We start from the raw sequence: 72,089 nt of genomic DNA, 5'->3' as shown, positions 1-72,089 counted from the left end.
TCGCCGTCGGAAAACTATCTGTTGATTCCGCTTCAAATGACAACAGACATCATGTATTTATAGCCCATGTGATTCCGCTTGAAACTGCCTCAAGCGAAACCTGATTCCGCTTGAACATAACTCAAGCGAAATCAACATGGTATCTCGAGCGGAATCTAAACAATCTGATTTCGCTTGAAATGACCTAGTGTCATTTCAAGCGGAATAACATCTATTTCACACTTTCTTGAATCTTGTGCCCTGTTCTAACTATTTCTTTACAAGACTCGATACAAGACGAAGTCGACAGACGGATGCACCAACAAGATACAATAGAGTTTAGTGTATCATTGTCTTAATACATAATTGTATCCAGACTACTTTTGAATGATGAACCAAAGGAAAGACATACATAGTTTTACATGATTCGTATGATTATGATTAGCCCAAGCTACAAGTTTATAACGACGCCGCAAGGTGTCGTAATAATCAAAATAATAATAGCGGTGACCGAACGAGTTCACCGTGTTTGAAATCAAATGCGAGGCTTAACAAAGTAAATTTGAATATTTGTTCCGAATAAATCTCATAGGATTTTTAATTTGAAGATGAAAGAACAAACGAATATCATATATTTTCGATAAATGATGAGAGAATCGATAGAGGTACACTGAAAAATAGCACGAATTTATGTACTCTTATCTCAACACACATAATTGTATTAAGACTGTTTAAGATAATGAACCAACAGAAGTTAAATAAATAAACCCGTACATCAGGTGTGAAAGTGAGATTAGCTCAAGCTTCAAGTTAATGAAAACGCAACCACAAGGTGTCATGACCAGATAAATGATTCAATGAAGGTGAAGACTAAACAAGTCTATTATGGTTCTGAATAGACGAAGTACTTGACAGAAATGCATTTATTTATAAACTTTGATTTGTACTGGGGTCAAATAATAACTTAACTTAGAGATCGCGTATCAGCGATCGTATCTGGAATCATTGCTGCTTCCTGCGTAATAAGTACGAATGCTTGTTCAATTCCGTCTGTTGTTGTTGCCTTGTTGTCGGGTGCCTTCATCAGTTTTGGGCAATAAGGACGGACATGCCCTGTTTCTCCACAGTTAAAACAGACTGGGTTTTTCCTCTTGCATTGTTCCTCCTCATGATCGGGTGATAGTCCAAGTAGATCCTCTGGGAAAACGTTGGAGTATTCCAATATTGCCGGGATTTCTTTCAGTTTCTTGCCTCTAGTATTAATGATTACCGAGACCATTAATACTATGCCTTACTTTCATGCATAACTTGCAACTTTCCTCACAGAGATGAACTTTGTCGGCTTGTCTGTCTTGTCTCCTTGTGATTAGTTCTCCTACTGGCTTGCAAATCTCAAAAATCACCTCAGGAATCATTGTTGTCATTTGTTTCTTTTTATGAAGCAGACATAATTTCCTTTCTGTCAGTTCTTTCATTCTTTTCATTTTATGGCATATGTCTTGATCGTGTGTTTCGAAGATCAGGTCTTACTATCTTAATGCCTTATTATGTCATTATTATTGGCGTAAAAAGCGTATATACTATTGGTTAACAGTTTTAGTTCTTTGCAGCCCATATATTGTCGTAACGACTTCTTTATTACTGATAATCTTAGTAGGATCACAGGTGACGAAAGTCTTGGTAGGTACATCTAGTCGTAGGTTACTCTTACCTTCTGAAGAGTTAATAGTCTAAGGTAACGCTTTGGAAATTCTTATACCTTCGATGGCGTCCCAACTTAAAGGGTTCCCGTCGTTTATATTATCTCACGAGTTACGAGACAGATGATCAAACGAAATGATGTTCAATATCGGAATTATAGATATATGAGAGAGATTCCTGATAAAGAAATCTAGAATTATCATTGACACACATGCTCGTGATTTATGCTAAATTGTCAATCCTTATGGTTTTTGGATTTCCTTATAAATATATATATATATAATCATATATTTCACATACTGTAATATACATACCATTCATAAGGTCAAAGTATTTAACAGATTCATATTTCCAAAAACAGGTCAGACATCCGGTCATGGTACTATTTAGGGAAATTTATCACTTGTTTGACATATTATACCCCTTCTTACCCGGTTCTCGCCGGAGAGGTAATCCCATCTTACCCGGTTCTCACCGGAGAGGTAATTATCATTGTATTTCCCATACATGGTATCTTTTTAAATCAAGATTTTAAAGGTGCCTCTTTGATTAAGGCTTTCATCATGAATCAAGGAAATTTGTATTCACATGACAGATCATATTCTAGAACCAAGTAGTACCAATAAGCAAGAAATAACGGCGATCAAGTGTTATTGCTTATTTATCGTATTTGCAACGTTCTAATCATTATTCTCACGGCATACCAATACCTATCACATTATACTTATACAAGTAATTAGCTTAGCTTATATTAAGGCATCTTTCTTAAGTTTAAGTCTAAGTACTATCTTGGGTGCTACCAGATAATATCAATTTCCTAACTCTTCGTTTAAACTTAGGTATTATTACAACACCTGATTGCTTAAACCAGTGGCTCTGATACCACCTCTGTCATAGCCCCCGACCCCACTCTGGGAGCGGGAGCCGCGAGCAGTCAAGTGATACCGGTGGTTATTTTGAAAAGTATTGCAGCGGAAAATTTCATCAGGACCGTGAGTTAGGAAAATACCAGAGTTTAGAAAACACCAGATTTTATTTATTAAACAGATGGGGATAAACCCATGTTTTGCGAAGGTAGCTTTAATATGGGATAAACCCGAATACATAAAACAACTTTTCTTAATTTAATTTAATTGATAAAATAAGCCACTTCTGTAAGCCTTTTAGTGTTGTATCACAACTCTTATTCCAATCTACTGTAATCACCTGAAACGCGTTTTAAAAACATTTGGTCAGCAGGAAATACTGGTGAGTACATTCAATTTGTACAAAAGACACATTGTTTAAATATACAGTATTAAGAGTGATTACAATTGTTTCTATCTAATAATTATCTGACCGAGTTGTCACTCGACCGAATCTGTGACTGTGGTCATATCACTAATGGGTCTATTCACCCAAAAGTGACTTTTATCACTATTTAGGTCCGTTCACCTAATAGTGATGCTTGATAAGTAGTGTATACAAAACCCCACGTACTGTACTGGCAGTAATTTAAGATAACAAAGACTTAATCACTATAAGTATAACAGGAAAACATTTAGGGTTTTGGAAAGCACTTTAATAAAAATAGAATGACTCACATTGTTAGCATATAGTCTTGATTAAACAAGCCTCTTGATTCTAAGCCTTCTGATAACTAAGCTTCTACTTTATAGTTCTGAATCTTCTGATGATTAAACATCTTGTTTGATAGTAAGTTTATGTATCGGAGTTTTTCTGATAGTTAAACATTTAGTTTAACAGAGTGGAATACGTTTTAGTGTAAAACCATATCAAACCTAACGATGGTCACGAGATCAGAACCTTAATGAAATTCACAAAGTATAGTCTTATTTAGACAGCACTTTGGCATTCGTTAGTTGGTTCCCGAATCGATCGGACAGAATATCGTACCGGTGATTATTGGTTAGAACACCAACGTATAGAGAGAGAAGAATAGAAGGAATGAGCAAAGAAAAATGAATCCTAAGCTTCTTATTTATAGGTTAGGGATATGCCTTTCTTTTCTAGGAAGTTTCTTATATGTACCATCCCTAGATAAAGCCTTCCCCAGATAAAATCTTCCCCATATAAAACCTTCTTTGGATATTATCTACCTTAGATATTACCTATTCTAGATAATATTTTCCTCATATATACCTATTTAGATATTATCTACCTCATGTATATCTTTGTTGTTAAACTTTAGCTGTTTAACTGATTAACGTACTTAGCTAATTAATTAATCTTACTTAGCTGATTAATTAATTAACTTACTTAATCTTACTTAGCTGTTAAGTTTACTTATCTATTAAGGTTTCTTGATTGCTAAGTTATCTTAACTACTAAGTTATCTTAACTGCTAAGTTTTACTTAACCATTAAGTTTTCTTAATTGCTAAGTTTACTTAATTACTAAGTTTACTTAACTATTAAGTTTACTTAACCATTAAGTTTCCTTAACCATTAAGTTTCATTAACCATTAAGTTTATTTAATCATTAAGTTTACTTAACCGCTAAGTATTCTGGTTTAACAGCTCCCTGGTTATGAATTCTAATTTCTAGATACACTGAAACTCGTATTAGCGTATTAACCCAAATTCAACTTTAACGATAATCACGAGATCGAAACCCTCACAACGAATGACAAAGTATAGCCAGAGTACTTAAACATCCATTGGATCGGTTTCAATCGATCGGATAAAGTATCGTGCCATTGATTAGAGTTACCACCCTGATATCGTAGCAGAGTTTTGAGACTTTGATTGTAAATTTGAATGAAACGGAGAAACGATCAACAAAAAGAACGAAATTTTTCTTCGTAGTGTGAAATCTGATCAAGTCCCAATCCTCTGGCTTTATAGCCAGTTTTGATCTCTCTCGCGTGTCGCGCACGGCTCAGCCGTCCCTGGCGCGTGTCGTGGGCATAGTCGGCCTGGCTTCGACTGCCACGTGTCCTCGGTCGCCTTTTTTGACCCATCACGCGTTTTTCTCGATTTCCGTGCCGATACTTATCACGTATGCTCGGGTATTTGGTTCGGTTTTTAATTTCGAATCTAATGAAGGTTACTTTTGTGTGGTTTAGTTCAGTAATCGTCAGGTTTTCAAGTTTCATTGCACATTTTTGTTGTTGTCGAGAATACTTTTGAGGGTTATTACACTACCGCCCTTAAAGAAGTTTGGAGCCCGAAACCTTATTTACGTGGTTTGCCAGCACACCGCCCCCTTGGGGCGTCCCCATCGTCTCAGTCTCCCTTTCCACGATGATATCAGGCTTATTTTAAAAAAGGAGCCGTTAATAACGGCTAGTTTCCAATAAAAAAATTATTTTTATAAATATTAACAATTTACCCCACTTTTCAAACCAATTCAACCCAATCTCTCTCTCTCTCTTTTTTATACAATTCTTCAACTTTTATAAAATCTTAGCCATGGATCCATACAATCAAAGCAACCTGAACCCGAACCCAAACCAAAACGTTTTCTCAGTACCCAGTTGCTATCCAACGATGGATCCGAGTTTGTCAGAAACTCAATTTTCTTTTTCGGGTTTCCAGCAAAGCACCAATGCTTTCACTCAAATGAAACAAATGCAATTGATGCAACAAATGTTAATGTGAAACCCGTTTAACTCGCAATTTCAATCGCAACCACAACCTTCACCGCCACCGGAAGAATCGTCTCAACCCGTAGAAGATGAGGTTGAAGAATATGTGCCGGAGACGCAACCCTAAACCTCCAAATGAAATAAAGGGAAGCAAATGGCGTATGTAGCCGGTGATCAACCTTCAAATCTGAAGGCGCAACCATGGTCAAAATCGAGGAGCAGGCATTACCTAAGGCGTTGATTAGTACGTCAAAGTGCCCAATTGTTGGTATGTAAAAATATATAAATTTTATTATATTTTTAGAATATAAGAAACAATCAAACCAACAATGGTTTTTGGAAGGAAATACTAGCAAAATTCCTTGCGATTATGGAACAAGGTCGGTATCGAGATCTCAATTCTGTCGCTTCGAAGTGGCGAAAGATGCATCCGGTCGTCAACCATTTTTGTGGGTATTATAACAACTTATATACTAATCTTCCAAGTGGGTGGAGTGACGAAAGCGTTTTTAAAGAGGCGATGCGTAGATACAAAGATGAGCATCGGCAGGTTTTCCCACACGTCCGGGCATTGGAAGTTATGAAGAACAATAAGAAGTGGGCGTTGGTTCTAAACGAGGTTGCAAGCGCTAAATCAACGAAAACCTCGGAGACTGGAAGTTATATTGTGGGGGCTCGGACGCACGATGTCAGATAAATATAAACGACGAGCCTGAATTTGACGAGGAAGAGAATGTAGTTCGAGAGGAGGTACGTCCCATTGGAAGGGACAAAGCTAAAAGGACGGCTGCAAAAAAAACAAGCCTCATCAGGGGCAGTTCGAAAATGGACGAGTTAATGGCCCTGTTCAAAGCATACACCAAGGTCACAAACGAAAAGGTAAAAATGAAGCAACGTGAAGTAGACTAACGGGTAAGGTTGAAGCAAGAGGCGGCAGGACGAGAGGAATGGAAGATAATGACAACCGATATCAACAGGTATCCGGAAGAAGACCGTCACGTTTTACATAAAATGAAAGAAAAGATCTCTAAAAAATGGAATTATTAGGATTTTTAATTTTTAGCAATCTAGTGTTTTTTTAAGTTGAGTTTTTTTTAAATTATCTAATGTTTTCTTTTATAAGTTATGCAATGTTTTAAGAAAAAATCATTTTTAATAAAAAAAATAAAAAATAAAAAAAGGAGGAGACCCATCCTCCACACCTTTGGTCCATCTTTGGAGGGGCATCCTCCTTAGGTGGTGATGTGGAGAACCATCCTCAAAGGATGGGGCTCCTCTACACCCCATAGTCTTAGGTCATGCGTAATGAGCATTATTGGGGCGTGAAAGAGTTTGATAATGCCTTCAACGTCGTCCCTTGGGCATTATATGGGCATGAAGACGGAGAGACATTTCTAAATTAATGCTCAATGTGGAGAAAAAAATAAAAAGTAATGAATGAAAATGCATTAGTCATTACACATTTTATTAGGGACATTATGATGCTAACGTGATGAAAAATGCCTCATATAAGACATTAACTATATTATTATACTAGTATTAAGCCCCTGCGTTGCAGCGGTTGTCATAAAACTGTGTTAAGTAGTAGCAATACTATACCATTGTCAGCGACCACCAACACCGGAAAAGCTCGTAAAAACAAAATAAATATTAAGGGGAAAAAATAACGCCGAGCGAAAAGCAGACGTAAAATCTTTGAATCACGCACGCTCGTCGATGAGAAATTAAACCGAAACGTAAGTCATAGAAAAAATTAACGAAGTCCATCCGGGACCCCGCGTATTGGACGAACTTGTCAAACGCAAAAAAATAGATGTGACGCGACGGGCCAGTCAAATGGGAAAAAAATATACGAAAAAATGTTGAACCCCACATGCACGTTGCGGTGCGTTAACTCACAAAATTTAGAACGAAACGAAAAACTTGGGAAATATGAAAAGTATGGTGGACCAAAATTGAAAATAAAAAAAAAGTTAGGATTAAATTGCAAAAGATGAAAAACTTTAGGTTAAAAGTAAAAAAAAAATAAAAGGTCTAAATTGTAAAATTGAAGTTATTTATTAAACAACCGGAAACTAAAACGGTTAGTAATGTTAAATATTTAAATGTTATCATTTATATTTTTATCATGTGCTATGTTTATTCGATTAGGACTTGTAAGAATACGGATAGAATCATAGAAAAATAATACACGTATAACAAAACCTAATATAATATCAGCAATATTTTAATAATAAGATTAAATGGATGAAGATGATAAAGTATTAAAGTGCATAAATAGAGGTCAACTAATTAAACTTATTTGACTAATATAGGTTTGCTAAGCACTTAAGTAGCAATCATTAAGATTTGGTTGTGTCGGATGACGTCAAAAAATTTAGTTATTCTTTTATGAATATTTTATTTCGTTAACACCATAGCCTACTCAGGTTGCTACACTTGGAATTATAATTGTAGCACATAGTTTACTAGTGTATTTATAGAAGGCTCACAATTGGAATACCTTTGACTCAGGTTTTTTCAAAGGTATTTAAACTTCCAATAGCGGTCTGGTAATCTCTTATCTTTTCTATGCTGATGATGCTCTCGTGTTGGGGAAGTGGGATATGGATAATGTTAAGTATGTGGTGAGATGTTTGAGATTTTTTTACTTATGCTCGGACTTAAAAATTAATCTTCAAAAATCTAACTTATACGGGTTGGGTGTTGATAGTGGGTCTGTGTCTGATATGGCTAAAGTGATTGGGTGTAAATCGAATTCTATTCCTCTTACATACTTGGGAATTAAGGTGGGGTCGAATATGAACAGAATTAACAATTGGACTCCTATAATTGAGATTTTTGATAAAAGATTGTCGATGTGGAAAGTTAAAACTTTATCTATGGGGGGGGGAGACTAACTTTGATAAATTCAGTTTTCGAAAGCCTGCCTATTTATTATTTGTCTTTATATAAAGCCCTGGTGGGTGTTTTAAAGGCCCTCAAGGCCAAGATGAGAAAATTCTTATGGGCCAGTTCAGGTAACATTTCTAAGATGAATTGGGTGGCTTGGGATTGGGTTACTTGGACCAAGATAAAAGGTGGGTTGGGTACTAGCAGGTTAAAAGAGGTCAATGAAGCCCTTCTTGTCAAAATGGGGTGGAGATATAGGACTGAAAATCATAATCTGTGGTGTAAATTGGTAGAAGCGTGTCACTGTAAGAATAATCAAAGGAGCTTCCTTCCTATTAAGGATAATATATCGAGGTGTTTGATGTGTGTAAAATGCAACATATAAATTACATCAAATGAGGCATAAAACTAACCCTTTTTTAGTACTAATGTTGGAAAAAGTGTGCTTTTGTCTTCCTTTTGTATTTTCGGGACCAAATGAGCTTAAACGAACAAAAGGAACAAATATGCAGTAAAAACTAACATAAATACAAAGAAAAGGAATAAACGTGGCACGCCCGACCCCTCGACAGCATCTCCACAAGCAAAAACAAGAAACAGAAGGCTGACCACGGCCCGTGCCCACTGGACACAGGGGCGTGGTCAGATGTCTGCAGAAATGGACAAAGTTGTGGAAGCTTCTATGCCCACCACGGGGGCGTGCCCAGCTCAGCATGGGGCGTGGTCAACGCTAAGATTTGCAGAATCTTGCAAATCTTGATAGTACAGATATGCTTCTGCACACGGGGCCATGCCCAGCAAAAACGCGGCCGTGTGGAGCCCAATGCTGACAAATGTAATTAATGAAAGAAGAGAAAAGGAATGGCCACGGGGGCGTGTCCAGCGGACACGGGGCCGTGGCCGGGCTTCTGTTCAGGCTATAAATAGGGGTGCTTGGCTCACTTCAAAGGTATCCCTTGGTAAACCACCTCTCTCCCACTTTGCCACCACTCCACCACCACTACAACACCCACATCCACCACCATCATCCATCATCCACCTTAGAGTGTGTGTAATAGTCTCGGGATCCAAGATTGATAGTAAGAATTCTTGTCAATCAAAGGCCATATTTGGCTAAGTCTCTTACATCAATTGGTGAAGACAAGCATTTAATGTATTACTTTGGATTTTTAATCTTTTCACACTTTTTATTTGGTTTTGTATTAATTACTTTAATAACTAGTTTCTTATGTTGAAGGTGAAACTTCTTTATCATTTGTCCATGGTGTCTTGGCATTACTTTACTGTCTATATAAAGTAAAAGATTTTCACCATTCATATCTCTACGGTCTGTATAGAGATATGTTGGCTACCTGGTCGGGGTTAAAGGAATGGTTTGGTAAGGTTTTTGCCTTGTTCAGTGTATAGATCCTGCAAGGACCTGGGTCAAGCTTACTAGGACCTCCTTCAATACCCACTGGTATTGGATGGCGGGGGTGCGAATGGCTTGATCCCCTCATATGTAAACTACTATTAATATATTAAACCGACTACTTGGGATTGTATCCCTGCTGACTCAAACCACTTAGCCGAGGGTAACGTCACCTCAAAAGAGGGGCCTACCACTTTTCGCATTAATAACTTAATTAATTATCTTTCAATATTCTAAGCCTTTGGGATTGTATCCTTGCTGACTTAAACCACTGGGTTGAGGGTAACGTCACCTTCAAAAGAGGGGCCTACTACTATAACTAAGATAATCTCTTAAAAAATGCAAAAGTGTGGAAATCATCAAAGGATACATTAAAGGCAAGTCGGATCCAAGTGATTCATCTTGTCTATCTGTTTTTATTTTTATTTTTATTTCAGCATTTTTAGTTTGATTTTTCATGTTTAAAATCTTTTCATAAAAAATTTTAGTTTGATTAGACGTTGAGGATAAACCGGTACTAAAAGCTCTTGTGTCCTTGGACGACCTCAGTATCTTACCAACGCTATACTACGCTCACGATGGGTGCACTTGCCCATGTTTGTGTTTAGTGTTAGTAGAATATCGTGTTTTATAAATTTAAAACTTAACTATTGTGTAAAATGGGCTTAAAATATCAATAAAAATATATCACACCCGACACATACCAGTGTTGGAAAAATATTATGAATCTGATTTCCAAAGTGAAAATTAATGGGAAAGGTTTAAATCATCTTATTATGGGTAAAGTTGGGAATGGGGTTGATATTCGGTTTTGGATCGATACGTGGGTGGGTGATCTTCCCTTCAGGGAAAGGTGGCCCCGTTTATTTGGTTTGGAGTTGTTTAAATTGTGTAGGGTTGCAGAGAGATTGGATATTGGAAGAGGAAATGGAGTATTCAAATGGCAGTGGTCGAGACAGCCTGAGTCGGAAGAGGAGCTTAAGGAATGGAAGGAATTTTGCAAGGTGCTTAGTATGGTGAGTCTTTCCGTCGGTAAGGATGCTTGGTTCTAGAGTGGTGATAGTCTGAATAGTTTCTCGGTGAAGGCAGTCAAATCGGCTTTGATTATGGATAGAGGTAGCTGTCACCCTCCAAATTTTATTTGGTGTAAATGGGTTCCTATTAAATGCAATATTATGAACTGGAGAGGCAATCTGGATAGGCTTCCTTCTATAAAAAATTTAAGAAGAAGGAATGTGGACATATCTTCTACAATGTGCCCCTTGTGCGAAGAAACCGAGGAATCGGTTGAGCGTTTGTTCACTGCTTGCTCGGTAGCTTTGAGGGTGTGGACGGCTTTTAGTGACTGGTGCAACATCCTGCCGCTCTACCTATTTGAATTTAAAGACATTTTAGAAATCCACAAATTCATTAAGTGTAGTAAGAAGGAAGAGAAGATCATTTATGGGTTGGCTTTGATAATGTCTTGGTGCATATGGAAAGAAAGGAATGAAGTGGTTTTTAAACAGAAAAGATGTAGCCCACAAGATATCATATGGGAGTTAAAATCTAGAAGTTTCGCATGGGTTAAAAATAGATCTTCATGTAAGTCTATTAGATGGACGGAATGGTGTAAATACCCTATGTATATGTTGTAATTTTTCTTGCCCTTTGCCCGTTTCGGTCGGGGGTGCTGTTGTGTGTTTGGCTTTTTCCCCGTTTGGGTCGGAGGTTGTTTAAATGAAGTTTAATTTTCAAAAAAAAAAAAAATTATAGAAGGCTCAAACTTTTACTATATCCGTGTATTTTATTTTCACTCTTTTACACACTCTCTCTTTATATTTATGTACGTATAGAGAGAGATAACGAGAAAGGATGTGTGAATATTAATTCTCTGATAGAATATAGAGTAAAGTGTAATTTGTGTTTCTATGGTTTGGTGGCAGGATTGACATGTCATTCTCAAACTTTTTTTGGTTGTCTAAGGGTATAAGGGGTGCATGCCTAATCACTTTAGGCAAAGTTTCCCCCCACCCAATCATGTTGTGCCATGTAATTTGCCTCTCATTCTTGCCTAATGCCCAAAAAACATAAAGGGTGCATGCCTAAAATGAGATTAGGCAAACTAATTAAAAAAAACATGTGATTGGTTGATTTGGGTATGGGCCCCACCACTTACCCTCTCCTCTTCTCTTGCCGCATGCGGCATCTTCTCCCCGAATTTCCTCCAAAAAATCGGCAAACTCATGTTGGTCGTGGACATGCCGTGCGGCATGCATGTTGCCGAAAGGGGTTGCCGAAGGCACCCCGTATACCCTAAGGACTTTAGTTATAAAATCTAACATTAATTTGAGTGAATTTATAAAAACACAAAAGTCAAACGATGCAACACATGTTCTTCGTCTTCTTCATGTGTGTTCCGATTTTGGTACACTAATGCAACACATGTTATTACAGTCATCGACGATCATTCGATTTGGTCGAATAGTTGTCGTTATTGATTTGTTTAACTCTTTTGTTCATCAGTTATCATCATTTGCTTGGAAATACGGTCTCCGACGGTTCCTGTTTCTCGTTAGGTTGAATTTTTGTTGTTTGGAGTAGGATTTGACTTAATCTCATTAGTTCAAATTTTTATCAACGATGATTAGTGTATTTGAGATAATGATTTTGCATATGAGTTTTTTTAGGTCTACAAAACGCCATTAAATGTAAAAACGCCAAACTTGGAAGATAGGACGTATTACAACCTTAGCAGATAAAGCTGAACAAAACAGTAAATACAAACAATAGGGGTGTGCATGGGTTGGTTTGGGTGGGTTTTTACTATTATCCATAACCATAACCGCTAGTTCGGTTATGGAGTTTTGGTAACCATAACCATAACCAAACTTCGGTTATGGTTAATCGGTTATGAAGTCGGTTATGGTTCGGTTTTGGTTAATTTCGGTTAAGTAACCAAGCAAGGTTTGAAATAAATAGGGTTGTGCACGATTTGAACTTAGCTTGAGCCTATTTTAAAGATAACGAAGACTAAACTTTTTGGTTAAACTACCGATTTAGAGTTCTTTTTAATAAGGTAATTCTCAAACAAAAACAATTATGACCATAACACCTTAGTTCTTTATCAAAATAAATGACATCTATATCAAGATCATTTTGTTACTAACATATTTTTATCTTAGTAAAAACCCTCTATATGGTTTTGTAAAACACAAATCTATTATATAAAATTAACATCACAACTGCGGTTCGGTTTCGGTTATATTCAGTTAACCAAAGCTTCATAACCATAACCATAACCGATTGAGCGGTTATACAAAGTTTCATAACCATAACCATTGATTATATTGGTTATCGGTTATTAGTGGTTCGGTTATGTCGGTTATGGTTCGGTTATCGGTTATGGTGGTTAATTTGCTCACCCCTAACAAACAGTAACTGAAAAGACGGATAATTTATTACTAGCATTTATTATAATAAAATCCCGCCTAAACTACGCGCCAAAAACATCCTATAAAGAGAAACGTCTCAGCACAGTCCATTGATCACACCCCAAAACAACACCATGTTTCATAAAAACCACTCACTTAAAAACGCCAACAATAGTTAAAAAACCACAGATGGTAAACCTCGTTTCTTGGAGATTCAGTATTGTTCTACATGAAGTTTCACTGAATGGATTCTTACCTGAGGTGGGTAACTCTATAAGATTTTGCTGAATGAGATGGACAAATATTCAAGAAAAAGAGCCCGATGACAGTGATATGTCATTTTGTGTGCTTTGTTCTTGAAGAAGGTTTGGATGATAAGAAGGGATTGATCCTAGTGCAAATGCTATTTTGGACTCCATGATGATAATAGCATCCACACAGGATTTGATCTACAACAACATATCAACAAACAACAATAGATCATACCAAAATACAGGATGCCACTGACCAACTTCGTCTAAAGGGCGGGCGTTATGTAGGAAAATCGGCATCTATCTAAGGTATTCAAAGGTTCAAGGCATAAAAACTTCAAAAAGAAGAGACTGGTGACAGTGAAGATTTGGATGAGAAATTGGATTAACATTTTTAATTTTTTTTTTCATTTTCTATTTTTTTTCTATTTTTTTTTTCATTTTCTATTTTTTTTATTTTTTTTATTTTTATTATTTTTGGGGGTCATTTTCTGTTGTTTGTTTTCTAATTCTCCACTGAAAACTGTGAGAACGGATCCTAGCCAAACACGTTGTTATATAAAACGCCAAAAATGCCAAAACTTATAATAAAATTACTTTAACCAATTATTATTAAAAACTCCAAAAATTAACTAAACGCCATTAAAACAATGTGCCATCTTTATCTAAACACCATTAAATACAAAACGCCAAACCCTGGAAACATGGGACGTGTTACAGCCTTAACAGATGAAGCTGAACAAAACAGTAACTACAAACAGAAACTGAGACGACGGAAACTTTATTACTAACATTTATTATATTAAAAGCCACGCCATCGTAATTGAATTTATTTATTTTTTTCAAAACGCCATAATTACCAGTCACATTATAGGCCTGCATACCTACATTGCACGATAAATGATAAACAAAATACACAAAAAAAATTACTAATGTTTTTTAGCGCCAAAAACATATATCTACATGTCGCCAAAAAAGGTTATTATATAAGTAGAACAGGTAAACAAAGGTTAACACTCCACACATTCATTAAACACGCCACACATTGTCTAAAACGCCATACAACTTAAAAAATGGCTCAGCTTATTGCATGGAGGTTTGAGAGGTCAGAGAGACGTTTCGTCCTAAAGTTCTCTAACAGGAGAAGGGTGAAAGTCAAGACAATCAAGGCCATACTTAGTATGGATGAAGCCGTTCAGAGGGATGTTCTGGCCCTTGGGATTCAAGTGGCCTACGATTGTGAAAGGACTCGAACGGTAATAAGAAGATTAAAGAGAAAATTTCCAGCAGATGATGATGATGATGATGATGATGATGATGTTGACGATACTGATCTACCAAAAGTTACCAGTTGGAGTTTGGATGAACAATCAATAACGGTGAACGTGAGTTATCGACACGGGGTGAATTATTCATTGACAATGGACGAAATGTTGAACACAAATAGACTACATCTTCTTGAACAGCTCTGTGATTTGGCACCTTCGAACGATGCAACGTTGTGATGATATTTAAGTATAGGATGCAACAAAGACGAGACGAGCAGTGGAGGATCTAGAAAATCCGTCAAGCCGTAACGTTTTATAAAAAAGCGGTAGAAAATCCGCCAAGCCGTAACGTTTTATAAAAAAACAGTAACGAAATCGAAAAAACGTTATATTTTTTCAAAATTTACACTAATTTTACACTACCGCCGGAGCGCCAAGCTGTAGCGGGGGTTGCCCCTTGTTATATGCTGGATCCGCCCCTGGAGACGAGATTATGGCGTTATACGCCAATGCACAAGATGATGATGATGAGTCTAAAGAAAGTGATGAAAAAAGCGATAGTTACATCTCTGGTGTAATACCATCCACAAAAGACTATTACGTTTTGTTGATTTCGTCTTAGTTGTACTCTTTTGAATTACTAATGAATTATAATGATTTAAAAACGCCATGAACGCCAAAAAATTTACCTTTATAACATATATGGGGTTTATTGAACTGGTGAAATCTTAAAAAACGTCTAATGCATTTGGGAACGCCATTGAACTGGGGGACGCCATAACGCCAAAATATTTACTATGTAATACAAAAACAATTAAATCAACAAGACAGATCTAAAAATCCAATAAAACACCAGGTAGTTATTGAATCTAACTAAATGCCAAAAAATTTTACACGCCAAAAAGTGAAGCGGTGTTGTGAGACGCATTGAAAAAAAGAATATAAAAGGACAAAAAGCCCCCCCTCCCCCTCCCTTCATTATATCGCGTATCACGTGTACATCCATGATCCGTTCTCACCATTTTCACACTTTTAGGCGTTTTCTCCTTATGTCGTTTCTATATATATTAGACGAATTAATGTATTTATTTGTTATTATTCTTTTAAAACAACAACTCACACACTCTATACCTACTCATAAATTACGTATTTTTTGTACACCATAAGAATTAAACCCTCGCTACTTAAAAATACAAAGTCTTATCCAACATTATGTTCCGATAAACCATAAGCATTTTCTCATTTACTTCTATTTCTTTAATGGTAAAAGTAAGTTAATAAGTTACTAAGAGCATTCACAATGGAACCCTTTTATTTATGTGAGTGAGTTAATTATATTTATAAGGAATGGTTGTAAGTAGTTTTGAGTGGTTGTGAGTGGATCAGAGAAAATATATAGAAATGTTACTGTTTATCTATAAATATATGAGAAACATTGTTCATCCCTTATATTTTTTTAAATATTTTTAAAGGTGGTTGTGAGTAGAATAGAGAGAAAAAGTTATGATAAAAATATAAAAATATTATCCAATTAAAAAAAAGATAAAAATAGTAATTTTCAACGTATTTATATGAATATAGATAAGGAGGGTTAGGATATAATAGGAAGTTTATTTGGCTAGAAAGGCTAGCGATTAATCTTGACCATCAATTGATTTAATCAAGGGCTAAGATTAAATGGGGAAAATTGAAGAGAAGAAAAGGGGCGCGTGAGTTTGTGTAAGGGCATTGTAGTCAATCCAGGACAATAGTTTCTCTCTCCTCTAATTCCTCCCCATTTTTTAAACGTTAATAACTTTTTCATACGACATTATTTTTTTATAAAAAATTGCACTAAAAAACGAGCGTTTTTTTATCTTTAAAACGAGTATACTATTGCTATATTTTCGAATTTTTTTTGAAAACCAGTTATGGAAAAAACCCAGTTGCGTAAAACGCAATGAAAAAAAAACGTAAAAAAATGACTTTTCCTAAAACGCAATGCACCAAAAACACAAAGAAATGTCTTAGTTCTAAAACGAAATGGCCAGAAAACACTTAAAAATGTCTTTTTTCTAAAACACAATAACCTAAAAACACAAAAAAGTGGACTTTTTAAAACGCAATGGACTGAAAACACATAAAAATGTGTTTTACCTAAAACGCAATGCACCAAAAACACAAATAAATGTCTTATTTCTAAAACGCAATGGCCAGAAAACACTTAAAATGTTTTTTTTCTAAAACGCAATGGCCAGAAAACACATAAAAATGTCTTATTTCTAAAACGCAATGGCCTAAAAACACAAAAAGAAATTGTTCTCTCTAAAACACAATGAACTGAAAACACATAAAAATGCGTTTACCTAAAACGCAATGACTAAAAACACTTCAAAAATGTTTTATTTCTAAAACGCAATGACCAGAAAACACTTAAAAATGTCTTATTTCTAAAACATAATGGCCTAAAAACACAAAAGAAACTTTTGTTCACAAAACCAGAAACTGTCTACGAAAATGAGGCAATGGCCTACCCTTGGACCATTGGCCCTTGGACCTTGGACCCGCCAGGGGCTGCCTCCCCTTGGACCCTGCTCCCAGGCGCGCTGCCCCCGAACCCCCGCCAAGATCGTAAAACACAATGACTAAATCAAAAACTCAGATCGTAAAAATGAAATTAAAGAATTTCTTACATGGATTGAAGCCGATTTCTTCAACGATTGACGAAATTTGAATGATAGAAACACTTATCAGCGATCGAATCGAACGGATCGAGTGATTATCTTTAAAATCACGGAAAAAAAATGAGATATTGTATGAAATTAAACTGGGTTTCTTCAAAAAAGTTGAAGAACACGTTGATCGGGTGTTTGAATCATTGATTGATAACGAAAATCGCACTATAATGTAGTTATTATTGAGATAAAAAGTGAAGAAATGGTTGAAGATTGTGGGTTTTGAAAATGATGGGTTTTGAAGTTGCTGGAAAGAAAAAGAAAAAAGAAAGAATACGATTGACTAAAATACTTTTCTCTTTATTTTAAATTTACCACATGTTATAATCTTATTACTTACTATCCTCTAGTCAAAATAAACTTAACTATTTGATTCTCACCCGATATAAGGGATCCAATTTGAATGCTATACATTTTAGAATATTATACCATAAACAATAATAATAAATTACTATTTACTACCTCATAATTAATGTCACACATAAGTCAATGGTGGCTCTCCCCCAAGATAAAATGAACAAATGCAAAAATATCATACATAGAGAGAGAAACTAAAACACACACACACACAAACAGCACATACCTTATCTTCTTCCTTCGTGTTGAGCTGCAAACAACTTCCCACCCACGAAAAATACCTTCATATGTCCTTTCTGTACCTCTTCATCTCCTGATATTATTATTTCACCACTCCAACTAACAACCTTCTTCATCATCCATTCAGAATTCTATTAATTATTAATAGATTTCGTTAAATCAAGATTTTCGGTTTTGTTATAAATTCAAAAGCTTTTTCGCTTCATCGCCAGTGAATTCTCGTCACAACGACGAGTACGACGAGTACAACGGGTGATTAGTTCAGATTTATATGTGTTTTTTTCGATTTCGACCTTTTATCAGTGGTCATAGTTACGGATAATGAATCATTATGTACCCGATTTCGAAACGGATGAAGATTACTTGCTTCCGGATTCATCAAGTTTGAAAAGGCACAAGAAATCAACTATGTAAATCTTTTACTAATTGTTTTTTTTATTTATTTATTATCACTTTTGTTATTTGTTATATTATAATTTTATTTAATTTTATAGGGGGGATGATGATATAATGGAATTACTATGGCAAAACGGTCAGGTAGTAATGCACAACCAAAACCAAAGATCTGTAACAAACAAGAAGCCGGAAACGACGTCGTCTAGAGAGATCCGATCCGGAAATATAGAGGACGAAACGACGCCGTGTAATCTTTTCATGCAGGAAGATGAGATGGTCTCATGGCTTCATTATCCTACTGATGATAATAATTTAGATATGTATCTTCATAATAATGACATCATTTATCAAGGTCTACCGTCTTCTTCTGCTTCCGTCATCATTCCGGCAACTTCTTCTCAACCACCGCCACCGCCAGAGGCGGTGGCGGTGGCGGTTCCGTCTCCTAGGCCTCCGATTCCGCCGTCTAAGCGTGTCGAAGAGGAACCGGTTCAACCGAAGTTCGCGAACTTCTTACATTTTTCTAGACCTAATAAGTTGAATGTAGCTGGAGGATCCGGATCCGGAAACGGATCCGGATCAGCTCCGGGGACGGTGAAAGCGACACCGGCGGTGACGCAGTCGACGGTGGTGGAATCTAATGACCGACCTGCGAATGAACCGCCACAGTCGAGAGCTTCGCGCGTTACTGATAGTAACGCGCTTGTTTCTGGCGCGAACGTAGGGTTTCGCGGGAGTTTGATGAGTAGTTTTGGTGCTGCTGGTGCGTCTTCTGGTGGACGAGAACCCGAGACGTATGATCTCAGTGCTTCATCGTCTCCAGGTATTAAAGGAAAAGTCATAGTCAATAGTTAAGTCATTAATTCATTATTAGTAGTCACCTTAGGGTGACGAATAATAATAGAATTAATGAAAATACATTTATTTATGTAATTTTTGTAAGTGTTACTTTTTTTAATCAAATTCTCTATACCATTATATTAGGTACTGGCGGCTCTGGAGCGAGCGCTAGTGTTGAGCCGCAGAAGCCACCGACAGTGACAGAGGATCGTAAGCGGAAAGGTGTCGATATCGACGATACCGAATGCTATAGTGAGGTAAATGACTGATTACTCCTTGTGCAATCATAGACTTGTACTTTTTACATGAATTAAGATCATGTGTACCTTCATTAACGGTGGTACCATCCCCATAACAAAATATCGTTCTCTCATAAATATAGGCAAATTCAACATGGGAGATATTATTATATTATATCTATCTATCTATCTTTTTAAAAGAGTTTTTAATTAGAAATATTTACCTTATGAAACCAGTTAAAATTTATACGTAATAAATAAATAACTAGTTGCGTCACGTGTTATGTGGACGCACATTTATTTTACTTCATTCATTGGTATTGTATTTGTTAAATTTATAAAGGTAATTGAAAAGTTAAATTATATATTATCTTATCATATCGTTTTATTTCTTTTATTTCACTCATTGGTATTGTATTTGTTACTTTTATAAAGTTAATTGAAAAAGTTAAAATATTATATTATCTCAAAATATATTGTTTTACAACTCCTAATTTTTTTTTTTTTTTGAACATCAAATATTATTCTTCTACTTTATAATCATAAGGATATTATGATTACTCCCTTGCCTGGGTTTAATTTGATTTTGAGTTTCTAAATACTATTTGCAACTTGAAATTGTCAACTTTGATTTTTGTTTGCGAGTTTGTTTTTATTTTATAAAATGATATATTAAATAGAGTAAAATGCCAAAATGGTTCATGAATATAGGTCACTTTTGTCACTTCCGTCCAAAGTGAAATTTTTTATATTTGGGTCCCTAAGGTTTCATTTTTGTTGTTATTTTCATCTAATTGGCAAACTGGGTTAGAATTTTCTATTAACTTCTCTTTTTTTGTCGTTATCCACATTTAATTAAAAATATATTATGACATAAAATGACGATTATGCCCTTATTTTTTTTAATGGCAAACGAAAATATTATTAAATAAGAAAGCACATCGATCAACATCTCGTTAAACCAACATGGTCATCAACCAGTACAAGAATACACAAACCTATACGCCAAAGGACGCGACATTGAAATTACACCAATCCTCCTACAAAAGAGCTGGAAACTTCGCTCTATTTTTTATCCAAAGATAACTATATGTCTTGATCTCTTCCATGGCCCTACTGAAATTCGCTTGCTTGGGCTTGAAAACGGCTTCATTACGGGTTTTCCATCCAATCCAAATAGACACCTGGACAATTAATAAAATCACTCTTTTCCACTTAGTTGACCCTTAATTCATCTTTGGAACTTGTAAAAGATGCTTAAGTTCAAGGATATAGATATGCTTTATTTTACACCAGTCTGCCCCCTCCTCCCAAACATTCTACACAAACTTGCATCCAACACACAAATGGGCAGCCGACGCGTCTCTTAATTTAAATGAGGAAACCAATAAAAATGAGAGAAGTTAACAGAAAATTTTAACTCATTTTGTCAATTGGATGAAAATAACAACAAAAATGAAATCTTAGAGACTCAGATATAAAAAAGTTTATTTTTGGACTGAAGTGACGTAAACTCAGGGACTATTTTGACATTTTAGTCTATTAAATATTAAAATTATATAAAAATATTATTATTAAATTAAACTTAAAAATACCGTTGGTGAAATCCAAGCTAATGTATAAATGTTGGTGCAGAATATATAAATGATTACATCACTTACGATGAAATGTTGATCAACTCGAATTTCGTGAAAAGGATTTATTCGATTAATTTGTAGTTTCTACTCCTTTAATTTGTCGTCTAGCGACACACCACTAACGAACCCATGAAATGCAAGTTTCGATGCACTTTTGGAGTGCTGCTAAAACCGTATTTGCCACGTCGAACAACGGCTTCACACGTGGCTATTTAGAGTGACACGTGTGTGCATAGTGGCCCACATATACTCCACATACTTTCATACATATTTTTTTTTTTTTGAACGGCCAACATAAAATTTATTAATCTAGCAAGAGGCTAGCACCAAAAATACAAACAGAGAGTCTACAGCATGCACCAATACAAGGCTAGCAACACATGCTACCATACACCAAACAAACAGAAATAAAACAGACTAAAACACATCAAATTTTCGCCATAGTTCCCAGGTAATTGTGTTCTCTTTTGCCCGATTCCTAATCCAAAAAAAGCTCCTGGACTTAATCTCTTCAATCACATTAGACGCGGACAACGCCTTCTCGCCAAAGACTACATCATTTCGATGTTTCCATATGCACCATAATGTAATTAGAGTTATAGCATGGAACGCTTTTTTCTTCCGACTACCTCCCGGAGCCCACTTATGAGAATCCAAGACATCTCTGAAACAAAAGGTGAACAACGAGGTGTACCTGCACCATTGCCCGATTATTTGCCATATGGTTTGAGCAAATTGACACGACACGAATAGATGTTCACACGTTTCATCATGTTCGCCACACATCGCGCATGCCATGGAACTAACCGGGATCCCTCTTCTAGCTAATGCAGCCCGGGTGGGCAGCCTCTCGCCTTCCGCCCTCCAGGCCACTATACCGATTTTAAGCGGCACCCAATTGTTCCATTGCACCACATAGTTCGGCATGACCCGGTTATGATTTCTAATGATTTTTTTTACACTGCAAACAGAAAAGTCACCTGATGTATCATGCGACCATTGCCATTTATCCGCCTCCAATGAAAAAGACACCGATTGTAGCAGTACAGTCAACTGATGTAATTCAAGAAGCTCACTTGGACCTGCTGGAGGACGTTTCCATACCCAGTTGACAACCCCATTTCCACAGACCCTAGACGCCACAGAACAAAGCTTATCCTTTTCAATGATGAATAAGTGCGGAAACCTCTCGGACAATGGATCCGGACCGATCCAAATATCGATCCAAAATGCGATATCCTCCCCTGACCCCACCGACCCAACAATGCACTTTGATAATTTCAAGCCTTTTCTTTCCAAAACCTCAGAGCTATTAACAATTTGTTTCCAAGGCCCCGTTATGGAGACTTTTGAAGGTATAAAATTCCACGCCCGCGAACTATGATGAATGGACCAAATTACTTTCCTCCATAACCCATTCCTGTCTACTTTAAACCTCCACCACCACTTCGATAGCATTGCCAAATTAGCGTCTTGAAGAGAACCAAACCCCAGCCCGCCATACTCAATCGGACCTATTGTTTTCTCCCACGCCGTCCAATTTAGTTTCGCCTTTTCCTCCGAGCCTCCCCAGAAAAACACTCTCCTAAATCTTTCAAGTTGGTTCAAAACTTGAAGTGGAGCTTTGTAAAGAGAAAAGAAGTAAGTCGGTAGGGCACTAAGGACCGACTTAATCAGAGTTATTCTTCCGCCAAATGATAACTTTTTTGCCTTCCAAATTGAAAGTCGATTTTTAAACAACTTTAACACAGGCTCCCAATTCTTAACTAAGTTCATATTTGCTCCTACCAAAAGGCCAAGATAGCGAAACGGGAATTCGCCGGCTCTACAAAAAAGAGTACTTGCCATACTGCTAATTTCTTGGCCATTGACTCCGACGCCGTATAAACTGCACTTTGCTAAGTTCACCTTGAGCCCAGATGTCAAGTAAAAACATCTGAGGATCCGTTTTAAATTGAGAGCATTACTATTAGACCACTCGCCGAGGAATACAACATCATCGGCATATAAAAAATGGGATAAAATCGGGCCGTTAGTGTTACACCGAATTCCGTGAAATAAACCCACCATAGTCGCCTTCTTCATAATACCGGTCAATGCTTCCATTGCCATTACAAACAGAAATGGGGAAAGAGGATCACCTTGTCGAAGTCCACGAGAACAAACAAACTCCGATGTCGGTGACCCATTCACTAATACGGAAGCCCGAGCCGATTGAAGAATCGCCATAATCCAATCACACCATTTAACGGGAAACCCCATTTGTTCCATAATCGATCTTAGAAAGCCCCAATGAAGTGAATCATAAGCCTTATGAATGTCGATCTTGAAAAACATACCCTTCTTTTTTGAATATTTCATCCAAGCAAGAAGTTCGTTTAAGATTAGCGGACCATCCGTAATACTCCTACCTGCCAAAAAAGCGGATTGCTCCTCTGATATGACTTTACCAATAACCCGCTTGAGTCGATTAACCAAAACCTTCGAGATAACCTTATTTATACTTCCAATAAGACTGATAGGCCGAAAGTCCGACGGTCTCAACGGGTCTTTTAATTTCGGAATCAGAGCAATAAACGAGGAAGTGCAACTTCTGTTAATAACCGGATTATTATAAAAATCATTAAGTACCTTAACGAAATCCGCCTCCAAACCACTCCAGCAGCGTTTGATGAATTTAAAGTTGAATCCATCGGGCCCCGGAGCACGGTCTCCGTGACAGTCCCACACCGCGTCCTTTATCTCCGTCAAGGAAAAAGGACAAATAAGAGAGCTAGCATCTTCTGACGATAGAACCGAAAGGTTCGGGCATGTGATAGATGGTCGAGTAGGCATAGGTTCAGAAAAAAGAATTTCAAAGAATTCAAAAAATTGTTGTTTAACAGTAACCGGGTTCGTCACCCACTCATCATTCTTAAAAATGCCGTTAATTCTGTTCGAGCTTATGTTGGCATTTACGACACTATGATAATATCCCGTATTCTCGTCTCCTTCTAACGCCCACCGTACTCGCGACTTTTGTTTCATGTCTAATTCTTTCAGCCGCTCAAATTCCATAATAAACTGTTTATCACTTATTCTCATCTCCAATTCCGGTTGGTTGAGTGCTCTATCCTCTGCCACATTTTCCAGGAAAGCCACCCGGTTTTTCCTGAACCTATACATCTCCTCCTTCATACGCCTTTCCTCTTTAATCCACTCCTTAATCCTATTTTTCAACCATCTTAACTTTGTTGCCAACGCTAAATCAGACGGGCCTTCAAACGAAAAAGACCTACATTTCTGAAGGACAAAATCAACAAATCCAGGTAACTCAAACCAAGAATTATATAACCTGAAAGGTATGTGACCATAGTCCGAAGAGACCATAGTGAGAAGTAAAGGTCTGTGATCAGAGTAGGCTCTGTCGAGGGCTACAACGGATGCGGCTGGCCAGATTTCAACGAATCCAATACAAACCAAGAACCGATCGAGTTTACTTAATTTGTCCCCCCGGTCAGACATATAAGTAAACTTCGCACCACCCATTGCTAATTCATGCAAGGCCGCTGAAAGGATAAAGTCATTAAAGGCATCAGCGTTCGAGGCAACATATTCAGAGTTAAACCGCTCCTCCGGGCTCCTGACGTCGTTGAAGTCCCCCATGAAAACCCATAACCCCTGCCTCGAATTTCTAAGGCCAAGAAGATTTGCCCATAATTCGCGCCTAGTTGTCTGGTCGTTAGGCGCATAGACGTTTACAAGGTTTAAGCGAATACCGGATGCCACAATAACTCCACCGACACACAAAAAATTCCTGTCCTTAATAATCTCATTGCACCTGAACAAAGTTGGGTCCCACATAGAGACTAAACCCCCTGACCTCCCATGAGATTCGACCACTGCCCGCTCAAAAATTGACCGCCCCCATAGAAAATTAAAACCAAAATCAGACGAATCTTTCAATTTCGACTCTTGAATTGCCAGAAAATGTACCTTATTGCTTGTCTTTAGACCACGGATCCAGTCTAACTTTCGGGAATTCCCGACCCCCCTAAGATTGACCGAAAGAATATTCATTGGAAACCGGCTTCAATCTCCTCACCAATAATTAATTCTCTTGTATCTTTCTCGAACCCTGCCAAGTTAATGCCAACAACATCGCCAACTACAGCAGTGATCTCGGCTTCGAACTCCACTTGAGTATCTTCAACAAACTGAGAACCAAAGTCCTCCCCTTCTCTAATACCATTCGGCGAATTACAATCATCCTGTCCCGGACCCGGGGTGTTATCGGCCGGAGTATCCTCAATTGACTCCGAGGTATTTTTCGGTGAATAAATCGGACAGTTGAGGTCGATAGCACTGGAATCCCTCTGAGAGGGTCCAAAATTAGCTTTAACTTGTGGACCCTGTGTAGAACCAATCGATGGTGGACTCCTCAAAGCCCTGGCCCGTTTCCCCAAATAAGGTTGTGGAGTTGGGCCTAAATGCTTACTCAGCCCAGTGGTTTTTGCAACAGCCTGTTCGTTATCCACACAACGGGGCCCACCATGTAATCCCTCTGAACCAGCATTGGGAGTTGAATTAAAGCCATAATTATTATTCTGAGAAACCCTAGGCGGCGTTACCCCTTCCCCATGCAATGCCTCTCCCGAAGTTACGTTACCGTTGCATGCCTGCTGACGTACCAACTTCTCCGGCGTGTTGCCGGCTGCCCCACTTGAGTTCCGGCAATCGGCACTTCCTTCACCAATCTGAGACTGCTTAATCTCTCCCTCTTCTACCTCCTCGTTCTCCATGCAAACATTAGAATTCTCCTTGCATCCTGAAACTTCCACTGACTGAATACAAGAAAAGTCAAGGTTCCATCCAGTCATCTCCTCAGCCACCCACACTTGATGAGAACGGCCCCTCCAAAGAATATTCAGGTCCTCGTTAATCCGTTTGGTACTCGTCGTAAGAACATGACAATTCCCGGAGGAGATATCGATCTCCGACCAGTTAAAATCTGAAGGTTTTACAATCATACCAAATAACTCACCGATCCTATCGTATAAACGATTATCCCGCAACTGAAATGGCACACCAAGGATTTTTAGTTTTGCAATTCGTTTTAATGGAATAGGTTTACCATTCCATACTTCAACTTCTGAGAATATAGTGGACCACACATCTACGTTCTGCTCCACGAAGGTCTTAGCCTGGACATTGTCTTTGAAGGTGACTAGCATGCTCAGGCCCCCAATATAAGAAATGCTGCAATCCATGAACCCGCCTGTTGCGAGCATTTGCTCTACAGCGCATAGGGTCCTTACATTCAGTGCAGACCCCAGCACCGATCTGCCGACACAGTGCATCGGATAGGCCGCCACAATGTCATCCGCCACAATTGTTTTTTGGTTATTGGTTCTTTTTCCACCACCATTTCCCACAGCGTCGCTGAACGAAACGCCATCCTGCACCCTAGAAGCAGGTACCGGAATAGGATTTTTTGGCCGCCATACCTTCTCTTCGTTTCTAGGTGGTGCCGTCGCAAACTTCTGGTGATCTTTGTTGAATTTGGCAAGAGACACAGAGAGCTTCGCTTCAAAAATTGTGACCGTGTTCATGTTCGCCAATGTTTCTTCCACGTTTGAGACTCCAACATATCTAACAAACCCAAACCAATTCCCTCTCGAATCCTTCTTCTTTGCTACATATGCATCAGACACTCTACCGTAAGGCTGAAAGGCCCTCCCAAGTAATGTATTCGATGTTCTATCCGGAAGATTAGTAACAAAAAAAGTTAATTCATCCGGATTATTTTCACTTCGTCGGACTCTCCTGTAGGGAACTTTCATACATATTTGGAGATTACAATGGCCACCTTTCATTTCAATTAGGAAAATCACTACAATATTTTTGTAAACTATTTGCTTTAAAAATACATTAGACATAATTACCTTATCTATTTTATGTATTTTATAATACAAGGGACATGATTTGGTGGTAAAATGTGTGATCTTTATTTATAAGATGAACGGTTTAAATCCAGTAAGAATGCAAGATACAGATTTAGAGGTATTTAACAGTAAATTTATTGCCAAGGAAAAACTATTTTATATATGATCACATAGCAAATATAAAATTGACCGACTATTTATTTATTTATTTATTTTAACCATACGTAAAAAATTTATGTTACACCGACTCTTTTTACATATTTGTTTTGTTTACGTAAAAGATGAGTCATGCGTTCGTATATTCTAATGTGTTTATAATGATACACGAAGGGTTAAGAGGCATGAAGTGGTGAAGATAATCAAGTTATTTCGCATTATCGCATATTAATTAGATGGTTGTTTTTGTCTTAGTGATGAATAGATGATTACTACTATGATAATTTTGAGTTTTTCATATATGTATAGGTGTATATATACCTTATAGAATTTAGAAAAAAATAGTTTGAATTAAACAGAATTTATCAAAAGTAACCAATTAGAATAAAATCCTGAATTCATCACTGTTTTGAATCATATATGTTTCAAATAATCAATAGAAAGAAGTTTTTCTTTTTTCTTAATTATTGGCCAATTAATAATACATGATATATATGTATTTTTTTACTTGATATGTATCTAGTTTCTTTCTACATAAGTCACTTTTATGCCCAATATCCACAAGACACAAATTAGGTGAAGTATATGATTCACTTCAAGAACATAATGCATATGCAAGTTGTACTTTTACAATTCTTGACCTTTTTAGTACATTAAAAACTGTACCATAAGATACTTAAATGTCAAATCAACTGCTTTACTTAAAATTCATCAAGATACTTGATTTGTCCATGTTATATTTCCAATTTTAAATTGTACGGTGCAAAAGTGTTTCATGCATTTAAACACTTCAACCTTAAATATATACTTACCAACCATGTACTTGTTTTTACTTTGCCCCCTTTTTGTTTCCATTTCAAAAAAAAAAAAAAAAAAAAAAAAAAAACCCTTTCATGCCAACATTTGGAACATAATGATAGGTCACCACCTTTATCAATTGCAATAATGGTAACATATTTGATATAATTGGTGTTGTGTGTTTGAAACTATTTATGTGACATGAAATTATGAAATAATGCAAATTAGAACATAATGTTTGGATTTTAAACTCCTTATATGTCATTTGAAGTGGTTAGAATTTGTGTATTAAGGTTAATGTTTTATTTTGAAGGATGCCGAGTTCGAGTATCACAACGCAAAGAAGCAAAAACATGGATCGACATCCGCTAAAAGGACTCGTGCCGCAGAAGTCCACAATCTCTCGGAAAGGGTTTGTACTTTCATCGAGCTTAAATGGAAACTCGCACCCTTAATCCTTTACGTTTTGATATATTGTGATATTTATGCGGTAAAAATTTGGTTTATGTAGAGACGACGCGACAGGATTAATGAAAAGATGAAGGCGTTACAAGAACTAATACCTCGTTGCAACAAGGTCCGGTTGCAAGTGTCTATATATATATATATATATATATATGAGGTTTTTTATTAAAAAACGTGCTAGTTTTTCAACTAATACGCGTTTTAAATGTTTTGAATGACAGTCGGACAAAGCTTCAATGCTCGACGAGGCGATTGAGTATCTGAAGCAACTTCAAATGCAAGTACAGGTACTTACAATAATTTTTATTTTATTATAACCAAAAAAATCCAAAACGACTCATTAATAAGTAAACAGGTCAAAACTAGCAGACGTGGATATATATATAATATATGTATAGATGACCATTTGTATATGCAGATGATGTCCATGGGATACAACATGGTTCCAATGATGTTCCCCGGTGTCCAACGATACATGCCGGCGATGGCTCCAATGGGTATGGGAATGGGAATGGAACACGTCGGAATGAACCGTCCCATGGTTCCATACCCACCGGTCCTACCCGGGTCAGCAATGCCGAACCATGCAGCCGCAGCTGCTCATCTCGGTCAACGTTTTCCCGTTCCACGGTTTCAAATGGCACAGATGCCCATGATGGGGCCCACGAGCAGTCAAACAGCTAACCCGCAAGACCCGATGATGAACCCGTTCCCTATGCAGAACGGAAACCAACCGCGCGGTCCATTTGCTGATCCGTACCAACAATACATTGGTCTCCCTCAAACACATATGCTACAACCCCAGGCACGTTGAATATAAGACTTCTCATATAGTTAAATTTATTCACTATTGTTGAAATATTTAAATATATATACATATATATGTGTATGATTATGGGGCATACTATCTTGCTTTAAAAAGTTGGTTGTCACACATTTTGAAGTGCAAATAAATTCCATATTTATTAAGACACTGCATTTATTTGTGCATGCAAGTGCTAAGCTATTTATGATGTATGTGAAGGTTGCCCATGTATTGAAAATATTTTATATATATATATATATACCTAATTTTATTTATATTAATTCAGGCTAAGTTTTTTTTTTTTTTTTTTTTGATTTTTTTGAAAATTAACTTTATTCAACAAACGCCTCTGACCCAAAAGGGCAAAAGGTTAAGTTTTACCGTCTTTGATTAATCAATCGTTCTTGAGCCATTTGATCGCTTCTGTAACTGCATCATTTTCTCAATAAGAACAAAACTTCACAAGAAAATTACATATTTCTTAAGACAGTGAACAAAAAGGGTACGAAATACGTATTTTGTGTAGTGTTTACACCTTGTTTCATGAGTACTTATGAAACCGATCTTCATACAGAACCAAACGGGCATGCCTGCAGCTACAAGTAAGCCTAGCAGCAGCAAAGACGTCAGGAATCCCGAGCATCACCCAACCAGTAAGCCTAATTAGCCCTTAATGTCGATAAGTTAAGTAACATTCATGTCAATAATCAAAGATCATAGTAGTGACCGATATGTGTACTTATGCAGGTTGATGTTCAAGAGAGACGAGGCTCATAGCCGACTAAATTTTGTAGTTAAAAGGGCGAGATGAGTATCCGAAGCATTCTAAACCGATTGGGTTTTACACCATACAACAGAGTTGGCATGTAATTACACCACACAATAGTAACCTGAGGCATTGTGTAAAGGATCAAAGAAGTGTGTCGACATGTTTAATTATTTAACGATTTAGTTTTTTTTTTCTTTTCGTGACGTTTTTGTTTGTAACTGTTCCATAGGAAGCCAATAAGGAAGAAAAAAAGAAAAGTGAGTTTCACTATGTGAAATAATAAGTATATACTTTTTGAATGAGAATGTATGTAGCTTTGTGGTTGTGGGCACCAACACACGTGATTTAAGAATCTTTGTTCGAATCAATTGTATGACTTTATATCCAGGAGAATCTGGGCCAAGATTCTGGAGAGAATCTGACAGCTGAGCTTAAGAACATATCCCTTTACATTATTAGTTAACAACTTGTATGCAAAGAACCAAATATTATTTGAATGGATGGCTGAGAAACGACTTTTTATTGGCCGTATCTTTTTCAACTTGCGTCGGTTTGATTCGACTCGCTTACACCTCCATACCACAAGAATAAGCGCTTCAATGCCGAGAATTTCAATTTTATTGGGCGATGTATCTTTTTCAACTTGCGTCGGTTCGATTTAATTCACACCTCCACACCACAAGAATAAGCGCTTCAATATAGAGAATTTCATTAACTTGCACGATACACTTACACCTCTATACTGCATGCATAGGTGCTTCAATATCGGAAAAAAAAATGTGTTTTATAACTTGCATAATATCCGGGGGGGACCCACCCTTTGTCGGTTACAACAACTAACCACCTTGTTTCTCAAAGTTGAATATACCTTCTTAACAACATTAAAGATTGCATCTACCACTACCGGACTGACATTTAACAAATCCAACATTCCTCGTCGGACATCGCTTCATACAACTATAATTGTTGATCGCCAGACTGATTCAAGGTAGACAAAATCTAGCAATAGAAAACAACAGAAACCTATTACTTATTGTTAAAACAATTAACGAGAAGTATACTGAACTATTAAAGATGCTTACCTTTTCTGTAAATAGGCGAAACGCTTCATCGTCCATTGCTTTATCCAGCTCCTAACAAGATTAAAAAAGTTAGTGTTGTGTGTGTTAATCGTGGATTTAACTGGATATATTAGGATTATAACACTTACAGTTTCAGCATCTGCAGAAGAATCTATTTTGTGTATGAGTTTTTGTAGCTCCTTGTCTTTCAAAGCATCGATGATTTCGGTATTTGAAGCTGTAGTCGTATATTATGTTTCAACCAATGGGTCTCTTTGTTGAATTGATAAAAAAAAGTATCATGCTTCTCCGTTAAGAGGGGCACGAGTAATGAATCAAAACGAGTCCATGTTGAAACGGGCCATCTTTGGGTCGGAAAAAAATTGTCCATTTCCTTTTCATTTTTTTTAGAAATATACCTTACTCATTAGTTACATAATCAAGTGTACAAATACAATTTAATCAATATGGAATGAAACGATATGGGAGTGATAGACGTTGAGCGACTTTCAACCTATTTGGCCCGTTTAATATAAAAGGCAACAAAATCGACCCATTAGTTAGTAAAGGGTCAAAAGTGCCATATCTAGGGTATGTTTGGCAAAAGTAGCTAGTGGCTGGTAGCTGGTAGCTAGTAGTTGTAGCTTTTTAGATATATTTGGTGTTTGGTAGAGTAGCTGGAGCTTTTAATAAAATGTATAAAATGACCAAAATGGACATAACTAAAAATTTAGAAAGTGGTGCATTAAAAAGTTCCTTATTTTTAGTGGTTAAAATAGTCATTTTTCCCTAAAAGCTTGAAGCTCCTAACCTAAAAGCTTAAAGCTCCTTCAACCAAACAAGACCTTTTATTGAGTATGAGCTTTTTCTTAAAAGCTTAAAGCTAGAAGCTCCTAAAAGCTTCTAAAAGCTCCATGCCAAACATACCCCTAATGTGATGTTAATACACTTTAGGCCAAAATATACTTAAAAAGCATACCTATGCGCTCTAGTTGTGACCTCTGTAGCACCTCATCATCAGCATTAACATAACAAGGTCTATCAACATCAACTGTTGTAATAGATGTGCCTGAAAATACAGTTGAATTAGTGGCAGATTAAAAACAATATTATCAACCAAAGCTCACGGATATGTACAACATCATATCAGGTATTAATCTAAAATTATAAACCTACTTGTATCATTCTCAGAAGCCGGAACTGGTTTAACACAGGGAATTTCTGCACAAAATCAGACATCTCCAAATTAGCTTGCACATCATAGTGGTCAAAGTCGCACTCAAGGTGCAAAGAGATCGCCTATCGCCTAGACATAGGCACAAAAAAAAAGCACAATAACAGGAATATAGATTTTAAAAATTTTAATACCATTCAGTAAACATAACAAGAAAACCTAATAAAATTAGCAATTAGAATAGAAACATATCACACCATAGACTTTCTAAATTCTAATTAGGTTTTATATTTTCACATGGAAAGATTAAGGCAAAGAGACAAGATATATGAGGTAAGAATGTAATATTATTCCACCCAATTCAGCATATCCATAATTGCGAATAACGTGCTGGGAAAAGGGACTGAATGATAGATGCAAGAAGGATACCGACCAAAGCATGGGTAAGGATTGGAGCAAAGATGATCAGGTAAGAGTCAGCCAAATAGGTACACTGCTGCATACAGGTCTTTATGGTTGAATAATTTACGTCCAATGGTTGAAAAAAGAGAAGAAAAACTCCTACAGGCATGGCCCTGCGCCGCATCTTTAGAAGAACCGCACCTTGCATCTACTTGAGGCGCAGTGCCCTCGCCTAAATGCGTAGGGGCACACGCCTTGTGCGCTTTTGATTACTAGTTTCAAATTACAGTAGTACTCTAGAGTAATGAAAAAAGAAAATGAAAACTTTAGTTATATTAATAACAATAAAACATAGTTAGGCATGCATGAGTTACACTAGAATCCTTTGTTTTACAGACATATAATATAACCCTGTATATTAATATAAAACCAAATGTATCTTCCTGCACTATTGTATTTCATCTGTTTGACTCATTGCCCAGCGTACCTAAAGTCATGTAAGGAACCTATTTTTCCACTTCAATCAGGATTCATGTGGAACTCTCTAATAACCCACGCACATAACTAGAACCGACAAATTGTCAAAAGTAAAGCAAAACTTACACGCAGTTACGTTTCATCCGAAAAATACTTTGTTAAATCACTTCAAAAACTAATAACACGATCTAACAAAATTTAGTAACAAATTCAGTTGTAGTCTGGTTTAATATGCTTTATCTTCAAATATCAGCTGCTACAAAACTGTTATAACAAGAAGAATCAACTGCCTATAATCCTTCGCAGATACGCATCCATTTAAAGGATAATTAACGATGAACTTCATATGAAGGTAACATATATAGTAGTTAAACAAAGTATTAGCATTCTCTAATACACCAAAACAACATACTATGCAGTTAAAGCGGTCCAAAATCGAATAGCGGTCAAGGTCCGCTATATGATATATAGGTTATAGCGGTGGTATAGCGGTGATATAGCGGTAATTTTTATACCATGCATAATTTATATATATATATATATAGGGAGAAGATCATGCGAGAACCATCTCTTATTGTGAGAACCGCGAGAACCAATGTGAACACAACCAAAAATGCCTAAAAATAGCTAAAAATCACACAAATTTTTTTTTTAATATTTTTTATATAAAAATCGCTACTTTTCGAAGCCAAAAAAAATTTAAAAAAATAAATAAATTTTTTTGGCCACTAAAAGTAGCGATTTGAGCATAAAAAATAATTAAAAAAAAATAAATTTAGATTTTTTTTTAGATTTTTTTAGGTTTTTTGGGGGTTTAGTTTTTAGCATTTTAGCTGGGGGGGGGGGGGGGGGTAGGTTTTTTTAGCTATTTTAGGTTGTGTTCACATTGGTTCTCGCGGTTCTCACAATAAGGGTGGTTCTCGCATGAGCCCCTCCCTATATATATATATCTTTGAAAAATATTAATAGTAATATCAAATTCATAGTAATATTATTCCATTATCAAAAACCTGTTGCAAATCAAATACTAATAGTAACTTTGAAGTATTTAATTTAAGAATTAACACAATCAAACACCGTTACTGCTATAACCGTTATAGGCCACCGCTATTTGGACCGCTGCATACCCTGAGGTCCGCTAACCGCTATAGCACCGCTATTGACTGCTTAGACAACATATAGAGTGAATAATCAATGATGAACTTCAATTAACATCAACAATCAGCACAATTGCTTCACAGAAATCCAGTAGAACGAACATAAACCCTAAACCACTAAATTCAACATCACTGACCATAAACTACCAACAATATCAACAAAAACACACAAACAAACAGTAATTCATGCATGTTAACGGATCGTAAGTTCGTAACCCTAAATCATTCCATAAACCTACACAATCGATTGAATGAACAGATTACCTTTGTGTTTCTTAAAGCAGACGAGCGAACAACTGCAAAAGCAATTCAAATTAAACAATAGAACATTATTAAACATGCATTGTTAACGGTTTCGAAACCCTAGATCGGAGAAACTAACAGTTAAAACAACTTACTATGGAATGAGACACATAGGACACTTGTATCTGGATTCTGCTTTTTCACAGACTTTGCATTCCTTTTTAGACGCTTCGTTCTTCATTTCCGATCAGACGTCTATTGAACGGCGGTTGGAGAATTAGTTTTCCGGCACGGAGGACGGTGGTAGTACGGCAGTCGGCGGCAAATGAATAGAAGGTTTGTTTGTTTGTTTTCTTTGGTTTTGGTAGATTAATTAGGCCCAGGCCCATGGGAGTGTTGGGCCGTTGGGGTGAGGTGAGAGGTAGTTAGGTAGGGGTGTGCGTGGGTCGGCCCGAGAAAACTGAACAGAAGATCTGGACCGAACCAAGACCGACTCGAATAATACCAGTTGGTTTGGTACTCGGTTTTGCTTTTGGATGACATGTGGTTTCGGGTCGCTTTAGTCAGAACTAGAGGTGTACAGACCGGTTAATTTCAATAACCGGATAATTTGACTTTTTAACTTTAACTGGTTATTTTTTAACTGGTTTGGTAATTAATTTAACCGGTTATTTTCGGTTAAAACCGGTTTTTTGTTTTTTTTTTTTTTTTGGTTTTTTTTGGTTAACCGGTCTATTGGTTGAAAACCCGGTTACTATACTAAATATTTACAACCGGTTACTAACCTATGGTTAAAAATAACCACTAATCGGTTATTCCTCGAGCGGTTATTAACTGGTTTTAGTTAATAACTGGTTACAGTTAATTAGCCGGTTATTTTGTGCACCTCTAATTAGAACATAAAGGGAAACTTGAAAAATCTCTGTATATGTTTGATTAGGTGCTGAAGATGAGTAATGCACTTTTGATTTGAAGCTTGTTAAACCGAAAACGGTTTTGTGGTTTCATTTGATTGTTCCATTGGATCGTTTAGTTAAATACTGTAATGGTTAATTGATATTTAAATGTTTTAATGATAGATTAAAAAAGGTTTGGTTTTTGAACCATGTAAAGGACCTTTTGCTTTATTCTAAGACTATGAGGTATGGGGTTTGGGTTGGGGTGTGGGTTGGTTAAAAATGCTCAAGCCACCACTTCGGGTGGGCTTGGGTTGGGGCGTGGCCAAAGGGGCGGGAGTTTAAAGTCGGGCGTGAGACGGGCTAGCGATCCTATGTGGCGGGCTCCTATTCGCTTGGTGGCCATGTCATAGCGGGGTGTTTAAATTTTAAAATTTAAATTTCAACCGTTTGGCCAAGCCAAGCGGTCACCCCAACCCATCAACATCACTATAAATATAACCCCAACCCCATCGGCTACCCCAACCCAAACAATCGCTGTCCACCGCTACCCCACTTGATCGAACCCGCTACCCCAACCCACTTGACCGATGGCCTCTTGGACACACGAAGAAGAGCTAGCTCTCGTCACGAGCGTCGTTGGGGCGACAACCCGGTCAAACCCGATATTGGCTGGAAGCCTTCGCAAGCTACCGACATAACGTCGAACACGATCGACACAACTTAAACGCGTGTCAACATAAATGGCGCGAGCTACGACCCAAGCTTGATCGTTTCAAAGCCTACTACAAAGCCGTTCCGAGTGGTGAGTTAAGCCACGAGGACCGGGTGATGGTGGCGAACATTGAATTTCGGGGTAAGGAGCGAAAGCCGTTCGACAAGCTCGCGCTTTTTGAAATTTACATAACGCTCTAGGTTTTTTTATTTTGTAATCGTTTTTAGGTTTTTTTGTCATTTTTAGGTTTTTTTTTATTTTGTAATCGTTTTTAGTTTTTTTTTATTTTGTAATTAATAAAATTTTAGGCTTTTTTTTTAATGTTGTGTGTATTTTTAAAATTTTTTGTAATTTTTTTTTAATAAACTGCCAAGCCACGCCCCAACCCAAGCCTCGCCATACCCTACGGACACGTCACTCACCGGTGGGAGGGCTCGAACTCCACGTGTCAACTCATGCCCCAACCCAAGCCACACCATACCCCACGGTCTAAGAGATGAAGATGAAGAGCGACAACACTCTTTTAGGGGGCAAAATAAATAAAAACAATTTTCTGGGTTACGATTAGAGATGAGTACGGTACCTGTTTGAAACTGAATCGGTACCGGTACCGAAAAAATGAGGAAAAGTGATACCGGTACCGAATACATCGGTTCGGTACCGGTACCGGTACCTACCGGTGTTTTACCCGTAAATACCGGTACCAATACCGAAAAACAGGAAAAATGAGAACCGGTATCGATACAAAATACACCCGGTACAGTTCGATACCGGTACCCGGTACCAAATGCTCATCCCTATTTACGATGATGAAATTAAAAAAAAAAAAACTGAAAAATCAGCTTCAACTTTCATACTATCTATGGTAGTGCTATTGATGCAACGTTGTACACTAGGAACACATACACGAAATTAAACAAGTTTGTTTTAAAATAAGTAAATAACTACCTTAAACACATATAGAGTTCCACGTTATATTATAAGGCTATAGGGTGTGGTTATGACCAGTGGCGAAGCTTGAAAATTTCCACCGGGGGGTCGGAAGTCACCGAACCTAAAAATTCTATATAAGTAATTTTTTTTTATAAAACCGGGGGGTCGAAAACGTATATACCTAAAAAATTCTACACGAAACATACATACATAACACTAATGAGCGAAAAGTTCGGGGGGTCGGGCGCCCCTCCCGGCCCCTTGAAAGCTACGCCAATGGTTATGACCCTCGTGACCACTATGACACTCCACGTCAGTGCCATGTAACCCACCTCTAATCCACCATCCAAAACCACTACCCTAAGGGTGTGGTCATGACCCAAACCACTAGCCCTTATTTATTTTAATTTATCTTTGTCTAAAGAAAAAGGAAATGATTTCTTAAAAAATAGAAAGGAGGACCATGGTTGTCATGGTTTAATCCATGGTGGATCAAGCAAAGGGGTGGTGTAGCCTTCTATTCATGTTCCTAAATGACAAATCATGTGACAACCATAACTCCCACACCCTTTAGCCTAAGCGATGTTATTTTCTAATCACCTACATTTAGAACACATCTTTTGGGTAAAAGTTGAAACTATATACTTGCATATGAAAGGAAAGAAAATAATAACTAACGACCCCGAACCTATTTACTACATGATGTATCTATTTCATACAAAATCATATGGTCCATATGCCAACATTTATGCAATGAAAGTGACTAATTACCTCTCTATTTTGCATGTACCACTTTTGGAAACTATAGATGTATTATATATATATATATATATATATATATATAGGGTTGGGCTATATAGAAAACCCTATCTATATAAAAAACCCTAGAAAACCCAACCTCTCGACATTTTTTTTTTGAAAAAAAAACACATGTAATATACATGTTTTTAAGACTTTTGGGCCAAAAAAATCAAAAAAGCGCCGAAGGGATAATTTAAAAAAAAAAATTCAACAATTTCTGTCATTTTTGCCTAACACATGTTAGGCACTGAAATTTGTTTATTTTTTTTTTAAAATCCCTTCGGCGTTTTTTTGTTTTTTTTTGGCCCAAAACACTCTAAAACATGTATATTACATGTGTAATTTTTTTTAAAAAAAAAATGTCGGGAGGTTGGGTAAAAATGGGGGGAGATTTGGGTTTCCAGAGTTTTCTACCTAAATGAGGGTTTTCTGTCTAGCATTGTCCTATATATATATATATATATATATAGGGGAGAGTTTAAATAAGAACGCTAAATATTGTGAGAACCGTGAGAACAAATAAAAAAAACCATGAGAACTTGGTCAAAAACAATTCAAATTCATTTTTTTTTCTACACTTATCATTATTATTATTTGAATACAATGTTAGAAATTCTATTTACACGTTTAAATTTACGTGAATTCGTAAATAAAGAAAATTTACACATGTGTAAGTTTGCCATTTACACATGTGTAAATCTGTTATATTTACACATGTGTAAAAAATCTAAAAAGAGTGATTTTGAAAGGAGAAATGAATTATTTGATGTTATAAATTCTTGTTTTGATGATCTATCTTAATTACAATGAGGTTTGTATTAAAAAATTTGATTTTGATTGTTTTTTTCATTCGTTCTCACGGTTCTCGCAATATTTAGCGTTCTCAAGAAAACCCTCCCCTATATATATATATATATATATATATATATATATATATTTGAACGGCCAACTAAATTACCGGATAATTACATAAGGATGCCTTCAATCGAGCAAATACATCCCATCCTCCATAACGGACAGAGTTGGATGCATACCTAAGTTACCAAGTCACCAGCTCCGGGGTAAAACCCGGTTCAGATCGGTTTCGAACTGGCAACCTCCAAAGAGGTCTAGTTCTAAACTTCATTGACACCACCAATGTCTTTCAAAGTGATGCCAGTGGAGTTGAACTTAGGACCTCAATAAAAAAAAAACAAATGAATAATCACTAGACCAACTTGTTATATATATACTATTTGATTATTATGAATTTAACAACTTATTTGAAAAAAATTAATACATAATTTTTTTCTTATTTAAACCTACATTAAATGGATGGTTTTCTAGTAAGAAAAATAAACTTTAGCAACAAATCAAATAAGCTTGAGGATGTTAAAATTGAGATCCCTCGAAATTGACTTAGCAAGATCGAATTGAGATTAATAACATCAAAGCTGGGGTTGGTTCCGGTACAAACCATATTTATCCTACAAACCGTAAGAACAGATCCTAGCACTTAAAAAAAGTTAAGTTAGCACATACCAAAACAATACATACATAAAAGTAGCACTTTTGAATTATATTAGCACATGAAAATTAATCAAGGTAATTGATTTTAGCACATATTTGAATGATATCAGCACTTTTTTTAATCAGCACATTGAAAACAAAAGAAAGATCCAAATAAAGAATTAATTGCTTGTTAGCATATTTATAGGGAATTCAATATAATTAATATTATTTAGGATATTATTTTATCATTTTTCTATAATTGTTTGGATGACACGTGACACTTTTTAAATGGTTCTTACAGTTTGTATGCAAAATATAGTTTGTATTTGATCCTACTCCCATCAAAGCTAACCCATGATGATACCCGTGAATACAACTCATTGCTCCGTGAATACAACTCATTGCTAAATTCGATAAGTAGTCTAGTTATATTAGTATTCGTGTAATATTACTCGAAAGTATTGCCGTTCAAAAAAAAAAAATTTAGATTACTTGTGTTCTTAAGTTTACTAATGGAAAATACACGAAAGAGAATTTCTAAGAGGAGAAATATAGTGAAAGGAAAATATATAATTTTATTTCGTGTTCCCGAGTTTGAAAAAAAAAAAGCAAAGATTTTTTTGTGTTCTCGGGTTGAAAGAAAAAGAAAATAAATTTATAATTTTACAATTATGACTTTGTTGTACTTTATAGAGAGATTTTAAATAAGAACGCTAAATATCGCGAGAACCATAAGAACAAATGAAAAAACTACAAGAACTTAATCAAAAACAATTCAAATTCAAAATTTATTTTTACACTTGACATTATTATTGGAATAGAATATTACACATTTTAATTTACATGCATTCGTAAATAAAGAAATTTACACATGTAAGTTTGCTATTTACATATGTGTAAATTTATAGTATTTACACATGTGTAGAAACTATATTAAGAGTGATTTTGAAAGGATAGATTTTTTTTGAACGGCAAATTTGGATCACTGACGGACCACTGGAGTATCATCGTATCACTAACAGAACCACCCGATCATATCCATCTCCACTAGACAATAATGCCTATACACCAATTCAGGAAGAAACCCAATACATCTGAGAAAAACCCCCTTTGTGGGAATCGAACTCATGACCTAATGGTCATAAGCCTTATCCCACCACCAAGATACCACTAGGCTATAATGCCATGGGTATTTTGAAAGGATAGATGAATTATTTAAATAGTAAATTCTTTTTTTAATGTTGTATTTTAATAATACTGATATTTGTATTAAAAAAATTATTTTGATTGGTTTTTTCATTCGTTTTCATGGTTCTCATTGTATTTAACATTCTCAAGATAACCCTCTTTAGATTTTATAATAGTATATAAATAAGGGGGTAAAATGATAAATAGTAAAACCTTTTCCTTCTCTTCCGCTGCTGTCTTCCATTTTGAAAGGAAAGATATGAGGGAAAATTTTCCTACCACTTCTTTCCTTTAATGAAACTCGGAAACACCAATATTTTCTAATTTTTTTATTTTCTTTCATTTCTTTTGAGTTTTTTTTTTCTCAAATGGGTATTCGTAAAAAAAAATATTTACCAAAATGAGTGATTTAGAAATATTTATAAAAAAAAGGAAAAAACTCCATATCTTTCCTTTCCTTTCCTGTAGTAAACTCTTGGAAACACATTCAATTATCTGGGATTTTTGTGTTTTTATGATGCTATCAAACACTTCATAAAATATACTTTTATGGTCACTAAGCTAGTTATTCTATTTTTATTCTATTTATTTCTTTATTTTGTTTCAACCAAATTAGTCAATTTCTACTTTTCATTTCTTTCATTCAAGCCAGAATGCCAGATCATTCGATCACATGATCAGATGCAAGATCCTACGCAATCCATGATTGGTATGTATTTATTGAATGAAATCATAGAAGCAAAATATCTTAAAATGAAGATCATATAAAAAAAAAGTATATTCACTCAATTAACATGTTTGATTAAGAAAAAAATGGTGATCAAACCACTATCAGGGGCGGACCTACCTCTTCACAAGGGGTAACCCCTGTTGCCTCTTGACGCTCTGACGATAGTGTAAATTATGGAAAAATTGACGTTTTTTCGATTTCGTTACCTCTTCTTATTGAAACGTTGCCCCTATAACGTTTTTTAGATCCGCCACTGACCACTACAAAAGAAGTTAATAAATAAGATAGGGAAATGTGGTTAAATCCCACCTAACTGATGAACAATGAGAATATGGCTACTTAAAAAATAAGCGAGCCTCAAGTCTCAAGCCGAGCCAAGCTAACTCCAACTTGAAGTTAAATAAGCCAACTCTGCTCCCTTATTTTTAACGAGCTAAAATTTGAGCTTAAGCCAACCTGTTTTATATTAAAATCATTATTCAATATTTAAGTAAAAACTAATGGTAAAAATAATATTATGATTGTATATAGTGGACTAATGGACCATAATATGTGAGTTTATTTATAAATGCATTTGAGTTAAAAGTTATAAACATTTAAATGGGTTGTTTTGACCCGTTTCGACCCATTAGCACTTATATTGTGATGTATTTTGTGATAAGGAGAAAACATGCCTTCACCAATTTTTTTTTTCTTTGAACGGATAATTTCTTTTAATTTATGTTGTATCCGAGACTTGAACCAAAGACTTTCACTTCCTAAACTTAGGTGTTTAAAGACTTTGACTTTGTCAATTAGGAAGGCTTTGAATATATAATCACAATAATAAATAATACAAGATATTGCAATATATATATAAGGTGGGGGTTGGCTACAAAGTCCATTTTTCCTACAAAGTGTACAAAGTCATAAAACACCACAATTTCAGCCATAAAACACACTCAAAATCCAAAAATAACAAAGTGGAGATTACTAAAACGTCATATTTGTGGGTTTTGTGTTGCGTTTTGTATGATAAGGCTTTGGTTTTCGAATAACTAACATTAATGTGTTTTATGTTGATTATCATGTTGTGTTTTATATTCATAGTTCTACGATGGTGTGTTTGAAGTTTTTTTGGACTGTTAGGGTTTGAATATTGTGTTTTAGTGATCTTTACTCTGTTATTTGTGGGTTTTGAGTGTGTTTTATGGCTGAAATTGTGGTGTTTTATGGTTTTGAGTGTGTTTTATGGCTATATATAGAGGAAGGTTAACGTACATTACGGCTTAACGTACATCACGTACGACAGGTAATTACGCACGTTCATTTTAAAATCACGCATGTTATAACTCAAAAATCCAAAATCACGCATGTTGAAACACAATAATCACGCATATTGAAAACATTAATCACGCATGTTATAGAACAAATCACGCACGTTGTTGTACGTGAAGTACGTTAAACCGTAATGTACGATATACTTTCTATATATATATATATATATATATATATATATGATTTACATAAAAGATATTGTTTTCCTATTTATCTCTAATATCCACCTTCAAGCGAAAGGGTGGCGGCCCAAGGCGAAGTAACGCCTTAAAATATTCAAATTGAGAGCGTGGAACGCTTTTGGTGAAGATATCCGCAACCTGAAGCTTGGTCGGAAGTCAGAAGAAATTTGGCGTACAACTTCCTAGAGGCAACGAGCTCATGAATAAAGGGATAATCCAGATCAATATGCTTGGCTCTTTTGTGTGAAACAGGATTTTGACTTAGAAATAATGCACTACGGTTGTCACACAATAGAGTAGGACCGTCCGCTAATAATGCATGTAGCTCACATAGAAGTAGAAGATGAGTAACCTTAACAATTTCGGCAACCGTGTTTACCATTGCACGATATTCCGACTCACAACTTGAACGGGCTACCGTGGGTTGTTTCTTGGCGTTCCATGAAACTAGATTACCGCCAAGAAAAATAGAATACCCGTAAGTTGATCAGCAAGTTTCAATGCAACGGGCCTAATCTACATATGAATAGCCAAAGATAGCAATATTTTGTGGTTTCTGAAATGTCAAGCCAAAAGAGATGGTACCTTTGACATACCGCAAAATCCTTTAACACTCTGAAAATGATTAACTGTTGGATTTTGACTAACTTGATTTACCGCATAGGATAAGTCCGGGTGAGTAATCTTTTATCTCTAATATATTTAAGGCAAATTAGAAATAAATAACTCCACCTAACTTAATTTGGCCGATAATAATCCGAACTGGTCAATTTTTTTTTTTTGTAAAATAGTCCGCCATTAAAATAGCTTAACGGAGTTAACTTTTTTTTCTGAATTACAAACCGATGTTTTAGGGCTTTTGATCAGAACGAGGATACGAGTCGATTGATGTAAAACTTACCTCGAAATACTGCCCCAACCCACGAAAACGGTGCTTCAATTCGAGTGTTTAAACTTCCAATTAACAAAAATCAAGCCATTTCGAGCACAAATTTTAATGTTAATTTACTAATTTCGTGAAAATAACGTTAAAAAGCGACGGACGGTTAACCATGCATTATATGATAACGTTGATAGCCGAAAAATAAAAGGGTACATGCACTATATTTTTTATCACCAAGGAGCCCATCAAGAAGCCCAAAGAGAAGAGACAGCCCACAGTAAATGATCAGCCCAATAGGCAAAGAAAAAAAAAATAGGACCATTAGACAAATTGAATATTTTTAACACCATTGTTATCTAAAACAATAACATTTTAAAATTTCCACAAAATTCATTTTGTTTATATAGGTTTTAGAATTTTTCTCGTAGAAGTCCAGTACTGATTATTATGTCCATTTTACATGATAAAAAAATAGGCTAATCATACAAACAAACAATTATACTGATGAGTTAGATTGTAACATCTATGTTATAGTAATTACCACTATCTTCATTGGGACATTTGGTTCCTTCATATTTTGTTTCTCTTGGCCACATTTTACGTTATTTGGAATACTAGTATACTACACTGTACACATCAAAAAGCTATTTGGGCTCAGGGTCTTACAGAGAGCAGCCTGCCTGACAAAATTACACTCTTATCTTTAATTCTTCACAAACATATCTTAATATAAAACACGAGGTTTTCAACAAATCTGAGGGTCCTTATTGAATTGTTATGTATACACTACACATTAAAGGTTCTCAACTCAAGGTTCAATACATATTAAAAAACTTGTTTAAACAACATCACTCGAACTCAAATCGAGCCAAGGGAAAATGTTTAAACATCATATGCATCTAGGTAAGGCGCGATAGAATAACATAACATGTTTTATGAAAAGCTAGTGCAAATCCCATGCCCAAAACTATACATTTATGAAAATGCACTCATCCCACATTCAATGCTAAAACCTTATCTCATTATCAGGTGAAGAAACACAAGTCTTCGCGGATGCCTGGACTCAGGGCTCCCACGGGTCCATACCTCTTCATTAGGCTATGCCTCTAGAGATCATTTTGATCATGAAACTTTAAATGAAATTTAGGTCAATAACTCTTTCTATTTATAAATCAAGACCATGAACTTTAGATAACACAAAATTATATCTAGAATGGTCCCAAAACCTGTCTTATACGATAACAAATTGTGTACGTTAATGGTACTTTTAAAAATGAAATACACCATGCATCATATCCATACGTATATAATTAATAGAACATTAAAACAAGATATTGGAATTAAATATATCTATAAAATTTCACAAACTCACCATAAATCAAATAACAAATACAACCCTACAACTGAAGAGTAACATGCTCTTTTTAGGTGGAAACAAAACTTAACTTAGCTAACAAGTAATAACTAACAAGGCGACAATAAACAAACAAATCACACTTAAAAAACCACTACAAGAAAACGAGGCAATAACGGCGACAGACTTGCCAGTTATTATTGTAGCGAACAGAAACTATTGTAGGGATGGTTACAACAACCATTTTCAAGGAAGTGGAGCGGCGTCAATTCCGGCGCCAGGTCCTCCACCACCGATCCCACCCCCACCAAGAGCCGGTAAGCCAGCAAAACCATTAGCAAGACCTCCAATCGTCCCTATACCGCCGGTCGCTGCACCAGGCCCACCAAATCCATAACCAGCACCTATACCTCCAATCCCGTTGTCGTTACCAATACCAACTCCCATGCCACCACCACCAATGGGTTGGCCATTGCTATCAAGCCCCGAATACCCACCTAGTCCACCAAAAGTGAACACGTTCTTTTGGTCAGTGAGACCAACATCACTGTTCTTTTTATCAGTGAGACCAACAACATTGTTTTTGGTCTCACTGGGAACGTCTCTAGCAGTAATAGTCTGTGTTACTACTGCTAGAACAACTAGTAACAAGAAACATTGTCTTGCCATGTCTTTTAGACCGGTTTTTTCGTATCTAGTTAGCTAGGAATGTAGTATGTTGTGATGCAAGACTTTGGAATGTGGGAATGCCCTTTTTAAACACGAAATGGGGCAGTAGGAAACAGTTGGGAGGAGTAAATGACCCTATTTTTTAGGGCCATCTGCCCAATTGGAAAGGTAACATAAAATTTCACCCATAAACCCTCATTTCATAGCTTTTTACTATTTCAAACATCAATCATTTGATTTGATTTAATTTTTTCCATTGTTAGATTGTAAAACGAAACGAGTCACATGATTAAATGTCCCTTATTTAATCAAATTATCGGCAATATTATGTAAAAATGTCTATGGTAAACCAAGTTGGAAAGTTCTCATTCAAATTAATATAATTAAGCAGCTTATTGAAAATACCTGTTTATGCTCAAAATCATAACCAAAGATGATTACTTTTTTTGGGCTTAGGTGGCCGGTTTAGAGTTTTTAACAATGTTTCCAGTCAATTTGAAACATGTGTTGGCTTAGGTTGGATCTGGTACATTTCTTACTGGTAGATATTTTAGTGTAATCGGGATTAACTTGGTTACCAAAGAGAATTATAATATACATCGAACACGTTAGGGGGTGCAAGAGTGCACGCTTGTTCGAGTTGTTATAATTCCAAGTGTTCGGGCGGAGCCCCGAATGAGGATTCCAAGAAGGCAACGCCCCTGGCATTTTAACGAAAAACTAGGCCAATTTTTTGAGGCATTTTAATTTTAAAAATAATAACTGCCAACAGCCAGTTACCAGACTTTCATCCACAAATTCGAAATTAGGGTTCTTGGTTACATTCACTGGTTCATACGAATTCTCATACACACATACTGTTGTTCAGTTTCTCAAATTCAGAGTTGTATCCGATTGAATTATTCGGGAGAACCACCGAAATAATTTGATCTGAGAGTAATTACACACCTCTTTGATTATCCGTGTTTACAAAGTTCATTTATGATCGAGTTGGCAAAGTTCAACTACAAGAAACGTACCAGAGTCGCTAGTTGAACTAGCGGATTACCTAGAAGCCAAAAATGTTTAAAAACTGACTAGAAACCATGTTAAAAACTCCAAATTAACCACCTCGACTTGATCATCCAAACAAAAAAATAAACAATAATTATGGTAATAAAAGAGTAATAGGTAGATAAATGATGATGTATTATAGAAAAATGGATATCATATGCATGGGTGGCGTAAGGATGAAGGTAGAGCATGCAATTACTGTATTCATGCATATGCACTCATAGTCAATGAGTCATCCCCACAACTACTATACCAAACAAACACCACCATTTAATATTTACTGCAATTTATATTTCCTCACTGATATGTCAGAACAACATTCATGAAGAGAGAGAGAGAGAGAGGGTCCATCTCTGTGCAGATCCATATAGGGATCGGAGACATCATGAGATGGAACAACTATATTCATCAAAGAAATTCAAGTTACAGATTTTTTTTTTTTTTAATGGCAAATTTGTATCACTGACGGACTATTGGAGTATCATCGTATCACGAGCAAATCACCCGATCATATCCATCTCCACTAGACATGATGTCTATAAACCAATTCAGGAAGAAACCAAATAAATATGGGAAAAACCCCCTTGTGGGATCGAATCCATGACCTAATGGTCCCAAAGTCTTATCTTACCCCTAAGATGCCACTAGGCTATAAAGCATGGGCAGAATTTACGTCCATTCTTTTTTTTTTTTTTGGGTACTTTTTATATTAAAATGAGGATTTTCACTTGCAAATCATGCAAGGTCCATTCGAGTTTGCTGAAACTGTTGTAACATGTCTAAAAATCCTTTTGGGGCTAAAAGAAATTGTAAATTGTAGATAGATATTGTATGTGTATAAAGTTCACACGGGAAGTGTAATGAAAAAAGGGGAAATTCACAAAAATAAACATAGACTAAAGGGAAAAAGCTAAAATAAACATAGATAAGGGTGAGGTAATACGAGTTCCACGAAAAAACAAGAGAACGCAGAATCTGACACTAGGCTGAAATGGCTGGGCTGTAGGGGTTTTCTTTAATAGAGAGATTCACATACGCAGTGGTGAAGCATGACCCGAATGACGGAAGGGGGGGGGGGGTCGAAAATGTATATACCAAAAAGTTTCTATAGAACCGGGGGTCGAAAATATATATACCCAAAAATTTCTATACGAAAACTACATATATAACACTACTGAGCGAAAAGTTCGGGGGGCCGAGCGCCCCCTCCCGCCCCGTCTATACTTCGCCCCTGCACATACGACCAAGGATATGCTAATTAACACGTGGCCTTTTTCAGAGGAAATAGATGTTTCCATACATATGTAGATGTTACCGACTTACCACACACTTCTAGACGTCCCGTACATCTGTAGATGTTACCGTATAGATGTTTCGTACATTCGTAGACGTTTCCGTACTATCTGTAGACGATTTCATACATCTGTAGACGTTTCCGTACTATTTGTAGACGTTTCCCTATTGTTGCATTCCTTCTCTTTTTTCTGATGTTTTCTTCAAATCTTTTAAATATTACAACATTTTTTAAAAGTTGGGGATACGCATAGGGCTCAGCGATTTTCGTTGATCCTAGCCATTTCGGGGATAACAGCTAGGGCTCAAACATTTGTTCTACCAAAACGACTACATAGCCGCTTCCTCTGAAATTGTCACGTTGTATTATATCCTTGGTCTGTCTATGGGATTCTGTATCAGAGGAAACACCTACAGCTTAACCATTTCTGTCAAGTGTCACTTTTTGTACCCTCTTGTTTTTCGTGAAACCCCTACATCCTGGCCATTTTCTATGTTTATTTTGGCTTGTTTTACTTTGATCAATGTTTATCTTTACGATTTTCCAAAATAAATACTTCTTTACTACCTTAAAACATAAATACTTTTATATAACTACTTAATAGTTTATTTTCATTAAAAATGTTAATAGTTTATTTGATGAGAGTTTTATAACGAGCTACTTAAAACCTGTTAGGCTAAGATGAATCCTATACCAATATACCAATGTTTAAAATAAAAGTTTTCTGAGAAATGAAGTGTCAAAAACAATAAAATACAAAATAGTAATTTGTTAGTAAGTAATTTTATAATTAAGGACGGTTTACTCTCAATTTGCAAGCGATTGCTTTCTTAGCGTGGACGGGACACCATTCCGGTACTACTTCATTCTCGATAATACCGTTGCCACTCAATCGAGTAAGGAATTCCGATAGTGGCCACGAGTATGAGTCACCGATTATTGAATTAAAAATCTAGCTGTTGTTTAATTTATTTACAATTTATAAAAAAATGGTTTAGAGTACTTCAAAGGAGTGACCTCTATAATTATATAGGGTAGTTTATGATAACTAACGGTAAGTTTGAAGTGACCAAATTTCATTGGTTGAATTTTAAAGTAGTGGAGACTCGATGGTACTTGAGACAAGTGTCCCTCCTACCCTTAGGGTGTACGAGATGGTCGCAGCAAGGGGTGCGGCAAGCTCCTTTGTCGCTCGGCAAACACCGCCGCCACTTAAGTATGCTACTTGGGGAGGATGAAAATCGGGGAAAGGTTGCCGCTTGCGGGGACTTGAGGGAGAGGGGTAGTGGTGAGACACAGTATCTACTTCAACCAATCATGTTTTTTTAAATGTTTTGGAGGAAACCACCCTCTATGTTTTTTAGGCAAGAGGGGAGAATGAGAGGCGAAATGACATGACACAATATAATTGGGTGGATAGAAATCCCCCCCCCCCATCTCATTAGGCATACACCCCTTTAGGGCTGTCCAAACTGCTCGACGATCGCTCGAAAAATGCTCGTTCGATTCCCGCTCAGTTTGTAAATGAGCCGCTCGGATCGGTTCGATTCAAATTCAATCCAAGCATGAGCAAAAGTCCGCTCGCTCGTTGATCGCTCAGTTTCGCTCGAATTATTTTTATTAATAATATATATATATATATAGAGAGAGAGAGAGAGAGAGAGAAACGGGTTCAAGAGAAAACGGCAAAAAGTGTGAGAACGGTGAGAACGCATCCTGGCCCAACACGTGGCGCGGGGCATGATCAGGGTCCGATGGTTTTTTTTTTTTTTTTTTTATCTTTTTAGTATTCTTATCCTTTCCCTATTTCCGCGTTTTACATGCTGCTTTATTTTGTGTGTGGAAAATAATTTTGGCGTTATCTAGAATTATTAATTATTTGGCGTTTTACTGTTTTCCTCAGATTTCTTCTCGTTGAATTAATTCTTTTTGTGTCACATAGTTAATTTTTTTTGGCGTTATGGCTTTTTCCATGTCATTTTTTGGCGTTTTGTATCTTTTTGTTAATAATTGATTACCATAGATTAATATGTTATAAAATTACAATAATACGAATATCAAAATAAATTAATAGTCTTCCATAGGTGAGATTACATCAGATATGTATCCATCGCTTTATTCTTCACTTTCTTCAGATTCTTCATCATCAAATTTCATATTTGCGTATAACGCCATTAGCTCGTTTCTTCTTTACTGCAGCCTATTCTTGAATATCACTGCATCCTTGGATTTTGTATCGATTGAAGGATCTAAATCACAGAGTTGTTCATGATAGATAGCAACCCTGTCTTCAACATTTCTTCCATTGGCCTTGAATATTGCACCCCGTTTTTATAAGTCACTTCAAGCGTTCATTCTTCCCCATGCATCACCCAACAGCTAAGTTTTGGTATAGGAGTATCATCAATATCATCATCATCTTCATCATCTTCTGTCGAAAATTTTCTCTTCAGTCTTTTTATTACAGTTCTGGTTCTTTCACAATCATTGTCCATTGGAACCCCAATGGCCAGGATATCCTTCTGAACCTTTTCATTCATTCCAAGAATGGCTTTGATTGTCCTTACCTTTACCCTTCTCCTATCAGAGAACTTTATGATGAATCGTTTCTCTTTGCTTTCAAACCTCCATTCAATAACCTTAGCCATTTTTAAAGTTTTTGGCGTTTTGGACAATATGTGGCGTTTTAGTCAAATTTTTTGGCGTGTTTGAGTTTGTGTTCTCATGGTCTTCTTTTATATTGACTTTCTTTCCCGCGCATGACAGGTAATTATGGCGTTTTGAAAAAGATAAATAAATTTAATTCCCCAAGAATTTTGCTTTTAATATAATAAATGTTAGTAATTATGTTTTCCGTCGTTTCATTTTACTGTTTTTTTTTTGCAGTTTACCGTGTTTTGTTTTCAGACTCAACTGTTTTTATGGTGTAACACGTCAAATCTTTGACGGCTGTAATTATGGTGTTTTGTTTTCCAATGGCGGTTAGATAACGATTAGACTTTTTTTGTTTTATATTCTTTGCACATTGTTTCACGCTTTTTTTTATATAATAGTAGTTGTTCAAAGTAATTTTATTATAGTTTGGTAGTTTTTTGGGGGCGTTTATATGACATGATGGCGTTTTACAAGCATTTGCTCATTTTGGCGTTTTATTGTATTTTTCATTTTAGTATTAAAATACTTTTGTTGTTTATTAACTGATATTACAAAATAAGCAACAGATAAAGAAAATTAAAAAAAAAAAACAAAGTAGAAGCTATTTATGATTTAAATCTTCAGTGTCATCAGCCTCTTTTTTTTCTTTTGAAACTACAAGAACTGTGAGAAATAAATGGCGCTTTGGGTTTGACATTTATTTTCTTTGTTCATGTGTTGAAGTGTCTTTCTGGATGTTGGAGATATAGATCAACCCTTTCATGGGTGGATTCTATCTGACCGTCGTCTTCATTATAATCATCGAGGCCAAAGTAACATTTACACTGGTATAGGTCTCTTCTTATCATACAAACCTTCTTCAAGAACAAAGATGACAGAATGACATATGGGTATCATCAGTCCCTCTTTTTTCAATTTTGTCCATCTCATGCAGCAAAATCTTACTATACTCACGTAACAAATCATTCAGCAAAACTTCATGCAGAACATTTTGAGTATTAAAGAAAAGATGTTTTTGCCATCATTGTATTTTTTGGCGTTTTACATTGAGTTGTATTTTTTTAGCAACCCCTGTGTTTTTTGTGTGTTTTTTTGATGTGATAAACGGAAGGTGGTGAGACGTTTCTATTTATAGAATTTTTTTTGGCGCGTAGTTTAGGCGGGATATTATTTTTATAACAAAAATGTAATTAACATTTATTCAGATGTAAGGTTTGGCGTTATATATTATAGCGTTTCATATTTTGTGGCGTTTTTGTAGCCAGAGAGCTTAAATAAAAACACAGAAAAAAGTACGTAGTGATAAAATTTGCGTTTTGTATTTATTTGGCGTTTTATTTTTCAATGACGTTTTATGCGAGAAATGGTGTTTTACCTATTTTACCCTTAATGAAGCGCGCCCACGTAATAAAATTGGTGTTATTTACAAAAAATGTCACCGCGCCAATCTAGTCCATAGATTGTTTTGATCGGACGATCAATAAGCGTTCTCACCGTTCTCACACTTTCTACCATTTTCTCTAAATGCTGACCCTATATATTATAGATTTTAAAGATTAAAACCCCAAAAAATATACTAGCCCAAAAAATATCCAGCCCGACTTAATAGCAAATATCAAAATCTAACCCTAAATCAATATTCCTAAAACACACACCAAAAGATTTGCATATCGCCGCTCCACACACACACACCCCAAAATCTAACCCTAAATTCCTAATTACTAAAACAAGCCTGCATATTGTTCGAAGATCTGCATATGGTTCTCGTCGTCGCTGCCACACATCAAGCCCTCGTCGGGTTATTGTTCGAAGCCTGCATATTGTTCGAAGATCTGCAGTTGTTCGAAGTTCCACAGGTCTATTCTGTTTATTGTTCGAAGTTCCACAGGTCCATTCTCTTTATGTTTGTTAAACTTTTGTTTATTAAACTTTTGTTCTGTTTGTTAATTAGTATCATGTTCTGTTTGTTAAACTTATGTTATGTCTGTTAATTAGTATCCTGTTCTGTTTGTTAATTAGTATCATGCTCTGTTGTCGAATCAGTCTTTAGTGCTGGGGCGTATATTTGATGACTACCGGAGCTCTCTTTCAAAGGATATGGTGGAACTTCTTGTTTATGGAAGTGATTGGTTAAAGGCTAGCTCAAAAACAACCTTAAAAACATTGAAAGTAAGCTTTTATAATCTACTTACACTTTTGTAGTTTATGCATTAACATTTGTATTTTGTTTTTTTAATGTGTAGCAAGCTGCAAGAGATGAAGAAAAATTGGAAACTGATGTGTTGACTCCAGACGGGTCTGATAATAAATAAAAGGTATTTATATAATTAACAAACCATAAAAGTTGTTATGTAATGTGTAGAACTTAATGGTTTTGTTTAATGCTTGTGTTTAAAGGTTATTAGGGGGTGCGGAGTGGCTCGGTAAACCACTCGGCAAACCCAGTTACCGAAGTGGCAAACCAATGCCAACCCCTTGCCGCTTGAGGTGTTTGACGAAATGGGAGTGATTTCGGTGATGCATTACCGATGCGGGAAGGAGGAAAGAGAGAGAGAGAGAGGGTGTGGGGTGGGGTCCATTCCAATCTCAACCAATCACATTTTTTTACTTTTTTTTATTTAAAAAGTTTACCACTTCACCAAATGTCTAAACCATTGCCAACATTTTTTACCAAAGTTTAAACATTTTTCACTTATTGACGTGGCAAACTCTCTTTGGTTGATTTTTTAGTTTGCCACTTTCAAGTGTTTAACCACTCCTTACACCCTTAGTTGATTTGAAGTTGAATTTTGTGGATGGAGATGATTAACCTTAAAGAAGAAGTTTATGGCTTTTGAACTAAATGACAATTTGTATTTCGCACTTTATTTTGTGCTTCTTGATATTGTTAAGAACATTTTTAGAATCATGATTTTAGTTATGTATTGCTTTTGTTAGTAAAGTGTTGGACATGTTTTAATTAAGTTAGGATTTGTTTTTTGTTGAACGCAGCCTTATAATTCAATCGAGCGAAACTGAGCGAAAACGATCCGCTCGATTTTTTATTTGGATTTGATAAAAACCGAGCGAAAACAATCCGATCGATTCAAATTCAATCCAAGCATGAGCATCACTTTTGTGCTCGGTTTTGCAAATTCGATCCGATCGGATCGGATCGGTTGTAATTCAATCCGAGCATGAGCAGACCCTCGATCGGATCACGTCGGCTCATGAACATTCCTACACCCTTAGACCATATGTAGTGGGAAGGGAAGTCAGCAAGGAGCCTTTATGGGGCATTATCTTAAAATGATTGTAGTGGTAAATGGGGTGTAAGGTAAATATATATTTAAAAGTGAAATAAAAAAAATTCTATCCAACCATTTTAAAGGTTGGTGATGTTGGCAACAACCTATTGGCCAAAGAAAACAAGGAAGGGCGTGGAAAAAAGGACGCTCCACCCAAATTATTGCTCAATAACGCCCAGGGGGCGGTTGATGGGGCGTGGGGGGTGCTTTTGTGAAAAAAACACCCAAAAGTGTTAGTGAGTTAGATACGCGGTGGTCTTACTCTCAAGCATATATATAGGGTTATGGTAAAATGAAAACTTATACGAGTTGTGAAACGCTATCTCATATATCCATTGGAATAACCCAATAGTGTTAGTGAGTTAGATACGCCTATGCGGTATGGGAGAGGCTCATCCTTGGAGGATGACCCTCCACATAAGCGCCACGTAGGATGGGTGTGAGGATGAGGCAAAGGGGATGAAACTAAGGAAATGAGGGATGAGCGTAATATATATATATATATGTGTGTGTGTGTGTGTGTGAGGAGACGAAGATGTGGTTTTGTCTTGTAGTGTCCGTCTCAATCGTCGAGAGGGCGACGTTTTGGACAAGGCCGGGGGGAGGGGGGGTGGAAATGGTGTTTGGGTCAGCGACGGGCCAGGCGGAGCCCCACACCGTGCAACCTAAGGTGTAGGATAGGTGGGTTATGGGTTCAATCCCAATGGCATGCAAGTTTAGCTATTAAAAAATGAAAAATAAAAAAAAATTGTCAAAATACTGAAATTAATCATCTTATTAATGCCACTATAAATAAATTTTTTTTGAAAGGTGTAATTCACAACAGACGGTTATACACACCCGCAAGACGCAGGCCCGCACCATTTCTGTTCCAAGGACTATGTTGTCTTAACGGGGCCCACGCCTCGGTAGAAATGGGACATAGCTTTCCCCGAGAAAATTTCCGACCCCCTGCCACTTGACAGGAGTTGCACCCTCCACACGAATCGACCGCCTGTTGTGACAGAGCGACTCGCTGGAGTAAATGCGCCGTAATAGAAAACTCGGGTTCCCTCAGGCTTGAACCGGAGTCCTTGCCATCTTTGAGTTGGGAATAACCCCAATGCCTCACCTTTTGATAGAGGTGAGGATCGAACCTGAAACCACTCACATGGCCCAAGTCCTTTCTACCACTCCACCAAAGGATAATTGGCTGTTCGTTTTTCTTATTTAATCTTAGGCTTAAACATTTGGGCTGTTGGTTTCTTTTTATTATAGGCTTACACTTTTGGGCTTACATTTTGACTTGAAGTCTTGAACGCAATCTTCATTTGGGCTAGTGTATAGTTAGGTTCAGGACCTAATTTTCTAGATAAGTATTAACTTTTAAGCCTTTCTTTAACTTAAAACTAAATGTTTAATTTTCTACCGTGTGTTTTATACAATTACTAGGTTATAACCCCGTGTATTACACGGGTTAAATAAATGAATTTTATATACTAAATAATAAAACAATATATTTTTAAAAACCTCTTTTATTGCACGAGTTGAATAAATGTAATTTTATATATCACATGATAAAAAGTTATATGTATAGGAACCATATTGTACGGGTTGAATAAATGCAATTTTATATACCAAATAATAAAAAAAAGTTATATATTTAAAACCACGTGTATTACATGGGTTGAATAAAGTAATATTGTTTACCAAATAATAAAAAAAGTAATATCTTTAAAAACCCTCGTGTATTATACGACTTGAATAAATATGATTTTATATACCAAACTAGGTTAAACCCCGCGTGTACACGCGGTTTAACCAATGAAAGTACTTTAAAGGTTTAATTGTCTAAAATGAAACCAAACCTTAAAACGTGCAATCTAAAGTTTTATGTGAATTTTACTATTAAGAGTATCAGTACAATAATAGTATTCATTACTTGCCTAAAATTAATCATCCTTCCAAGTTCCAAATAATATTGTAAATAAACTGAAATAATACAATAAAACATAAATCCATTCAATTTAAGCGCTGATAAACACCACAAAACTATAAACCTATAATAAATATAGATTCTGCAAGAAAAAAAGAAATCAAAGTGAGGATTACATAATTATATGCCCAGAAAAGTTACAAATCAAGAAATGAAATTCGAAATTAGGTTTAGAAAAAATAAGTTCTACCAAGCATTTCTTTTCCTCTGTCTCTTGCTTCTGCTATGCTTTTCCTCGTATATGATCCAGATTCAGTTGTTGAGCCCGCCCTTTTATATATAAGGTTCATGATTAGATGCATGACAATGGTGGATACACGACATTAAAAGAATGAAACATCGTCATATTTGCTATTTATAAAAATATATAGAAGCATAAGAGAAATTGTTTTGACTTTCGATGATTGTTGTTATATACTCTCTTAGTTGCCACCGTCTAGCAAATGCGATGGCAGGGGCAACAAACAATAGAGCAACCCCATCCGACATCCCTCCAGCCAAGGCTCCAGTTGCGCTAGTTTCCACCGGTAAATATGATATGTTTGATAGAGCCTGACTTAAAAAATTATTGTAATGTGCTTCTAATATTATACAGCTAAGCAATGAGTAAAGTGGCAATCTAGACCCAATCACTTTAGTTGATTGGGTTGATTCAAGTGAATTTACCTCCAACGCTTGTACAAGGAACGTTTTAAAAAACAAAACAGGTCAAATAGATCAAAAGCCGGCCAAAGTATGTTTTAATGCACAAACCGTTCTATAACATTCTAATTTAAAAAAAATGGATAAATCGCTAAAATAGTAATTTCGTCATATTTGACACACTAATTAATTATTTGTAAAAAACAGGACCATTATTCAAGCTAATAACAATAGAGCCAACGATTATGTTTTAGACGGAAAAATAGAATTCTAGATAGTCTTGATGATTGTCATGTGTCTTAAATTGGTTTACTTTATTACATGTGTGTATATATATAGATTGATTGATAGATTTAGTTATATAATTTATATTGCAGTTTAAATTGTTTAAATAGATTATATCATCAAGCCATCCCATTTATCACAAGCAAAAAAATACCGGACAGAAAAAAAAATGATGAACTTCATGAGATTAGTAATTTATTTTAATTAGTTTAGGTCATATATATGGCAATTAATTTTTATCAATATGCTCTAGTTTCTTTAATTTACTTGGTAGATGTTTTTTGAGTAAACTGTCATTTTAGTCACTGAGGTTTGTCCAAATTTGCCATTTTAGAACAAATAGTTTTTTTTCTCTTTTGGTCCCTGACTTTTCTCTTTTGTTACCGTTTTGATTATATTGCCTAACTCCATCCAAAAACCTCATTTTAAAAGAATGGATCAAACCTTCAAGTAAAAACATTTTTTAAATTAATCCCCAAAATACCCCTGGTTAAAAGTGGGGTTTCTGGATGGAGTTAGACAAAATGATCAAAATAGCAACAAAAGGGAAAAGGTGGAGACCTAAAGGGGAACAAACAATTTGCACTAAAATGGTAAATTTGGACAAACCTATAGAGACTAAAATGACAATTTACTCTAATTTTTTCAAAAGGAAAAAAAACGGAAACGAACTTCAATTCTTTCATCAAACGAAGTTTAACGTTAGATATTTTAATAAAAAATATGTTTGGTTAATAAATTAATTATGAATTTTAAGCCAACTTCAGTTCTATTTATTTTCATCAAACGAAGTTAAAATTTATCGTTAGATATTTTAATAAAAATGTGTTTGGTTAATAAACTAATTATGATTTTTTTTTAAAAGAGATTAAATTAAAACTAAACTAAATAATAATTATCATTAAGAGATTAAACTAAGTAATATTTAATATGATGGTTATCTATATTTAATTAATTAAAAGAGATTAAACTAAATAATAATTATCTATAAGATACATTGTCTAATATGATGACAAGTGTCCCAAAATTGGTTTCTTTTATTATATAGTATAGATAATAAGAAAATTATATTTAAAAAAACTAATGACATACTCGGTACGCGATAGATATGGTGATTACGGAGATGATTATTGAAAAGAAGATATAGTGGTCAAACATGTTATTCAAGAAGCAAATAAGCAACCATTTGAGTGATAAAATATAAATTATATTTAAGAAACCCGTAATCTAATTTAAAAATAGGGTTATTGGATTTTATCACCCATAACTATTGGCTATTGGTCGCTATCACCCCCCAACTATCACTTTGACGTCCGTCACCCCCAAGTTAACGCCTAGTGTGTTCTGTCACCACGTCGTTAACTGATCACTAACTTTTGCTCGTGTTACTATACTTTTGGGGTGTCCTAAGATCCCTAAAACCTTCTTAAGATCCTTATGAAAACCCCAAAAGGATAGTAACATAATCAAAAGTTAGTGATCAGTTAACGACGTGTTGACAGGACACACTAAATGTTAAGTTTGGGGTGATGGACGTCAAAGTGATAGTTGGGGGTGACAGCGGCCAATAGCCAATAGTTGTGAGTGATAAAATCTAATAACCCTTAAAAATATTAAGACTTTGCTATTATTCGTAAAGTCAATGATTTTATATTTGTATTTTTCTTTGGTATTATTTTATTAAAAAGTGTATATTATACATATAATTATATTATGTCTTAAGATACTGATGTCATCTAAAATATTTTTGTTTTATTTTATGTCTAGCATTATATATACCATGGTAAAAGTTTAAAGTTTATTAGAGATAATTACATCATTGAAAATAAAAAGAGTTCATTTGTATATGTCATCTAACAATTTCGTGGGAATTTACCATTTTTTACATACGAAATGCTTTATATAGTAATATAAATGCTCCTACTAAATATTATTTTATTTAACTCTTCCACTTAACTATAGATAATTATAATTTATTTTACCTTTAATGTATACTTCTCATTTATAATATTATTTATTTGATTTTCTATATCATAAAAGGACACATAATGACGTTTTATGGGATGATCTCAATTATTTTTTTCCACCTAAATAAATATATATTATAACTATTAATTGTTATATATAGCTAATATTTTAATACTTAATAATAAATTAAAAAATATAAATAGATAGATGGATCATGTATGAATTTTTTATGTATTCATTTGTTGCATGTTGATTGTTTTATCTTTTAAGGCGTATTCACATATAAATATTTTAGTTATTAATATTATTAATTTTATAATTATTCATAAGACATGGCCTCATATAGTGACAAGTGTCCTCCAAATGGTTTCTTTTATTATATAGTATAGATTTCTATTTAATCCACCATATCGCACCTCAAAGTTTCTACAGCTTGTTAATTTTTTTAAAATCTTAATAAAAATTGAATCTTATTACATACATGCAAAATTAATAAACAGATTTGATACAAGCCAGCCTAGATAGATCGGACTACTACTGAGGTTATGTAACTTGTAAACGTTAAAATTGGGCTTAATTTAGACGAGCCAATGAGCAAGCTTACCTTAGTTCAAGCTTGGCTCATTAACAAACGAGCCAATTTTGAGTTAGTTTTTCCAAGCGTTTTTCGAGCTACAAACATTTTGAACAGCCTTACTTCCAAAGCCTTAGTTCAAGAATTTGAATTACTTGCCTTCTAATATTGAAATAAATGATTTTTTTTTCGTAATAATGTTTAGGTTTTATTAACATATAATAATCAATAATTTTTTAAAAGTTTTGCTTCAGGGTCAAATCGTCAATTAAAGTTTCTTTTTTGTTGTTTTGAATCATCAAATAACCGGCGCCCCTACCTGCGCCATGGTGTGGTGGTGTTGCTGGGCGTTGTTTGCTAACGTGGCAACGGAAAACACTCTATGGCGCGGTGATAACATAGGTCTTCTCAAAAAAAAATTATTTGACCATTACTTTCAAATAAAAAATATCTGACATAGAACTAAACATTTTGACTTACTTACGTGAAGTTTAAATGAGCGATCGTTTATCGACGTTGACTTATAAATTATCGAACGTCTCTTAACATAACATAAATAGTCGACAATGGTGTTGTCCATGGTGGCGCCAATGTCAACAGGTTAGAACTATTTTTATAAGTTAAGAGGTTTTACAAGAGTCACAAGTTTGGAACGTTGTATTCTGCGTATGTGTAATTTTAGAATGGTTTTCAAATTTTCTTTTACTTAAATTTACTCATTATAAAATTATAATAGGTGGGGTTCTAGAGTGAACACTATTGTATTTGCGAACTGAGTGAACAAATCCTGGCCATTGATCTACACACGTGTATGGCCAGGATCTCTTCATCAAATCGTAAAATACACTAGTGTATTTCAACATCAAATCCTAGCCATTGATCTACACACGTGTATGGTCAGGATTAGTTCACTCAGTTCGCAAGCTACACTAGTGTTCACTCTTGAACCTAATCCTATAATTATAAAACTATAAATAAGCAACATACTAAAAAAATCCGAATTTTCCTTTCTAACTCTAAAGTTTCAATCTTTGTCAATTTAAGTCTAAAGTTTCAATATCTGGTATTAATTTGATATTTCACTTCTAGTTCAAAAGTTTTCTTCTTTTGTAATTTAACACCTTTGATTTTTTTCTTTTAACCCAAAGTTTTTCATCTTTTTCAGTTTAACCACATCACTTTTTTACTTTCAACTTTGACTTTTTTACATTTAACCCAAAGTATTTCATTCTTTGATTTTTTTTTTTACTTTGGTCCCTTATACTTTTCATCGTTCGTAAGTTTTCCGTTTAACGTTTCGTTCTAAATTTTCCGAGTTAACCCGCCGCAACGTGCGTATGAGGTTCAACGTTTTTCATCTATTTTTTCACGTTTGACAGACTCGTCGCAACGCGTCTATTTTTCCTCGTTTAATCCCGAGTTAGAGATCAACTTAGTTATTCTTGTCTATGTTTTACACACATACTCGCGGTTATGTAAGAAACATTTGCCGTTATCTAATATAATATATAACTAACAAACCCCCCGCCGCATTGCGGCGGGTGTTAATTCTACTTTTAGTTAAAAAAAAAAAGTAATGCTCGATTCCCTTCGCAAGTACAGGACCGAATAAAGAGAGCAACAGATGGTAATGGCTAAGACGGTGATAAACCTCACCGAGTGTTCAATTTGAATCAAAATTCAATGTAAGCCAGATGTGTCTTTGCTGATGAAACTGATATTTGCAGTCAGAGGATGAGGTGTGGAGTGTGGACCTGTTGGGGGCTATGGTCTATGATGAAAAGCAAATTATGACTTGGTAAAATTTTCTAACATGTTTATATCTCAAGTTTCATGGACACTTACGTTATAATTATTATTAGAGTAAATTGTAAAAATCGTCCTGGTTTGGCCACGTTTGTTAGTTTTCATCCAAAACAACTTTTTTGTACCATATTGTCCTTCATTTTTGGGCTAAGTTGTCATTTTCATCCAAACGTCTAACCATTTTTGCTAAAATTGTCCCTGAGGTTTGGAACTTTTTGCCATTTTCATCTAAATATTTGCAAGAAAAAATAAGTCAAATTAGAAAGTTGGATGAAAATGGCAAAAAATCCCTTCACCCTATTTGGAATAGGTAACCACTCCCTTCACCCTTATGCTTATACCATGTGTGTCCGGATTAGGATTGATTGGAATCGCGAATATCAAGGTTGATCGAACTCACTGACTAATAATAACCATCTTTTAAAAAAGAGTAAATTACCTTTTTAGTCCCTGTGTTTTAGTGGTTTTAATCATTTGAGTCCGAAATCAAAAAATTTAACGACTGAGTCCCTAGCCATTTATTTTATAACGTTTTGAGTCCAATTTTGTTCGTTTTATAATGATTTGAGTCCAAAAAATTGGACTCAAAAGGTTAAAATTTGGACTCAAAAGGACTCAAATGGTTAATGAAAATGCTTATAGGGACTCAGGTCGTTAAACTTTTTGCTTTTGGATTCAACTAGTTAGAACCACTAAAACACAGGGACTCAAAAAGTAATTGACCCTTTAAAAAATATGGACCCTTGAACTTGTTTCTTCTGATGCCTCCATCTACAATGGAAACTTGCAAACTTTAGTTAGAGAAAAATGCCCGGATAGTCCCTGTGGTTTCGCCTTTTTTCACCTATAGTCCCCAACTTTCTAAAATTACCTGAATAGTCTCCAAGTTTTCATTTTTTGTTCCCGGATAGTCACTGGGTCTAACTTCAGTTTGTTTTCTCTGTTAAGAGGGTGTAAAATGGCAAAAATACCATTTCCTTAAAAAGGCCAAACTATAGGGACTATCCGGGCATCTTCTTCATGTTTATTTATAAAACCCCACCACCACACTTCATCTTCAACCTCCACCCACCATCACCCTCCTCCACTCTACACCATCACCGCCACAATCAGATTTGAGCTCAGTGAAATATGAACCAGGTCTTTATCCGTGGCGCTCAGTGAACCCGGGAAATCCAGAAACGAGTTCACGCACAAGTTGTGGTAGAGTGTACGGCTGCACACCCGGGAAATGGCTTTCGTCGGTTTCGGCCGGATCATTGAACCAGATCCGCCGGACGACTTTGGTCGGAGCGTTACTGCCAGTGTCACCGACACCGCCGACGCCACAGTGAGGATGATTCCGATGACGAGGAGGAGGAGTTTTAGCTTCGATTTTGATTTTGTGGGTGGTTTGTTAGCCGCTTCTTCTGATGATTCGGCTTGTGATTTTGGTTCAAGCCTCCCGTAATTCATCATTGTTAGAGAGAGAGAGAATCTTAACAATTGGATATGAAATAAAATGAATAGATTATGTTTGATGAGGGAGTTCAAATTGTGTTGTTATGTGTATATGAAATAACAAACAGGGAATCTAATTTCATGATGGGTTTTTTGGCACGTGAAGGGCGACAACATTCTGCTCAAATCTGAACAGAGCCGATAGCGGTGATGGTGGAGGGTGGAGGGAGGTGATGGTGGGTGGAGGTTGAAGATGAAGTGTGGTGGTGGGGTTTTATAAATAAAAATGAAGAAGATGCCCGGATAGTCCCTATGGTTTGGCCTTTTAAGGAAAGAGTATTTTTGTCATTTCACACCCTCTTAACAGAGAAAACAAACTGAAGTTAGACTCAGGGACTATCCGGGAACAAAAAATGAAAACTTGGGGACTATTCAGGTAGTTTTAGAAAGTTGGGGACTATAAGTGAAAAAAGGCGAAACCACAGGGACTATCCGGGCATTTTTCTCCTTTAGTTAAATAGGTTATTTTGGTGTAGCTCTTTCTAACGACGGTCCTTGAAGGGGTATGGTCCCAGATCTCGCGTCAGCATCGACCGCGAGTGACCATTACCCTTATCAAAACCCCCACTGGCTAACAACCTACTTGTGCCCATGCGAGAACGCGTCGGCACAAGGGTTGAATCCAATCTATCTAGTAACGAAGGAGGACTTACATGGAACATGAGAACGGTAGAGTGATGCGACATAGCATCACATCTGGTGTATGAAAACGGAAGTATTCACAGCGATGCGGCCTCGCCGCGCATCCAGTGAACACTTCTATCAATACAAAGAAAGCCTTACCTTAGGCATAGAAGAAGATGAACGTAGCGATGCGGCTGACACCGCACCATACGGGCATTTTCGTCACGACAAGGGATGCAGGCAAGACGACGATGCGGCTAGCACCCCATCTCGCGTATTCCTTGATCACAAGTAGGAGACGCGGTAACTTCAGATGTTACCGCACGTAGCGATGCGGCTTGCACCGCATCCTATGCACTCAAGCAAGTGGTACTGACACCACAGTGCAAGTGGCACCAATGGCAGTTACCTGTCAGAGCTACGTAAGCAATGGACTGACGTGGCGTAACCTCCATAACCGACGAGCCTGACACACCTGAAAAGGTGCAGCACGTCGTCAGTCCATCCATCATCATCCTCCTTCACTCCTCGGCTATAAATACCAACCCCAAACCAGGTTTGAGGTATCTTCTCACAACTCTCTCACTACTACTACTATCTTACTTTGCTTCCCAAGCAGACTACTGATTCTCACGCCGGAGAGTGGTAACAAGGAGCACCCCCCACCCCATCCTCCTTGTTACGAGTCACGGCTTGTTTCCTTGTGCAGGAGATCAACCACCGGTGATCCAGCCAGCGATCCTCGAGAGGAAGGGATTAACCCTTCTTGACGAGACCAGTGTGTTAACCCTGCCCGGTTAACCATTGTTTCATCATGGCGCCCACCGCTACTCTTAGCATTTTCTAAACCATCCTTTTTCCTCTCTCACGATCATGACTGATCACCAAAACAACATTGCGGATAACCAAAATCCTCCAATCCCATCTCCGGTAGGGGTCAATGCCTCGACCTCCCAACCCGGACACATCGGCACGTCCACACAAAGGAGCCCCTCATTTATGTTCGGACACGACTTATCACAGTTCCCATCTGTGATCCCACCAGGCATGACCATTCATGCCTGGTACGAGCAGCAGGCAGCCACGCTGACCGCAGCATACAACCGCGCTTGTACTGAAGCGAATATACGAGCTGGGCTTCCCCCAGCACCGCACACCCCTGTTGAGCGTATTTTACAATACGACGGCAGGATACATTCACGCCCGGCTTCAAGAAGCCGGCGTGAAGAACGGGGATCGTCTTACTGTTCGGTCCACACCCTCAACGAGGACGATTCCTCATAGGGGTCCCACACCAGAGAACCGGTACATACCCGCCTTGGCCCCCATGGCGAGGACAGGAGGCGATCAACCTCCAGACGCGGCCCAGGCATTCAGAGCCGATTGGGCCCACAACCATACACCGAAGGGTACGGTCATACCGACCCTGACGACCATAGCTACCGCGGTGATTCGCATGACACCAGTAGCAGACCGGGAGGACGCAACTATGTTCCTCCCAGTCACCCCCGCAACACATACCTTAGGGCGGCAAAGCGCCCTGCGAACGAGCCATACAGGCCAAAGGCAGCGGCCGAAAATTCCAAGTTCGGCACGCGGATTGCCAACGCCCATGTCACCACGACAAAGTTCCCATTCAACGTTGGGAAATATAGTGGTTCGACCGACCCGAACGACCACATGAACATCTTCATGGGCGCGGGTATCAACGGCCAGTGGGATGAACCCACTTGGTGTAATTTTTTCCCCCAGACCCTTACGGGCCTGGCCAGGGCATGGTTCGATTCTTTGCCAGTGGGATCACTGGATTCATTCGAGGACTTGCGTACCAAGTTCCTCGCCCATTTTTGCCAGCAGCGACGCCACGAACGAGATTCGTTGGACGTCATGAACATCTGGCGAAGGGACGACGAATCGCTCGAAGCATTCGTCGTCCGATATAATAAAGAGTGCCTGGAGATAGGTGACGTGGCAGACCAGATGGCACGAAACCACTTCATCCGGGCCGTCAAAGACAGAGAGATGATCATGACCATCTCTGGCAAGGAGGGCTTGCCCAAAAAATGGGAAGATGTCATGACCGCGGTCAAGACATACGCCCAGACACAGCGGTCACTCGAACCGCATGTGACAAAGGCAAAGCCCCAAGCCGAAACATCCCACCAAGGGTCCAAGCGTAACAATAAACGCAACCGGGACGTTGGAAATCGCGATATTTCCAAACCATACTTCCCGCGAACCAAAACGTTCGACCCAAAGAACTACAACCCCGCCCGAGACAGTCGGGCGTCAAAAAAAGAATCTCGGGACCGCAACTGGACCGAGATCACCATGTCGCCAAGTGAGGTCCTCCTTGCGGACCCACAGTTCTTGCGACCGGCCCAACCAATGAAGTCCAAGAAAAATCAGGACCTCACACTCTACTGTGAGTACCACAAGGACTCGGGCCACACCACCAACAACTGCATCAGTCTACGACTGGAGATTGAGCGCGCCTTAAAGGAGGGGAAACTGCAACATCTTTTGCCAGGTGGGCAAAAACCCACCAAGCGCATTACCCCTCATGGCGAAGGTACCTCCTCCGGGAAGAGAACCATGCATGTGGCTTCCACCCACATGATCCACGGAGGCAAGGGCAGGCCGCGAAAAGCGGCAAGAAGGCCGGAATGTGACTGGAAAGACGAGCAAGTCGTCTTTCCAAAAGTCCGAGGCGGACCGCGCGATAGGCGCGCCGTCGTCATTTCAGGCCAACTGGCACACTACTGCACCGAGCGTCTATTCATCGACCCGGGCAGTACATCTGATATAATCTACGAACAATGCTTCAACCAGTTCGACCAGGAGGACAAAGATCGGTTGCAAGCAGTAGATTACCCGTTAACCGGGTTCGCAGGGGAAACTGTCTTTCCCCTAGGCCAGATTACTTTCCCTGTGCGTCTTTCCAGCGGAAACCGCACAAGGACAGAAGAGGTAAACTTCATGGTTTTACCTCACACCTCCAGATATGACGTACTCCTCGGGAGAGAATCCCAAGGAGATTTCAATATGATTACGTCGGTCCCCCACTCTGCGGTTGGTTTCTCAACCGAATCGGGGGTCGCGATAATCTATGCCCACAGGGACGTCATGATGTCGGACGAAGTACGTCCGACCAAGGTCGCAAGGCCCACTCCCAACGACCAACCAGAAAAATGGGTTCTCAACGCGAGATACCCAGAACAAAAGGTCACATTGGGTCACGCCTTATCCCCGACCACCAAAGCGCAACTGAAGCAGCTTCTCTTCAGAAACCAAGACATCTTCGCGTGGACACCCGTAGACATGACCGGGGTCCCACGTGATATTGCGCAACATCACTTGAATACCATGCCAGGTATTAAGCCAGTGATCCAAGGCCAACGCCACCTTGGGTCAGCTAAAAATCAGGCGATGCAAGAGCAGATCGAAGAACTGCTCTCCGCAGGCATTCTGCGGGAAGTCCAATACCAGACGTGGTTATCCAATCCAGTCATGGTAGAAAAACCGTCCGGGGGCTGGCGCATGTGCGTCGATTACAAAGACCTTAACAAAGCCTGCCCCAAGGACTGTTACGCGCTTCCAGAAATCGACGAAAAAGTCGATAATCTCGCACCATTCAGGTGGAAGTGTTTCCTCGATTGCTACAAAGGGTACCATCAAGTACAAATGGCAATCGAGGATGAAGACAAAACGGCATTCCGGACTCCCACCGGAAATTACTGCTACACAAAAATGCCGTTTGGGTTGCGCAACGCGGGCTCAACCTACCAAAAGTTGATGAACGACACTTTCCGCGGTCAAATAAGCAAAAGTGTCGAAATCTACATGGACGACCTGGTCGTCATGAGCATGGAAGAAGATACCATGCTCACAGATATTGAAAGAACATTCCAAACTCTGCGCAGCGTTAACATAAAGCTCAATCCAGGAAAATGCTCGTTTGGAATGGAAGAAGGCAAATTCCTTGGGTTCATCGTCACTAAAGATGGATTCAAGGTAAACCCGGAGAAAGTCCAGGCGATCGAGCGCATGCCATCGCCTTCATCGATGAAGGATATGCAACGGCTAGCCGGCAGGCTAGCGGCACTTAACAGATTCTTAGCTAACCACGCAGCTAAGTCTTATCCGTTCATCAAGACCCTGCGGAGCTGTTCAAAGAAAGAACAATTCCAGTGGACCGCAGAGGCTGAACAGGCCTTCCGGGAAATGAAGGAGTGTTTGATACAACTCCCAACTTTAACCGCACCACGCAAAGATGAGCCACTCATCTTATACCTATCCGCCGCGGACAACGCGGTGGGTGCGGTATTAATAGTGGAGCGAAAGGGGGTTCAAACACCCATCTATTACATCAGCAAGATGCTCAACGACCCAGAGACGAGATACTCAATAATGGAGAAATTGGTGCTAGCATTGGTGCACGCTTCAAGACGGTTGCGACGCTACTTCGTAAACCACGTCATCACAGTGCTAACCAATTACAGGATCGGCCCGATCCTCTCCAAACCCGACATCTCTGGGAGATTAGCAAAATGGGCAATCGAGCTGGGCGCGCACACGATACACTATAAACCGCGCCCCGCGATTAAAGGCCAGATCTTAGCTGATTTCGCCGCCGAAGTACCGGTGAATCGCATCCAAGAATGCGAAGAAGCACAAACTCCTGCACCAACGCCACCCTCCTCAGAGACATGGGCACTCTTCACAGATGGTGCCTCCAACGACGAAGGTGCGGGTGCAGGTCTGCGACTCGTCAGCCCTGACGGCCAAGAGCTTACATACGCAATCCGCCTCGAATTCAAAAGCACAAACAACGAGGCAGAATATGAGGCTCTGTTAGCGGGGCTACGTTTAGCAGTCAAAATCGGCGTGCAACATCTGGAAGCACACGTCGACTCTTTGTTAGTTGCAGGCCAAGTACGCGGCGACTATGCCGCAAAGGGGGATATCATGATCCTCTACCTCGAGCAAGTCCTGCAACTAAAATCCAAATTCGCTTCGTTCAATATTCGCCATATTAATCGAAGCGAAAACAAGTCCGCAGATGCACTATCGAAACTTGCATCTACCAGCTTCCAACACTTGGCAAAGGAGATACGCATCGAAATCCTGCAAAATCCTTCGGTACCCCTGCGCCAAGTCAACGTCATTCAATACGGTTCAACATCATGGATGACACCTATCATCGCATATCTACAATCAGGTGTGACTCCCGAAAGCAAATCAGAAGCACGCAAACTACAATACAAAGCGTGCCATTATCAAATGGGAGACGGTATCTTATACCGCAAGTCATACCTCGGGCCACTACTACGATGCGTCAACCCCCAGGATGCCACATACCTCATTCGAGAGATACACGAGGGCATATGTGGCATACATGCTGGACCACGCATGGTAGTGGCCAAAATCATGAATGCCGGGTATTACTGGCCCGGCATGCACCTGGACGCCGTCAAAGAGTTGCGCAAGTGCATCGACTGTCAACGTCATGCTCCAAAAACCTTGCGGCCAAAAAACAACTTAGTCCCCGTCACAACCGCATGGCCCTTTCAGAAATGGGCAATTGACGTTGTGGGACCTTTCCCTGACGCTCCAGGTGCGGTTAAATTTATCATAGTAGCGGTTGATTACTTCACAAAATGGGTGGAAGCAAAACCGCTCGCCTCAACCACTGCTATGATAACAAGGAAGTTCATTTGGGAACACCTCATCTGCCGTTTCGGTTTACCAATGTGCATTGTCACCGACAACGGTACCAACTTCGCTGCCGACGAATTCCAAAAATGGCTAAAAGAACTACATATTGAGCACATATTCTCATCAGTCGCACACCCGCAAGGGAACGGCCAAGTCGAGAGTATCAATAAAAGCCTAGTCGAAGGGATCAAGGCACGGTTGGGAACGGCCAGGCGTGGCTGGGTCGATGAACTCCCAAGAATCTTATGGGCTCACCGTACAAGCCCAAAAACAAGCAATGGGGAAACACCCTTCAGCCTAGTCTACGGTTCAGAAGCGGTGATCCCCGCAGAAGTAGGTCTCCCTTCTCCTAGAATGTTGGCTATTGAAAAACTAGACAACAACATGGAACGCAGGATCGATTTGGACCTCTTGGAAGAAAGGCGCGAAAACGCTGCCATCAACGAGGCCAAATATAAATCCAAACTTGAAAAGTACTACAACGCGCGCGTCCGCGTTTGTACTTTCAACCCAGGAGACTACGTCCTACGTGACAATGAGGCATCTAATGCCGAGCGCCCAGGCAAACTCGCCCCCAAGTGGGAAGGACCCTACCTCATCAAAGAGGTCTTAGGGAAAGGCGCGTACAGATTGCAAACACTAGAAGGCGAACCTATCGCACGCACATGGAATGCACAACAGCTTCGACGCTGTTATATGTAAGCCATGTTCTTACATTTCTCTATGTAACCTATCGGGCCGCATGCCATTTGCAAATAAATAAATAAGCAATTTTATACATTATTGTTTGTTATTACTATTACAAATGCGTGTTCCACTTTGCGGTATCCCAAAAACAGATTGGCAAAATCTTCATTCGCGATACCCATACAAAGTGGTAACCACACACAAATATTGTAATAGGCCAGCAAAAGGCAAAAAGACTTGCATGTTCATCCGGCCGGATAAACAAGTTTTTGTTAAACAATTAACACAATTCCTGAGCCCAAAAAGGCAAACAATGGAATTGACGCGGACTCATACGACAAAGGTATGGAGTACACTTGACCCCATTCACAAATGGGTAGAGTTCCGGACATATAAGCTTTTACAAAGCTCACACAATTCTAAAACCCTAACGCGGTAAATAACAGAATTGATGCGGACTCATACAACAAAAGTATGGAGTATACTTGACCCCGTTCATAAATGGGTAAAGTTACGCATACATACGTTCAGACATGCAAGAATTAAAAACACTTGTACAAACTGAACAAAGAAACTTTGTATTCAAAAAATTCAAGCACCTACATGATGCTTAAATGAATTTACATAAAGTTCCTATTCTATACAAGAGGAATACAAAAAGGAGGCACAATAGCCAACCTAAACCCTATTTTGTACCGCTGGTTCCCGCATCTCCTCCGGCACCACCAGCAGGTTCTTCCTCTTCCGCATCCGGATAAAGCATCCGCAAGCGGTCAACATAGTCCGCAACCTCCAAACAATCGTCCAGTTCCCCTACACAGGCAAGAGGCGTATCATAAAAGGAGGCTACGGCCGCTTTCAGGCGACCTTCGGTATCCACATCACGGAACCCGGATCCCTTATCAGTATAACCGCATGCGGATAATACATTGATATGCCCAATGCAGCGGTTATAACCAGCTTTAAAGCCAGCATCGCGCGCACGTTCCTTAACCAGGTCCAAACCAGATGCGGTCTCAGGGGCATTCATGATAGCCTCAACAATCTGCAATAAAAGGATCATAAGTCTTGAATACTAATCCAAGCGAATGTAAAGGCAACGGATACTTACACGCGCGATGCCGTGAGTCCGCAACCACTCACGGTCAGCCTCTAGCTGGTTAAAAGAGGACACCAAGGCATCCTTGGCCTCAGCAGCGGCGTCAGCCCGCTTCTCCGCAACAGACACGCGGGCAGTAAGGTCTGTAACCGCGACCTCCCGGGCCTGAACCTCAGCCTGTTACAAAAACAGCAAACAGTTCACTCGATAAATATTTTCAAAAAAATAAAGGAAATATACAACAGGGGTAACGAAACATACCTGAAGGCTGGAAACAACCTTATCCAAACGAGTGCGCTCCGCATGCGCCTCTTCAAGAGCCTTGGAAGAACGGCTCTCCTTCTCTGCGGCCTCTTCAAGGGCCTTTGAGGCACGAGCCCCGGCTTCTTTGGCCTCTTCAAGCGCCTTCAGGGCGTCGGCCTTCGCCTGCAGCGCTTTAACAGAAATGGCCTCAGCCGCAGCTTTCTCCTGGCTCAAGGTAGCGTTCGCTGCCTTGGCATTTGTCAACTCCTGCCGAGCATGAAACAGAATGTCATTCTGTTTAGCCCAAGATGCATTCCACTTCTTGCGCTCATTGGACATTTTTTCATTCCAACTCTTGCGCTCATCAGCAAGAAGTTTAGCAAGGGTACGCACCTGTTTCAGCTGGGCAGCGGCAGCCCATTCAGAAGTCTGCTTCTGCTTCTCAAAAGCAGCCTTGTCCTTCTCGAGCTGCTCCGCACCCGCACGAGCAGCCTCGACCAACTTCTCCGCCTCGGCCCGCATGCGAGCAGCTTCTTCCTCGCGGCGGCCCAGCACCTTATAATCTTCCAAAATGGCATTTGCCACAATGGAAGTCCCTACCAGCATTGATGAGAGCTGGTTTATACGCAGCTCTCGGGGTGCGGCACGGGCACGCTCGACTTCAAAAGGGGTGCCCAGACCACCCAAAATCTCCTTGCATGCCGCAGGGTCATTCGAAATATCGTCCCCCTGCATAACAGTCCAGGGGGGTCGGTGATACACCATACTGCGACCCTGGGAGTATGTGCGGTAGTAATACTCCAATTCAGACTCCCCAGGCTGAATTGGAGGCCCGTCATAACCCGCACCACCAGCAGACGAGCCGCTACCCTTCTCACCAGCAGGAGACTTCTGCGGCTCAGCATCCTGCTGCTGCACCTCAGCATCAGACTTCTGCTTACCGGCATCGGAAAACCTCAAGTCCAATCCATCACCCTCATTAGGAGAGATCAGATTGTCCGAGGAATCCACAGTGTCAAAAATCCGGTCAGCAGTCGTTTCCACCGTCTTCTCCAAGGGGGGATCGCGAACCGGCCCAACCAAAGGGACCGTAGGCTCCTGGGGCACGACAGTCTCCTTCGATACCCCCGCACCCGCAGCAGCGATATGCGGAGGAGACGCA

At 37.8% G+C, this 72,089-nt stretch overlaps 4 protein-coding genes across 4 annotated transcripts; 1 reads left to right on the top strand and 3 right to left on the bottom strand.

Annotated features, from left to right (window-relative positions):
* Window positions 1-17,746: 17,746 nt before the first annotated feature.
* LOC110883966 (transcription factor PIF1) lies at window positions 17,747-30,175 on the top strand. Its single transcript, XM_035979080.1, has 9 exons — window positions 17,747-18,225; window positions 18,310-19,034; window positions 19,196-19,308; window positions 28,119-28,217; window positions 28,317-28,382; window positions 28,492-28,557; window positions 28,689-29,075; window positions 29,650-29,728; window positions 29,823-30,175. The coding sequence occupies exons 1-9, from the start codon at window positions 18,137-18,139 to the stop codon at window positions 29,825-29,827; spliced, it is 1,629 nt and encodes a 542-aa protein (XP_035834973.1). The 5' UTR covers window positions 17,747-18,136; the 3' UTR covers window positions 29,828-30,175.
* A 432-nt stretch (window positions 30,176-30,607) lies between these two features.
* Window positions 30,608-34,745, bottom strand: LOC118483359 (zinc finger HIT domain-containing protein 3-like). The gene is made up of 7 exons (XM_035979081.1): window positions 34,514-34,745; window positions 34,380-34,411; window positions 32,082-32,126; window positions 31,885-31,974; window positions 31,055-31,143; window positions 30,927-30,977; window positions 30,608-30,843 (listed from the first exon to the last, which is right to left on the bottom strand). Exons 1-7 carry the CDS (start codon window positions 34,597-34,599, stop codon window positions 30,802-30,804), a joined length of 435 nt encoding a protein of 144 aa, XP_035834974.1. The 5' UTR covers window positions 34,600-34,745; the 3' UTR covers window positions 30,608-30,801.
* A 10,083-nt stretch (window positions 34,746-44,828) lies between these two features.
* Window positions 44,829-45,588, bottom strand: LOC110884352 (glycine-rich protein 5-like). Its single transcript, XM_022132059.2, has one exon. The coding sequence runs from the start codon at window positions 45,515-45,517 to the stop codon at window positions 45,095-45,097; it is 423 nt and encodes a 140-aa protein (XP_021987751.1). The 5' UTR covers window positions 45,518-45,588; the 3' UTR covers window positions 44,829-45,094.
* Window positions 45,589-62,145: 16,557 nt separating this feature from the next.
* LOC110880509 (probable pectinesterase/pectinesterase inhibitor 61) lies at window positions 62,146-62,514 on the bottom strand. The gene has a single exon (XM_022129027.1). The coding sequence runs from the start codon at window positions 62,512-62,514 to the stop codon at window positions 62,146-62,148; it is 369 nt and encodes a 122-aa protein (XP_021984719.1).
* Window positions 62,515-72,089: the final 9,575 nt, after the last annotated feature.

Source organism: Helianthus annuus, chromosome 10, assembly GCF_002127325.2.
Source record: "Helianthus annuus cultivar XRQ/B chromosome 10, HanXRQr2.0-SUNRISE, whole genome shotgun sequence".
Taxonomy (NCBI): domain Eukaryota; kingdom Viridiplantae; phylum Streptophyta; class Magnoliopsida; order Asterales; family Asteraceae; genus Helianthus; species Helianthus annuus.
The sequence above is the reverse complement of the archived record's forward strand: the minus strand, read 5'-3'. Positions and strand labels throughout refer to the sequence as shown.

Bases quoted from the DNA above. Each gene is read 5' to 3' on its own strand.
- LOC110883966 (XM_035979080.1), top strand. From the start codon at position 18,137: ATGAATCATTATGTACCCGATTTCGAAACGGATGAAGATTACTTGCTT. The intron at 19,309-28,118 runs GTAAATGACTGA...TTTATTTTGAAG, and splicing joins ATACCGAATGCTATAGTGAG to GATGCCGAGTTCGAGTATCA. The intron at 28,218-28,316 runs GTTTGTACTTTC...TGGTTTATGTAG, and splicing joins TCCACAATCTCTCGGAAAGG to AGACGACGCGACAGGATTAA.
- LOC118483359 (XM_035979081.1), bottom strand. From the start codon at position 34,599: ATGAAGAACGAAGCGTCTAAAAAGGAATGCAAAGTCTGTGAAAAAGCA. The intron at 30,978-31,054 runs GTAAGTGTTATA...TAATCTTGTTAG, and splicing joins CTTCTGCAGATGCTGAAACT to GAGCTGGATAAAGCAATGGA. The intron at 30,844-30,926 runs GTAAGCATCTTT...TTCTATTGCTAG, and splicing joins TTCGCCTATTTACAGAAAAG to ATTTTGTCTACCTTGAATCA.
- LOC110884352 (XM_022132059.2), bottom strand. From the start codon at position 45,517: ATGGCAAGACAATGTTTCTTGTTACTAGTTGTTCTAGCAGTAGTAACA.
- LOC110880509 (XM_022129027.1), bottom strand. From the start codon at position 62,514: ATGATGAATTACGGGAGGCTTGAACCAAAATCACAAGCCGAATCATCA.